We start from the raw sequence: 72,089 nt of genomic DNA, 5'->3' as shown, positions 1-72,089 counted from the left end.
TCTGAATGAAGGTGCTGAGAAAATTTTGAAGGAAGACTAGATTTTTGTGTAGCTAAGAAATGTAACATTTGTGTGATGTAATATTTGTACGAGTCAAACATTGTATACCTATGTGTATATTAGTGTAATATATTTCTTTGCGATGCATGAAATTTGTGTGCATAACGTTTTTGAGCCTTCGGCGAAAAAACACCTTCCCTTCTTTTCATGCTTCGTAAAGAAAAGAGCCCTTCTAGCACAACTGTTGCATGATATTGTTGCCGACAAAAATTTTCCTAGCGTATAATATTGTAATTGTCGAACGGTTGCTTCGTGCTCCGGCACATTGTTTCATTCATCATATATTTTGAAAGAAACAACTTTCCTTCTGCTCAATTTTGCCACTGATGTGACATGATGTATGATGTAATGCTATGCTAAATGATGCGATGATATGATGCAACATGATGTTTATGCCAAAGACACATGCCCACACGGAAACAATCTGACTGCATCCCCTTAGGGACGTCTTTTGGGACTTTTCACCTTCTATTTCAGTGGCATTTAAGCTCTGCATCCCCTTAGGGACCACTTTGGAGCTTCTTCACTTTCTATATCGGTGGTATTTAAGCTCTGCATCCCCTTAGGGATGACTTTGGAGCTTCTTAACCTTCTATTTATGTTGTATTTTGGCTCTGCATTCCCTTGGGAACGACTTTTGAGCTTCAAAACTTACTCTGCGCTCCCTTAGGAACGACTTTGTAGCTTCGGAACTTACTCTGCGCTCCCTTAGGAACGACTTTTGTAGCTTCAGAACTTACTCTGCGCTCCCTTAGGAACGACTTTTGTAGCTTCAGAATTTTGTTAAGAGGATGCATCCCACTCGATGATATAAGTATAATATTATTACATCAAATTGGAATTTAATCCTTCGTGAATTGTTTTTCATACAAGAAAACAAAATGGTAGAAAAAACAAAGATACACCAGGGGTAGGATATTCTTTTAGTAGATGTGCTTGGATTCGGGCACAGTGCTATTGACTGTGCGAGCTTCAGACGCGTCCCAAAAATCGCGCTGCTGCTGAGCGTGTTGGTGCCCTTCTGGCTGCTAGCTTTGGGCCAGAGTAGGTGCTAGCGGTGGTGGTGGGAGCTGGGCCCAGGAAGCTTGAGAGTGGCTTGCCGAAGCGAGAGAGGCCGTAGGCTGTTGATTACCTACGTACTCTGGACGTAGGGAGAATAGCATGAAGCAGTATGTAGGACTTGCTTCGGTTGATTCAGCCGTGCTTCAACTTCGGCAATATCTTTCTGCTTCTGAATCGTGACTTAGCACGTTCTTGTGGTGTGGCCTTTGTCTTCGCCGCAGAACAAACAAAATAGTCTCCTGGGCTGATCTCTGTATCTTCCTCCGAAGCTTCTGCCCCCTCTGCTTCTTGGAGCTGGTGGCCTGAAGGAACTTTGTTGCGGCCCTGATGATTGGGAGCTGTGTTGTTGCCTTTGGGGTTGGCTTCCCCTATCATCACTTGGGCTGGCATTATGGATTGACCTTACATGCCTGGGGTGGAATATTCCTCTGAAGCCCGTGGCCATCTCAGAGTATCTGTAAGCTTATTTCCTTCTTTGCCGGAAATCATTATGAGCTCTGATGTATTCATCCATTTTCTGGAGAAGCTTCTCCAAGGTTTGTGGTAGCTTCCTTGCAAAATATTGTGTCATTGGTCCTAGTCTGAGCCCCTTGATCATGGCCTCAATGACAATCTCATTGGGCACTATAGGCTCCTGGGCTCTCAGTCGCAGGAACCTTCGGACATACGCCTGGAGATACTCTTCCTGATCCTGTGTGCACTGGAACAAAGCTTGAGCTGTGACTGACTTTGTTTGAAAGCCATGGAAGCTAGTGACCAGCATGTCCTTTAGCTTCTGCCAAAAAGTAATTGTCCCTAGCCGAAGAGAAGAGTACCAAGTTTGCGCTACGCTTTTGACTGGCATGACGAAGGATTTCGCCATGACTGCTGTATTGCCCCCATATGAAGATATGGTTCCTTCGTAGCTCATCAGGAACTGGTTCGGGTCTGAGTGCCCATCATATATAGGAAGCTGAGGTGGCTTGTATGATGGGGGCCATGGGGTAGCCCACAATTCTGTTGCCAAGGGAGAAGCATCATCAAAAGAAAAATTGCCATGATGAAAGTCATCGTACCATTCATCATCATTGTATGAATTTTCTTGATGAAGCTCCCTGTGCTGGGGCCTTCGGTCTTGGTCATCCTGGGTGAGGTGACGCATTTCTTTAGCGGCTTCATCAATCTTCCTCTGGAGGTCGGCGAGCTGAAGCATTTTCTCTCTCTTCTTTTGGACCGGTTGATGGATAGCTTCCAGATCCCTGATTTCTTGGTCCAGTTCCTCCTTCTGAGGTGTTGGGCTGGTAGCCTTTCTCTTCTGGCTCCTAGCTTCGCGTAGCGTCTCCTCATTAACGTCCAGTAGCTGCAGTGCAGCCCCTGGCGCTGCTGTCTTCTTCGGCGGCATGACGAAGGTCGATGCTTGCCGAAGGTGGTCGAATGAGTTCACCGGTGGTGGGCGCCAATGTTGGTCCTTGTTCTCGAATGCTATACATCAAGAACAAAGCAACACAATTGTTAATGATTAGAGACCTTCGTCCTTTGGAGCATTATCTCCCCTGGGATATAATGATCTTCAGACGAAGGTCATGAAGGGCATACCTTCATCATTTCAGTGAACAAAATGTAAGTAGAGACATAAAACACAAAAGAATATAAACAATCATTACAAATCATTAGATTATTTATATTCTCATTTTATAAACATGAATAAACATCAATGATATTTATATTACATTTGTACCTTCGGCTTGATAGAGGATGGAAAAGAGAGAGTGACGCGAGAGTGATTACAATTTAGAGTGAATAGTACGATATTACTGTTCATCTATTTATAGGCACATGACGCAACCTGGACAAAATTACATTCATGTCCCTGACATTTACTGTTGACCATAAGGCTGTTGTCGAGGACTAAGTAGTTTTTTCTCATTTAGGCCGGTTTCATCTTTCACCATCGTCATCGTGCTAAGCCGAAGCTCCTTCAACCACATCTTCGGAGCTAGTTCGTCCTTCCTTCAGACTGCACCTTCATAGCATGCACACCTTCGTCTCAAAGCCGAAGCCTCCTGTAACAGTCTATGTTATACTGAAAAACATGTTAGTTAAGTTTTTGAGGACCTTCGGAAGAGGAAAACCCCTAACAAATTGTTTAGAGTATATTTTCCTATAGGAGGTATAATAACCAATTTATAATATAGTTTAATATTTAATCACATGGATCTTCGGAAAATCATAACTTTATAACCGTAACTCTGATCTTAATAATTCTCGAACCTACTATCTCGTAGCGACGCATAGACTATTATTATGCAGTTTATTCTTATGTTTGGTGTGATGTTAATTTTGCCTATACCATGTTTGTCTGTATTGCCTTACACTTTACATGAGCTCCCACATTTGGCGAGTTCATGCACATTATTCCCCACAACTTGTTGAGCGACGAACGTATGTGAGCTCACTCTTGCTTTCTCACACCCCCACAGGTCAAGAATAGGTACCGCAGGATGAGGCGTGTGGAGGATGATGTGACGAGTTCGTGAGAGGTCTAGGTCGTAGTCTCCCAGTCAACTTTTTGTTTCGGGATCGTTGTCTCCTTATGATGTAATTATTTATTTATTTTGTATAGAACTCCTATTATATAGTAAAGATGTGACATTCGTTTCTGTACCAATATTCATCATATGTGTGAGACTTGGTCCCAGCACACCTGGTGTTTATTTCGCGCCCGGGTTTTGGACCCCTAAAACCCGGGTGTGACAGGATCTCATGCTCATAACAGTTTTCAGTTTCCTTTAATTTTGAATGTGCTTATTCAAGTTGTTTATCTTGATCAGAAATGTGAATAGTTTGATCCTTAATCCGAAGATGAGTGTTGGTCACTCATTCTCAGAAGCTATAGATCAAGAACAAGGCAACACAATTGTTAACGGTTAACGACCTTCGTCCTTCGAAGCATTATCTGCTCTCGGATATAATGATCTTCAGACGATGGTCATGAAGAACATACCTTCATCATTTTGGCATATGAATATAAGTGACAAAGCAATGAGATACAACAAGATGAAGATAATAAACACACACATACATCGATACATTATTTGGCATTTATATTTAATGAATAAGAATGAACATCAATAGTATTCATGTTACATTAATACCTTCGGCTTGCCAGAAAGTGAGGATGCGAGAATGACGCGAGAGTGATTACAATTCAGCGTGAACAGTATGGTTGTTGGCACATGCTCTTCTGGTCAAGTCGAGGCTGCACCCTTAGGCGACTTTTGCGTGGAGTTTGTCGCACGTGAGGGTAGTCTACGCTACCTGTCGCGGTGACTTCGAATTGGTCGAATGCTAAAGACCGTCGAAGCAGTTTTTTCGATATGGTGATGCTTGAATATTTTTGCGGGGGCTATTCATTGGTATATTATATGACTCTGCCTCGTTAAAAACCTCACCCCCCGGGAGGAAAAGAGTGCGGGCCTGAACAACATTGTTTGCAGAATTACATAGGCGCGTAGGCCCTGAGACTTAAACAAAAAATTTTCGGAGATTATCAATGTTCCAGGAATGCTCTAAGTCTTCGCTAGATGATGTTGCCATCCTGTAAGCACTGGGGGATGCCTTCGTCTTGACTATGAATGGACCTTCCCATTTTGGCTCTAGCTTGCCCCGTGACTCTGTTCGGGTGGTTCTTACGAGTACGAGGTCCCCTTCATTGAATTCTCTTGGGATGACTGTGTTGTCGCGCCAGGCCTTGGTTTGAACCTGATATTTGTCGAGGGCCTGCAGGGCGAAGAGGCTGTCTCCGTCGGTGAGGTCTTTGAAAGTTGGTTCGTCGATGTCGGGGATGGCTGATTTGTTTGTTTGGGGGGCGGGCATGCTTTAATTCTTGCGGCGTCATGGCCTCATATCCATATAGTAGGCGGAAGGGTGTGAACCCGGTTGCCCGGCACTCTGTCATGTTTAGGGCCCATACCACTTCAGGTAGTTGGTCGGCCCATTTTCCCTTTTTGTCATCAAGAAGCCTTTTCTTGATGGCACTAAAAATTTTGCCATTGGCGCGCTCAACAACACCGTTGGACTGTGGGTGGTACACTGAGGCAAAGACAAGCTTGGTGCCGATGGAAAAGCAGAAATACCTGAAGTCTTGGTTGTCGAACTGTTTGCCGTTGTCAACTGTGAGTTCGGACGGGACTCTGAAGCGGCAAACAATGTTTTGCCAGAAGAATTTTTGAGCGGTCTTCGATGTTATTGTGGATACTGCCCTGGCCTCAATCCACTTTGTGAAATACTCGACGGCGATGAAGGTGAACTTGAGGTTCCCTTGAGCTATAGGCAGTGGTCCAACGATGTCCAGCCCCCAGCGTTGAAGTGGCCATGTATGGGCGATGAGCTTGGTGAATTGCGAAGGGCTGCCTAAGCGAGGGGAGAACTTTTGGCATGCTTCGCATGACCTTGTGACTCGGTTGGCAGTACAAATTATTGCGGGCCAGTAAAATCCCTAACAAATCACCTTGGCAGCGAGGGCCCTGGGTCCTGAGTGGGAGCCACAAGTTCCGCTATGGACCTCGCGGAGGATTTGTATGCCTTCGGTTTCAGTTATGCACTTCAGCATGGAATGGCTAATCCCCTTCTTGTATAGCTGACCCTCGACTAATGCGAAGTCCCGACTTCTGTGCTTTAGTCATTTGGCCTCATTGCGATCGCTTGGATGGTAGTGGCCTTGCAGGTACAGAGTTATTGTGGCCCGCCAGTCTTCGACCATGATGAGGTTGACGATGCGGTGACCTTCGGCGTCCTGAGTTATTTGTAGGCCTTCTGGGTTGCTGTTACACCCGGGCTTTAAAGAACAAAGCCGGGTGCATCTCATACATGCGCCAAAGAAGACAACATATATAATCACAGAGTGTATAGAGATAAATGTCACAATGATCAGAGTATTTATTACATAGCGGAAGTCTCACAAAATAACAAATAAATATAGCAGGATCTAAAATCTATCCTTGGCGCCAGAAAGCTGACTGGGAGACGCCACCTAGATCAAGTCGAAAGCCTCAGTGTTAGGTTGCTCCTCTTCTACTACCTATTCTTCTCCTGTGGGGGGGTGTGAGAGTTGCGGACAACTGGCGTGCCGATGACGTGGTAGAACACGTCGGAGGGCAAGGCCTCGCCCTTGGCCACTTCTTTGGCCAACACGTCGGCCTCTTCGTTCTTGGTGCGGTCGACATGCTGCAGGGTGAAACACTTGAATTGTCTCTTAAGGCTGCTGACGGCTGTGAGATACTGCATGAGCGCGGGGTGTTTTGCTGAGTATTTCTTCTCAAGCTGGCCAACGACTAGTTTGGAATCTGTCCTGATTATGCATGTGGTGACACCGAGTGCTTGCAATTTGCGGAGTCCCAGGATGATGACTTCATACTCTGCTATATTGTTAGTGCATATGTCAGACTCCAAGGCGAAGCTGAGGCGTGCTGCGTATCTATACTTGACGCCTGTGGGTGATGTGATGATCGACGCAGCGCCTGCCCCCGCATGGCACCACGCATCGTCGTAGTGGATGGTCCAAACTTTCTCTAGGGACTCTTCTTGTTTCCTTGTTGGTCCTGTCCAGTCAACGATGAAGTCTGCCAGGACTTGTGATTTAATCACTGTTATGGGCTCGAAGGTGATGTGGTACTCAGAGAGTTCGGCTGCCCATTTGGCGATTCGGACGGACGACTCCGGGTTCCTGAACAATTCTCCCAGACCCCTGTCTGAAGTGACCCGTACTTTGAATGCCTCGAAGTAATGCCGCAGCTTGCACGATGCCATGACGACTACGTATGAATTTTTTTCTAGCTTAGTCATGTTGCACTTAGAAGCCATGAGGACTTCGGAGACATAGTACACTGGGAACTGCCAAGTCGTGCCCTCTCTGTCCTACTCTTGGATTAAAGCTGCGCTGACTGCGCATGGTGAGGCCGCAATGTAAAGAAGAAGAGGCAGCGAAGGGTCGGGGCTAGCAAGTGTTGCTAAGTCGGATAGGTGTTGCTTGAGCGACTCGAAGGCCGCTGCCTGCTCAGGTCCCCAAGCGAAGTCTTTTGCACCATGCAATGTCTTGAGGAAGGGTAGACTGCGCTCTGTGGATTTGGAGATGAATCTGTTTAAGGCGAACAATCTGACTGTCAGTTGCTGGACATCCCTGGCTGACTGTGGGGCTGTCATGTTGATGATCGCTTGGATCTTGGTTGGGTTGGCCTCGATCCCTCGGTGCGACACAAGGTAACCAAGTATCTTCCCCTGACGGACTCCGAAGACACACTTCTCAAGGTTGAGCCAAAGTTGTGCGTCACGCATATTAGCGAATGTTTCTATGAGGTTGGCCAGGTGATCCTCTTTGTTTTTGCTCACGACGACGATGTCATCTACATAGGTGAAAATGTTGCGGTCTACTTGACTTTCGAGGACCCTCTTGGTGAGGTGAGAAAAGGTTGACCCAGCGTTTTTGAGTCCTTCTGGCATCCTGATGAAGCAGTATGTGCCGAAGGGTGTGATAAAGCTTGTGCTGGCCTTGTCTTCCTCTTTCATGTAAATCTGGTGGTAACCGGAGAAGCAATCAAGGAGGGACATGACTTCACATCTTGCTACGCTATCGACTATTTTGTCGATCCGCGGCACGGGGAAGTTGTCTTTGGGATAAGCCTTATTGAGGCTAGTGAAGTCTATGCACATGCGCCACTGGCCGCTTTTCTTTTGCACCATGACCATGTTGGCGAGCCATGTAGGATAAGCAATTGGCTCGATGAAGTTGGCTTCCAACAGGCGGTGCACCTCGGCCTTGGCGGCTTCAGTCTTCTCGTCGGAAATTTTGCACAGTCGTTGCTTTTTTGGGCGCACCGAAGGGTCGATGCCCAGGCTGTGTTCTATGATGGTGTGGCTGACCCCAACCAGATCGAGGGCGGACCAAGCGAAGACGTCCTTGTTTCGGGAGAGGCAAGAGATGAGTTTTCTTTCATCTTGCGAGGTTAGGTCTTTGCTTATTACGACCATTTGCTTAGGCGTAGCCGGGTCAAGGGTACCACCTTCGTTTCGTCGTTGCTTTGTAACTGTGCCTTTACCTTTTCATTGTCGACTGGGTGGGTCCCTTCAAAACCTTTGCGTTGTGCTATGAGACAGTGTATGTTCTGTTGCCCTGGGATGAAGTCCCTTTCAATATTGCGCGTAGTCTGCTGGTTGCCATAAACTGTGATCACGCCTTGCGGACCCAAGATTTTCATGCAAAGGTAGAGTCCGTGAATGGCCGCTTCAAACTTGTTGATGGAGCCCCGGCCCATTATGGTGTTGTATGGGTATACCATGTCGACAATGTCAAAGGTGACCTGCTCACTTCGTGCATTGGGTGCTACACCAAATGATAGGGGTAGCTCTATCTTCCCAACTGGGAAGGTGCCCTTGCCACCGAAGCCATATACCGGGTTGTCTGATGGCTTGAGTAAGCTATGGCTTATGCCCATGCGATCGAAGGCGTGGAGGAAGATGATGTCAGCTTGGCTGCCGTTGTCGACCAGGACTTTATGTAGGTCCTAGCCTGCTACACTGCAGTTGATCACCATGGCGTCGACGTGAGGGGCGCTGCGCAGATCAACGTCTTTAGCGTCGAAGGCGAGGGGTATGTGAGACCACCTCGTTTGTACTACTGGGCCGGTGAGGGCGACGTGGTTCACACTTCGGTAGTTGTCCCTTTTCTGCCGCTTTGTTTCGAAGTCCACGCTGGACCCTCCGGTGATCATGTGGATGACTCCGCAGTATGGTTGTTTGGTGAAGTCTTCCTGCTAAGGTGCTTGGGGGTTATGGTGTTGTGGATTTGGTTGATGCGGAGGCGGTGGTGGCAGAACCTACACTTCCTGACGGTGCTGGTACACGTGGTTGGGTGGATGCTAGATTTGTTCGTTGTTGTAGGGTTGTTGTTGTTGGTGGTGGTATGTGTGCGCGACGACCCTCTGGTTGTCGGCTGGCTGTGCTCTGGACATTCTATCCCTGGTGGCCTTTGTTTCTAGACAATCCCTTGTTGGGTGCGCGCAGTCCTTGCCATGAAACAGACAATAGAATCTGCGCGGCTGCTGCGTCCATCCTCGGCCTCTCCCTCTGGTGCCATTGTCGCGGCCTTGGGGATGGTATTCCTGACGACGAGTAGTTTCTCCGGCTGGGTGCTGATTGGCTATGTTGTGCACCTGTTGGTGACTGCGGCTGTCAAGTCTGGAGTCTGGCTGCAAAGGCCTGGTCCAGGTTTTGCTGGACTGCGGAGGGTCCTTAGGCTTCCTCTGAGATTCAACATTTTGTTGATGCAGCTCTTCGGACCTGGCATACTTCTAGAATAGTTGATATAGCTCTTGGAGATTTTTGGGTGGGTCCCTGATGCAGTGACTGTACAGGACACCAGCCCGAAGGCCACTAATGGTGTAATGGATTGCGATTTGGTTGTCGACCGATGGTAGTTGCGACTTGAGGGTCAGGAATTTTCTATAGTACTCGCGAAGGGTTTCCTTCTCTTGCTGCTTGCAGAGGGATAACTTGGCTAGGGCATCGGTATCAGGTCGGTACCCTTGAAAGTTGAGCAAGAACTTGTCGTGGAGTCCTTTCCAGGAGTCAATGGACAGTGGCGGTAACCTGGTGTACCAAGTCAAGGCCGGACCTTCGAGCGCGATGATGAAAGATTTGGCCATTGTGGCATCGTCCCCTCCTGACGATGCGAAGACAACCTGGTAACTCATGATGTATTGTGCTGAGTTGGTACTGCCATTGTATTTGGGGTAGGTGCCAACCCTGAAGTTGGTGGGCCAAGGTGATGCTTGGAGTTGCGGAGCCAAGGGGCTTCGCTCATCGAGGTAATTGATCCCTTGGAAAGTTGTGGCGTGCAGAATGAAAGGGCCGTGATGTGGTATGAATGGGTCCCCGGCTTGGACGCGCTGTTGGAGGGGTAGTCCATGCTGCAGATTGTACTAGCCCTCGCCCTGCATTAGCGCGATTTCTTGCTCTAGCTCCTGAGCTCTCTGCTCCTTGTCTTGTATCATCTGGCGCACCTTGGCCTGCGCGGTGACACTTTGGCATTTGGCCTCGAGGATTTATTTATTCTTTTGGAGGTTGTGGTTCTTGATGTGCAGGGCCCGCAGCTGTGCCGAAGACTTCATCGTCTTCTATTGCCTCTTTGCCCTTTGGTGGAGCGAAACCTGGTGGTGGTGCTTGCGGTACGCCTCCGGAGCTGCAGGTGTGTAGGGTGCCTTCGGGGGTGGGGTGGTCTTTGCGCTGTCTTTTGCTGACAGCTTCATCTTCAAAGGCCTCTTAGAGGGTGTTGTCCGTGAGGGCCTTGCCTTTTTTCTCCGCTAGTAGCGCTGCCTTCGCTGCTTCGTCGATGGATGGGGTTGCCTTCGAACTAGCTCGCTTGGGGGCCATCGTGGGTTGTTTTTCGTAGCACGAACGGTGGGTGCCAAATGTTGGCACTTGCTCTCCTAGGCAAGTAGATCCAACGGGAAAGTGGAAAGGGTATTGGCAAAGTTTGTCATGGGATGGCAACAGCTTTGTTAATCTGCCCCTGTGAGGGCACTTTACGGGGGTATTTATAGGCACTCGAGCGACCACCCGTCCCTTGTCAAAGACGTTTGTGCCCTCGAGTACCCAGTTTATCCCCAGAATATTCCCATGAGGGGAGGTTATAGACAGTCATTACAGTAAAGGCTATTACAAACGCGACCCATAATACGCTTGTCTGTGTGGGGCCCGTTACAATGGGCCGAATGTAACACCCCTGGTGTTACTGTCACTAAAATGTGAGCATAACATCATGAGCATTAGCATATCATGTGTTTGTTACACTTAGAGTGCATTCACTAGGCAAAAATTTCAAACAAGTTGTATTGATGTGACTTGTTATGTGTGAAACCCTAGGGTAGGGTACTTAACACTAAACTAGGCTTAGGAGTGACAATAAAGCCCAAGCATGAGAAAACTTCAAAACTCATTAGAAATGGTCATAAGATATCACACTTAAGGGACTTTGATAGCACCAAAACCCTAGATATGTCAAAACCCTAAAACGACACCTGGAAAACCCTGAGTTGAAACCCTAGGGGGCTATGTGTAAATTTGTGCACTTTTGGATTAAAGTGCAAAAACCAAGGTATTAGGGCATCTCAAATTATATGATTCACACCTTTGTGGATTTTCAAATCAAATTATGGAATTTGGACCTATTTGCAAAAAGTACCCTATGAATCATATATGGCTAAGTGTGAAGTTTAGTGGAGTGGGATCAAATTTAGAGCTTTGTAACTCTCAATCCATTAGGAATTTGCCTAGGGTCAACACATCAAACTTGTAGAGCTACTATAGGAGTACAAATTTGATTAAGTGACTAAGCACTGTTGCTGTACAAAAATTTGAGTTAAAAGGGCCAAAAGTCTGGCTGTCAGTCGAGTCTGAAGACCAAAACATGGCTGACAGTGAACTCTGAAAAGTTTTAAGGCTGATTTGTGCTTGATCAAGTGTGGGAATTACCAAAGTCTCTATGATCAAATTAAAGTCTGTACATAGGTTAACAACTTTATTGCAGAAGGCTTATCAAGTTGTCATGCAAAAATTGGAGAACCAAAGCCTTTAATCTACTCTATCAGGCGCTCTGATGAACGGTTCTAATGGTACAGTAACTGGATAGGATCAGAATCAGTTCATCTCGCCGCCGGCGACCACGTGCTCGGATTCACGCCAGACGCTACGATTCGTGCTCAACTGAGAACTACTAGTTGCTCAGGGTAGTAAATATCACCTTGTGGATGAACTTGAGCCGCTGTTTCACTCCGACCGCCGTGCCCGCTTGAGTCACGACCGATTCGAATGAACTCACCAGAGTTAGCCACCTATCGACCATGCGTCACGTGCCTTGGTGTCTTACCATGTCGTAGTAGCTCGTATTACACACGTCCGGTGATCGCCGGTGAGCTCGCCATGGTGAAAGCCACCAATCTCTTGCGACAGTGTTGTCCTCTTTCTCCGACCGCCACCGCGCCATCTCAAATTCACGGGCCACCGCTCAGGGATCCTACAATTTGAGTGTGTCGTTGGATTCGCTAGGTAGTCAAGCACCCAATCCATCAATCGTGCCTAAAATCATCCACTAGAGCTCACCAATTTGGAACTTCCCCCAAATCGGTCCAGAGCACCGCGCGGAGTGACCTTGCCGTGGCCAGTGTGCTACAGGTCCGTTCATGTTCTCTGGTTCCTCGTTTCAGTATCCTTATGTGCCCCTGATGCTTCTCGACCGATCCAATTAAGCTAGGACCCATCAGATCGCCGGGAACACTCCTTGTTACCTGTTGATCGCGCTGTCACCATGGGCAGGGAGAATGAGACCTTGAATCTTGAAATTAGTTGAGGGGAAATGGTGGTTAGGAGTTAAATTAAGTGTCCGCCAAGCTAGAGCCCTAGTCGTTGCCCTTTCCGGCTAGTACGATCTCGCCGGAGCTCGGTCCGTGGCCATTCACTGTCAAGGATCGCGGGATGTGAAGAATTAGAAAGTGGAGGGCCTCGGTGTAAATGTCAGTGACCCATTGAAATAGTGTGCGGGTCTATTAGCCAGTTTTTCAAATGACCGAGGACCCTTGCACAAAGTTGCCACCGCGGGCGCGCGCGGACGCGTGTTTCCCCCGTTCTCGGACCGACTTGGGCCGATTACAGCCCAATACTGTTGACCCTTTCTCTTTTTCTTTTTCTACCAGGATTAGAGAATTCCTAGAAAATTGTAGAAAAAAGCTAAAAATACAAGACCAATTTTGTTAGACTCCTAAATTTCTATAGTATTTAATAAAATTAGTTTTAAGATTTTTGGTCCAAACATGGAATTATCTAGTATTTAAAAAGGCTTAAACCTATACCCCTAGAATTTTAGAAATTTATTAGTAACTCCAAAAATCACTAAACTTTTTGGACAAGCTTAAAATGGTATTTAGAACCCATGTGTAAAATTTGACTTCATTTGGACAATGTTTGATACCTAAACCCCAAAACCCTAATCTTCTAAGTGGTGCGTGCCCTATGAAATAGAATACTGACTCCAAAACCCCCTAGTTTCCTGGAATACCATGAAGGAAAATTGTATTCAAGACTTAATATGATGTACTTTTATTATCATTGCATTTTCATAAGCATTACATGAGCATTCATGGTTATATATGGTTCTATATAGAAAACAAAGAAGTAGAGGTTGAAGAAGGAAGAGCTACACCACCACCTGAAGACCCACCTGCCGGGAACTGCTTTTATTTTGATATTTGTGGAGCAGAGCCTGACTCTCCTATAACACAAGGCAAGCCCCGGTGCATTTGCCACCTCCTTGCTATTTTAAAATCTTTCTCACTTGCTTGATGCATTAGGTGATAGGAGTTGTTTGCTAAACAATTGCTGCATTTCCTTCCTTGGAAGATTGATTACCATTCCTTGATCACCTGTTTTATGAAAAGGTTTTTCTTATGCTTAATATTGCTCTAGAAAAACAAATGTTTTGTTTTGACAAAATATGATGCTTCAAGTGGGACGGGAGGTTTTCGAAAATAAAACTTGATGGTGGATCCATCATGGCCATGATGGGTTCAACATCGGAAAAGATGTATCTCTGATAGGTACCAAACTTCGGGTTGAAATGATAAAGCTGAGACCGGGCGGGTGACTTGCACGAGAAGAGAGTCTCGGTGTAGTGTCTCCGTCTGTGTCGATTAAGGAGCTTGTCGATGTAGGCTTGCTGATCGAGGACCTTTTAACTGGTCACATGCCTCATCATGGGTAAGCTTTGCCTCGGGCAGACTAATATCAAAATAAGACAACACGCAATGGGAGTGGAGAGATGGCGAGAGTAGCGTGTACCCTCCGTGGCAAGAGGCTAGACAGTGGTGTGTCTGTGCTCTCGGTTGGCGTGAACCTAATCTGGTCTTAAGAACCCCGGGGGCGAGTTGACATATGCAAGGGTTAAGTGCTACATATGTCGTGTGATTGGAGATCCCCAGCTGGATATTAATCGATTCGGATCGCCGTTACTTCTTAGACATGAAGACTTGGTCACTGCCCTAGACGTAGCATTCCAGTGAACAAGAAGGGTTGATAACAAGATGGCTAGTATAGGCCAAGTGCTTGAACTACGGTAGAAAGAACTCTAGATTCAGGTAATGACTTAACTTGCTAATAAAATTGGATTTTTAAGGATCCACTATTAGTAAGCATTTCTGCAAACAGAGTTTTGATTCTTGTTCAAAGCCTTACCTTGACTCCCTCAAGCCAGCATATCCTTGAGAGTCTTTTATTTTGACGGGTAAGACTTGCGAAAGTACACTTCGTACTCAGGGTTTTCGAACCCATGTTGTTGTAGGTGAGGAAGCAGCAAACTTTTGTTGCTTTTGTTCTAAGGTGGCGCCAAAAGAGGAAACTCAGGAATGAAGCCTCGGGAGGATGTTGTCCTCCTTTTAAAAACACTTTACTGTTATGTGCGAGGGGTTTTTGCCTTCCAGGGTTTGTAATAATATTACTTCTGCACTCCTATATGACTGGTCTGTAAAAATAATACTCTTTCTATATTTTAATGTATATTAAGTTACTGTAATTGCTTCCGCTTATTCGTTCCTCTGATGTGTTGTAATATCTCCGTGACGGGTGAAACGCTCTTGGGAAAGGTAAATGATACAGATACCGAATTTGTTAAGTGATCAGGTGCCTCTACAGGGTTGTTGGAGGTCCACTGGACAAGGACAACTGTAGGTGGGCCTAATGACTTGGGAGGTTCCATCACAGCTGGTATCGGAGCAAAGCCCATCTCTTCAGATATTATGAGACATTTCAAAAAGAATTTTCAAAGACTTATCTAAGAAAATTTCTTTCATTCTTATCTTACTACTTTCTGAAGTATTTATCTTATAAGACCAGGTAGCAGAGTGCAATGTATAGAAGGTTGTGAATCAACGAAAGTTGATTCTGTAATTATACATGCATCATGTTTGAATACTATACTAATAAAGTTTCCCCCCTTATGGAGATATGCCACCATGCACGAGGAAAACTGCACGTAAGTCCACTGGACCTATTGGCGTACCTCGGCATCAGATGGCTCCAAGGCATGAAGAGAGCAGCAGCGGCAGTAACGACCCCATCGGAGACCTAGAAGCCCAAGTGGAGCAGCTTCGGACGGAGCTACGTCATAGAAACAGGGTGTGGGTAGAAGATGGTCAGCGTTAAAATGAGTTAAAGGCTGACGTCCGACATCTGCAAGACGAGCTTGCTGAACGGGATTAGGCAATCGATTGGGCTATCAACTCACGTTCAATTGCTTGGGACCGGGAAGCCAAAGCTCGAGCCCATGTGGAGGAGCTTAGCGCAGCTGTTGGCAATTTGCAGGTGTATTGCAATACATTACATGAGGAAGTTCATAAACTGTATTCACGACTGCACCCAGACGTGCCTGCCTACCCTGTTGGAATGGGAGCCGGACCTTCTGGAACAGCAGGTGAAGCACTTGGTGGGGAATTGGACCTTTTCAAGCCCCCTCCTTCTATGAACCTGGTTGACGAATGGTCCCCTACAACAGTCAGTGAAGCAACTAAAGACGATAAATACTAGAGTAGTATAGTTTAGATATAATACTAATGTAAAATAGGTAATAAAGTCATGTTGTACATTTGAGTCTGTATCATTATATCTTGGTAATGTAAAATGATGGTATATGTCAGCATGTTATATTTTTCCCAAATATTTCTTTGCTTCAGATGCCATCGAGGACTCGCGCACATGACTGTGCCGGTACTTCCCATGGTCGGGAAGACACGCCCAATCCACCGTCAATACCGCCAACGTTGGCCGAGGCTATCGCTGCCTTGGTCAATGCGACCGCCGACAACACCCACTTTTTGCGTGAAATGGCGGGAAATCAATTTCAGCAACAAGGCGGAAGGGCTTATCCATAGGGACCCCGTGAAACTTCATACCTGGATTTCTCAGAAACCCGTCCCCCACTTTTTGTTAAAGCCGAAGACCCTTTGGAAGCCGACGAATGGGTACGGGTTATAGAGCAGAAATTTGGACTCATCCACTGCACTGAAACCCAAAAGCCGTTGTTCGCGGCTCAACAGCTAAGAGGCCCTGCCAGTACTTGGTGGGGAAATTATGTGGCCATTCAACCTGGCAGGCATCAGGTCACATGAGACGAATTTAAATCAGCGTTTCGTGAGCACTATATTCCAGAAGGAGTGCTGCACATGAAACAGGAGGAATTCATGCGACTCAAGCAAGGAGGAGATACTGTCATGCAATATCTCAACAAATTCAATCATTTGTCCCAGTATGCAATTGATCAGGTGAATACTGACCTAAAAAGAAAAATTGTTTTATGCGAGGCCTCAATGACCGAATTCAAAGAAAGATGGCCACCTGCCTTGATCTCACATACAGCAGAGCTGTTAGCACAGCGCTGGCAGTAGAAGCTAAGCATACATGCCTATGAAAATCGAAGGAAATTGGAGGTGATAGGTCCAGTCAGGGGCCTGAAAAGCGACAAAGGTTGGTAATCCGACCTTTCAATCAAAACTGTTCTTCACCTCGTGCACCCTCCTATCCCTTCAAATAACCTGTCTTCATCCACCCTATCACTACCCCCACTTAAATAAGTCAGCCGAGTGCCCCTGGTGCTCGTTTCCCCGCCCTCCCTAGTTCCTCAACCGGCTGCTTCAGTTGTGGGAAGTCTGGACATTTTATCAAAGACTGCCCATATCCGAGGCAGAACAAATCCAACAACCAACAGAACTCAGGGATTTCAAATCAAGGCAAGGGAAACACGACAAATAATGTGGCGGGCAAGAATATAAAGAAGACTGGGCAAATATACTACACTCAAGTGGCCACTACACTGGAGAGAGAGCCAGTTATGATGGGTACGTTTCTTGTGGCCAATCACCCAGCAGTCATTCTCTTTGATTCTGGTGCTTCGCATACATTCATAAGCAAGAAATTTATGGAGAAATATTACATTCCTTGCATCGAATCAAGGGAAGGGTTTATTATTCATTCGCCTGGGGGACAAATATTCACTAAAGAAGTGGCTTTCCACATGCCCGTAACATTGGCTGAACGAGACTTTCCCACCAATATGATTGTTCTAAAAGGCCAAGATATAGATGTAATTCTAGGCATGAATTGGTTAGCCGAGCACAAAGCTATCCTCAACACTGATCTGAGAACCATCAGGTTGAGCTATGGCCATGAAGAGGTTCTTTTGTCCATCCCTATAGCTATTCCAGCTAAACCATTTGGCAGAGTCTATGAAGCTATCATCCCGAAAATCCAAGATATTCCGGTAGTATGTGAGTTTTCGGACGTCTTTCCTGAAGATCTGCCTGGATTACCTCCAGAGAGAGATGTAGAATTTGTGATTGAACTAAAGCCCGGTACGACTCCAATTTCTAGAAGGTCATACCGAATGCCTCCAAATGAGTTGGCAGAGCTCAAGACTCAATTACAAGATCTACTGGAGAAGGGATTCATCCGACCTAGTTCATCACCTTGGGGATGTCCCGCAATCTTTGTCAAAAAAAGGTCAAACACTTCGGATGTGCGTGGACTATATAGACCCCTTAATGCGGTCACAATCAAGAACAAGTACCCTCTTCCCCGGATTGTTATCATATTCGATCAGCTTACCGGAGCTCGGGTATTTTCCAAAATTGACCTTAGGTCGGGCTATCATCAGATCTGAATCCGACCCGAAGATATACCCAAGACCGCACTTACTACACGGTATGGATTATTCGAATATTTGGTTATGTCTTTCGGATTAACAAATGCTCCTGCCCAATTCACATATCTGATGAACTCGGTATTTATGCCCGAGTTGGACAAATTCGTGGTGGTCTTCATTGATGATATCTTGATATATTCCAAGAATGAAGAGGAGCATGCTCAGCATCTACGGATCATATTAACGCGCTTAAGGGAGCATCAACTATATGCTAAGTTCAGCAAGTGCGCATTTTGGCAGGAGGAAATCCAATTTCTGGGACATGTATTGTCTGCCAAGGGGATTGCGGTTGATCCCAGCAAGATCAAGGATATTCTAGAGTGGAAACCACCAACCATTGTACATCAAGTTCGAAGTTTCCTTGGACTAGCTGGCTATTACCGCCGATTTATCCTGGATTTCTCTAAGCTTGTGAAGCCAATCACAAGTTTATTAAAAAAAGATGCAAAATTTAACTGGTCCTCAAGATGCAATGAAGCCTTCGAGCAGCTGAAGGTATTATTGACCACTGCTCTGGTATTGGCTCAACCGGACATTGAAAAGCCTTTTGATGTGTATTGTGACGCATCAGGCAGTGGTCTTGGATGTGTCTTAATGCAAGGGGGCCGAGTTATACCATACGCTTCAAGATAGTTGCGCCGGCATGAGGAACATTATCCAACTCATGACTTAGAATTAGCTGATGTGGTTCATGCCCTTAAAATATGGCGTCATTATCTACTGGGAAATATCTGCCATATATATACAGATCATAAAAGTTTGAAGTATATTTTTACCCAGTCAGAACTAAATATTAGGCAGAGGAGATGGCTTGAGCTGATTAAGGATTATGAATTGGAAATTCACTATCACCTAGGCAAGGCCAACGTGGTGGCAGATGCACTAAGTCGCAAGGCTTCCTGCCATTGTCTTACAATGAAAACTTCTGACATCACATTATGCCAAGAAATGGAAAAATTGAACCTGGGAATGATTCAACATGGAAACTTAAACCAATTGAAGCTTGAGTCAATTCTTCTGCAAAAGATTGTTGATGCCCAAAGAGATGATAAGGGAATGAAACACATTCACGAGAAAATAAAGGCCGGTAAAGAAAACTGTTTTAGAAAGGATGATCAAGGCATTGTATGGTTTAATAACTGCATAGTTGTGCCCAAGAATGATGAAGTCTGCCAGCAAATTTTGGATGAACCTCATCTTAGTCGCTATTTCATTCATCCCGGAAGCACTAAGATGTATCATCATCTAAAGCAACATTATTAGTGGACAAAAATGAAGATTGAAATTGCACGCTTTGTGGCGAAATGTGACACCTGTAGACGTGTCAAGGCCATCCACATGAAGATTGCTGGTCCACTGCAATCTTTGCCTATCCCGACTTGGAAATGGGAGGACATTAGTATGGACTTCATCGTGGGATTACCCAGGACAACAAAAGGGTTTGATTCCATCTGGGTTATCATTGATCGACTTACAAAGATCACCCACTTTCTCCCAGTCAAGGTAAAGTATACAGTGGCCACATATGCGGAACTATATATTGCTCGTATTCTCAGTTTGCACGGTGTTCCGAAGACAATAGTGTCGGATCGTGGACCACAATTTGTATCCAAATTCTGGGAAGAACTCCACAAATCTCTGGGTACTAATTTGCTCCACAGTTCGGCCTATCATCCCCAAACAAGCGGGCAGACTGAGAGAGTAAACCAAATACTTGAAGACATGTTGCGAGCATGTGTTGTGGAATTCCCACAGAAATGGGATGAATGTTTACCGTTGACGGAATTTTCATACAACAATAGTTATCAAGAAAGTATCAAGATGGCACCTTTTGAAGCTTTATATGGATGATGGTGCTGTACTCCATTGAATTGGTCTGAACCAGGGGAAAGATGGTTTTTCAGGCCCGATATGGTTAAAGAAACGGAAGAAAAAGTTCAACGAATTATACATAATTTGAAAGAAGCACAAGCTCGACAAAAGAGTTATGCAGACAAACGACGCCAACCCTTATAATTTCAAGTTGAAGACTATGTGTATTTGAAAGTATCACCAATGAACGGTGTATCTCATTTCAAGGTAAAAGGAAAACTTGCACCTCGATACATTGGTCCATTCCTCATTCTTGAACAATGTAGACCAGTGGCATACTGACTCCAACTACCTGAAACCTTGTCTGCAATGCATAATGTGTTCCATGTGTCCCAATTGAAGAAGTGTCTTCGGGTTCCAGATCAAACCATTGAAGTGATGGATGTTACCTTGGAACCAGATTTAACATATTCAGAACATCCTATTCGAGTCCTAGATCAAAAGGACAGGGTTACCTGAAGGAGAACTCTCAAATTTTATAAGATACAATGGAACCAACATACGGAAGATGAAGCTACATGGGAAACCCAAGACTTTTTAGAAAAGAATTTCGCAGACTTTTTAGCTTCATGTAATTTGTGAGATGTTTACAATTGTTGTAATAGAGAAGTAGACCCCCATACCACCCCCTGCCTTGTACAAGAAATAAGGAAATAAAAATATGACGCATTTCATTTTCCATTACTTGCCCTAGGACTTTTAAATCTCGGGACGAGATTCTTTTATGGGGGGAAGGATGTAACACACCTGGTGTTACTGTCACTAAAACTTGAGCATAACATCATGAGCATTAGCATATCATGAGTTTGTTACACTTAGAGTGCATTCACTAGGCAAAAATTTCAACAAGTTGTATTGATGTGACTTGTTATGTGTGAAAGCCTAGGGTAGGGTACTTAACCCTAAACTAGGCTTAGGATTGACAATAAAGCCCAAGCATGAGAAAACTTCAAAACTCATTAGAAATGGTCATAAGATATCACACTTAAGGGACTTTGATATCACCAAAACACTAGATATGTCAAAACCCTAAAAAGACCCCTAGAAAACCCTGAGTTGAAACCCTAGGGGGCTATGTGTAAATTTGTGCACTTTTGGATTAAAGTGCAAAAACCAAGGTATTAGGGCACCTCAAATCATATGGTTCACACCTTTGTGGATTTGCAAATCAAATTATGGAATTTGGACCTATTTGCAAAAAGTACCATATGAATCATATGTGGCTAAGTCTGAAGTTTAGTGGAGTGGGATCAACTTTAGAGCTTTGTAACTCTCAATCCATTAGGAATTTGCCTAGGGTCAACACATCAAACTTGTAGAGCTACTATAGGAGTACAAATTTGATTAAGTGACTAAGCACTGGTGCTGTACAAAAATTTGAGTTAAAAGGGCCAAAAGTCTGGCTGTCAGTCGAGTCTGAAGACCGAAACATGGCTGACAGTGAACTCTGAAGAGTTTGAAGGCTGATTTGTGCTTGATCGAGTGTGGGAATGACCAAAGTCCCTATGATCGAATTAAAGCCTGTACATAGGTTAACAACTTTATTGCAGAAGGCCTATCAAGTTGTCATGCAAAAATTGGAGAACCAAAGCCTTTAATCTACTCTGTCAGGTGCTCTAATGAATGGTTCTAATGGTATAGTAACTGGATAGGATCAGAATCAGTTCATCTCGCCGCCGGCGACCACACACTCGGATTCGCGCCAGACGCTATGATTCGTGCTCAACGGAGAACTGCTAGTTGCTCAGGGTAGTAAATATCACCTTGTGGATGAACTTGAGCCGCTGTTTCACTCCAGCCGCCGTGCCCGCTTGAGTCACGGTCGATTCGGATGAACTCACCGGAGTTAGCCACCTATCGACCATGCGCCACATGCCTTGGTGTCTTACCACGTCGCAGTAGCTTGTATTACACACGTCCGGTGATCGCCGGTGAGCTTGCCACGGTGTAAGCCACGAATCTCTTGCGACAGTGCTCTCCTCTTTCTCCGACCGCCACCGCGCCATCTCAAATTCACGGGCCACCGCTTAGGGATCCTATAAATTGAGTGTGTCGTCGGCTTCGCTAGGTAGTCAAGCACCCAATCCATCAACTCATGCCTCAAATCATCCACTAGAGCTCGCCAATTTGGAACTTCCCCCAAATCGGTCCAGAGCACCGCGCGGAGTGACCTTGCCGTGGCCAGCGTGCTACAGGTCCGTTCATGTCCTCTGGTTCCTCGTTTCAGTATCCTTATGTGCCCCTGATGCTTCTCGACCGATGCAATTAAGCTAGGACCCATCAGATCGCCGGGAACACTCCTTGTTATCCGTTGATCGCGCTGTCACCGTGGGCAGGGAGAATGAGACCTTGAATCTTGAAATTAGTTGAGGGGAAATGGTGGTTAGGAGTTAAATTAAGTGTCCGCCAAGCTAGAGCCCTAGCCGTTGCCCTTTCCAGCCAGTACGAGCTCGCCGGAGCTCGGTCCGTGGCCGTTCACCATCGGGTATCGTAGGATGTGAAGAATTAGAAAGTGGAGGGCCTCGGTGTAAATGTCAGTGACCCATTGAAATAGTGCGCGAGACTATTAGCTAGTTTTTCAAACGACCGAGGAGCCTTGCACAAAGTTGCCACCGCGGGCACGCGCGGACGCGCGTTTCCCACGTTCTCGGACCGACTTGGGCCGATTACAGCCCAATACTGTTGACCCTTTCTCTTTTTCTTTTTCTGCCAGGATTAGAGAATTCCTAGAAAAATGTAGAAAAATGCTAAAAATACAAGACCAATTTTTTTAGACTCCTAAATTTCTATAGTATTAAATAAAAATAGTTTTAAGATTTTTGGTCCAAACATGGAATTATCTAGTATTTAAAAAGGCTTAAACCTATACCTCAGGAATTTTAGAAATTTATTAGTAACTCCAAAAATCACTAAACTTTTTGGACAAGCTTAAAATGGTATTTAGAACCCATGTGTAAAGTTTGACTTGATTTGGACAATGTTTGATATCTAAACCCCAAAACCCTAATCTTCTAAGTGGTGCATGCCCTATGAAATATAATCTGACTCCAAAAACCCCTAGTTTCCTAGAATACCATGAAGGAAAAATGTATTTAAGACTTAATATGATGTACTTTTATTATCATTGCATTTTCATGAGCATTACATGAGCATTCATGGTTATATGTGGTTCTATATAGAAAACGAAGAAGAAGTAGAGGTTGAAGAAGGAAGAGCTACACCACCACCTGAAGACCCACCTGCCGGGAACTGCTTTTATTTTGATATTTGTGGAGCAGAGCCCGACTCTCCTATAACACAAGGCAAGCCCTGGTGCATTTGCCACCTCCTTGCTATTTTAAAATCTTTCTCACTTGCTTGATGCATTAGGTGATAGGAGTTCTATGCTAAACAATTGTTGCATTTCCTTCCTTGGAAGATTGATTACCTTTCCTTGATCATCTGTTTTATGAAAAGGTTTTTCTTATGCTTAGTATTGCTCTAGAAAAACAAATGTTTTGTTTTGACAAAATATGACGCTTCAAGTGGGACGGGAGGTTTTCAAAAATAAAACTTGATGGTGGATCCATCATGGCCATGATGGGTTCAACATTGGAAAAGATGTACCTCTGATAGGTACCAAACTTTGGGTTGAAATGATAAAGCTGAGACTAGGTGGGTGACTTGCACGAGAAGAGAGTCTCGGTGTAGTGTCTCCATCTGTGTCGATTAAGGACCTTGTCAATGTAGGCTTGTTGATCAAGGACCTTTTAACTGGTCACATGCCTCATCATGGGTAAGCTTTGCCTCGGGCAAACTAATACCAGAATAATACAACACGCAATGGGAGTGGAGAGATGGCGAGAGTAGCGTGTACCCTCCGTGGCAAGAGGCTGGACGGTGGTGTATCTGTGCTCTCGGTTGGCGTGAACTTGATCTGGTCTTAAGAACCCCAGTGGCGAGTTGACATATGCAAGGGTTAAGTGCTACATATGTCGTGTGATTGGAGATCCTGAGCTGGGTATTAATCGATTCAGATCGCTGTTACTCCTCGGACATGAAGACTTGGTCACTGCCCTACACGTAGCATTTTAGTGAACAAGAAGGGGTTATAACAAGATGGCTAGTATAGGCCAAGTGCTTGAACTAGGGTAGAAAGAACTCTAGATTCAGGTAATGACTTAACTTGCTAATAAAACTGGATTTTTAAGGATCCATTATTAATAAGAATTTCTGCATACAGAGTTTTGATTCTTGTTCAAAGCCTTACCTTGACTCCTTCAAGCTAGCATATCCTTGAGAGTCTTTTATTTTGATGGGTAAGACTTGCGAAAGTACACTTCGTACTCAGGGTTTTCGAACTCATGTTGTTGTAGGTGAGGAAGCAGCGAACTTTTGTTGCTTTTATTCTATGGTGGTGCCAAAAGAGGAAACTCAGGAATGAAGCCTCAGGAGGATGTTGTCCTCCTTTTAGAAACACTTTACTGTTATGCGGGAGGGGTTTTTGCCTCCCAGGGTTTGTAATAATATTACTTCTGCGCTCCTATATGACTGGTCTGTAATAATAACACTCTTTCTATATTTTAATGTATATTAAATTACTGTAATTGCTTCCGCTTATTTGTTCCTCCGATGTGTTGTAATATCTGCGTGACGGGTGAAACGCTCTTGGGAAAGGTAAAGGATACAAATACCGAACTTGTCAAGTTATCAGGTGCCACTACAGGGTTGTTCGAGGTCCGCTGGACAAGGACAACTATAGGTGGGCCTAATGACTTGGGAGGTTTCGTCATACCGAATCCCACGTCGGCCTCTTGAAGTAGTGGCGACGTGAGACTCATAGACTTCGACAGAGCCTTTGTCTTGCAACGGAGACGACGAAGGGGGACCGCGACGGTCTTCATCCAGTCGACGCCTTTGGCTTGCTCGGGCATGTGCTGTGGATGTAGTCTTCGTTGGAGTAATGAGGAGACAAGGCATCGGGCGAAGGGTAGCGTGTTCGCCTTCGCCCCAACAACGGTGCTACTGTTCATCTATTTATAGGCACGGGACACAGCTCGGACAAAATTACATTCGTGCCCTTAATATTTACTCATGATTACAATACAAATTATCATGTGCTAACTAGTCTTTTCGCCCCTTTAAGTCGGTGTCGTCCTTGGTCTTCGTCAACACATCAAGCCAAAGCTCTCTGGCGATAGCTTCGGTGCTTACCCCTATCACCTTCGGGCTGCTTCTTTACTCCGTGTATACTTTCACCATTTAGAGAAGGTCTTTTATCCAGGAGCCGAAAACCTCCTGTGATAATCTATACTGTGCTGAAAACATATGGTTAGTCACGTTTTTGAGGACCTTCGGAGTAGGAAGGCCCCCAACAGTAGCCCCTCGCAGTATAGATTTGTTTCTTTGTAACAAATTTAGACTGCGACATGGACGAAGGCCTATAGCCGAAGGTCCGAAAAAACACCTTCCCTTCGCTAGAATAGCGAATGTCACTGACATGCTGGACCCACCAAGCGCGCTATGCATATATATATATGAGTTCGTATTGAAAGTGTTTCTTGTGCTGTTTCAGTTGCTCACACTGTGTTTGCTATTTTAAAATCTCTTGTTTTTCGCGAGTTTGAGCTTCGGCATTTCAACAAGTTTTGATTTGATGGCTGGTGATAAGAAGACTGTGGACCCGATGTTGTCCGAGTTTTATAAAGCTATGGAGAGGACTAACACTGAAAAGATTGCACATGAAACATTAGCTGGAATATCTGAGGATTCCAGCGATAGTGAAGACTTCGATGCTGAGAGTTAAACCGAGGATGCCGAAGATCGGCCCTAGAGGCCAAGCCATATTGTTTTCGGAAAGTCGACAATCAAACAAGGACAAATTGATGCCATGAGAGTAAGGTATTTTCGTGACATTTCTATTGTGTGGGCTAGAGGAGAGAGTAACGTCCCTCTGCCCGAAGCTGAAGAGGTAGTTGTCTACGGAAGTTTTATGAAAGCGGGGCTTCGACTCCCTTTGGATAATTTGCTGGTTGAAGTGTTGAAAACCTTCAAAGTCTACCTTCATCAGCTTACCCCTGAAGCCATCATCAGGATAGGGGTTTATATTTGGGCCATGAGGAGTCAAGGACAAGAGCCGAATGCGAAATGTTTCTGCAACTTGCATGAATTAACTTATGATACAAAGGCTGTTGGAAAAGAGCAATACCACAACACTTTCAGTTGTTATGGCTTCGTAACCCGTTCTGAAGTAAGCAATCCAGTGCCAATGTTTCATAAGAGATGGCCAGGAGCCTAGATGTAAGAATGGTTCTATGTAAAGAATGACCTGTGTGGCAGAACCGCTCAAATTATTCCAGCTTAAGTGCCTAAGTCACGCCTCAAGGGCCATAACACACTTAAATCGGAATAACCCGTCAGTCCCTTAGATCTAGTCTGATAAAGCCACTTAACCAGGATCAAATAACACATACTCACTCGAAGGTGAATCACGTGAGAAATACAATAAAACAGGAAAAACTCAAATTAAAGTACTGAATTATTACATAATTGGAGTTTTTCAAGTAGCTGGTAAGAGTTCATAAAATAAGATGCAGCGGATAATCGATGTCGTCGGTAGCGAGGAAATGGGCAAGGCCTAGCCCACTACTCCTCTTGCTCCTCTCCTGCCGGAGCATCATCCCACTCGACTGTCCAACCCAGTGGGAGGGTGGTAGGCGAAGTCACACCATCAACCATGTACTGAAGCATACCTGCAAAAATTATGCCACAAGCAAGGCTGAGTATACTAATACTCAGCTAGACTTACCTAGTGTGAGGAATCTACTCCTCTACCTCTAGATCATGTAGCTGTTTGGCTGAGGGGTTTGGTTTGCCAAAAGCACTAGCTGTATCTAAAATCAGGTTTTAGCTTTTCAATTTCTAGCATCATTAGCTTAACTAAGTTGGCTCCTTCTAAGCGTACATGGTAGCAAGCATTTAGTACAATCAACAAGTTATCTCAAGTAATCCTCATTTCACTTCTTACTCGATGTAGTACAAGTGGTCAAGCAGTCTCATTAGCTGCGAGAAGCAGATGATTCGAATCGAGTTTTAACCTTGCAAGGTAAACCTAAACACACAACATGTCAGGGCACTCCATCCCCACACATGTCAACCATCCCCATCGATTCCCCGTTTGCGTCCAGGCCTCACCACCTTGGCATACAATGCTCCACTGACCCCGGCTGCCGCCGTGCTGTGACCGCACTTGTACCCACCATAGCTAGCATGGGAGACCCAGTCTCAGGTCCCGTGAGGGATAAAGTCTGCGCCCGGCTTCACTTAGGTACTAGGTTTACCGGTTACCATATTTCCCGACATGTGTTTTGTACGTTCAAAAGCTTGGCTCAGGTATCCACACATTAATCCTTAATTCCTTTTAACCTTCTCATGGACAAGGCATCCTCCCTGGATCCAAGTCCATAGACCAACATATATCACGTTATCAAGATGAATACAATCAATTCCTGACCTCGCGCGAGTGCTAGAAAAATCACTCGACTTCTATCGAGATCCTAATTAGCAAGCAGCTACTCGACCCAGCAAAAGTGGTTTGGTTAAATTTGGTTGAATATAACTCAAGATATAAATTTTCTAAGTTCTGTGCTGAATTTAAAAAGGATAAATAGAAATGGATAGAGGAAATACAGTTTTGCACTGGGGTCCCTGGTGAAAGTCCTTAAGTGAATTACAGACAGATCCTCGGTGCACTATTCACATGAGTCTATGGCTCTACAGAAAACCCCCTAGGGTTCCTGGAAATCAAACTTGCGGTCCTTCCCTAATGGAACAGTGGCCGCGGAGAAAGAAAGGGGCGGAGGGGCTTACCGGTGGTGAGATTGCTCCGGTGAGGTGGCCGAGGGTGTAGGGGAGGTCCTGAGGGTCACGACGATGTGCGGGTCGCCGTCGGGGATGGTCGGAGTTGGTCGGTCCACGTGCGCAGGCGGGGAAGCTCATCGGCGACGAGTAGTCTGGCCTGCTCACGGCGTGATAGTTCAATCAAACGGGTCATAGAGCTTCACTGGGCTCTAGGGAAGACGTGGGTGCAATTAATTGGAAGATGGCTTACTGGTTAGCTCGGTTCACGCGCAGCGGCGGGTGACCGAAGTCCGGCGAAGATGTTCTCGGGTCTCCGGTGAAGTTCTGCTGGGTCCGAGACCTTGGGAAGCTTCACGGGCTATTGGCGAAGCTAACCGAGCGGCTGGCGTAGCCTGGAAGTGACCGGAGGGAGCTGGCCACGGTGGCCGAGGCTCGGATGGCTTGGCGGGCGGTGGCGCGGCGTGCTCGGGGCGAATTCCGGTGATCTTTGGCTCAGGCAGGACTTGAGAGCACACGGGGAGGTACGGCTGGAGCCGGGGGCTGCTTTATAGGCACGTCGCGGTGCACGGGTGGTCGTGGACCGGCGAGCGCGCGTGGGAGTGCACTGCGGAGCGCGGTTGCACGAACGGGCGTGAACCGGGGGTGTCAGCCACGATCGAACACGTGGAACCGTTGCTTCTGCCCACGTTCTAACGCCAATTGGGCGCAAATATTCGCGAATTTGGGCAAGATCGCTGTGAAGGATTTGTTCCCCTGACTGTGCTTTGTCGTTTGTGTGTGGACGTCGCGTGGTTTTAGGCTAGGGAGAGGGAGTTGTAACGTCACCAAGTCGCCAGTGTCAGATAGCCTGGTCCCGAGTACAAACGGTGCCAAAACCGTGCCAAACGAATTTGGTTTGAGTTCAAATTTTTCCAGAGCGTGTTCAAGGAAATTTGGCACTACTTTTATATTTGGACTTTTTAGTTTCGAGTTTTGGAAAACAGGGAACACATCTGATCTTGAAAAAGGGTTCTGAAATTCAGAATTCAGAATTCAGAATTTCTCATAGGACCTTGGTTCAAGGGCTGTTTTGAGGATTTTGGAAAAACCAAATGGCAAAACCTTCCTACTATGTTTTGTTGGTCATTTAATGTATTAAAACTTTGTCATTGAGTTCTTACCAAAATTTTGTATTTTCCCAAGCCTTTCCCAATTTCCCTTTTTTATGTGCTTAATGGCTCACTTAGGATCAATTAGGGTTTGAGAGTTTTTCCTATTTTAAGATTCATGACATGATTAGGGAGAGTTTCTTAAGATGAAATGACATACTTTAACCTTGATTATTAGTTTTTTCTTTTGATGTTCATGCCTCTATTTGGTTCACATGTGATAATAGTTTAAGTTAGCTTAAGGAAGAAACCCTAGGTGACACTGGGGTGTCACAGCCTTCCCCCCTTAAAGGAATCTCGTCCCGAGATTTGGGTCGGAGTCCTCTCAGGGTGAAGCGAAGGGTGAGACTTACATGATGTGGGTGCTTTATTTATTAGGGCAACTGCTCTTCGAATGTCATTCTCTTTGCAACTTCAGAAGGAAGTCCTTTTAACTTTAGTTTTATAACACTTTATTCTGAATTAAGATCATTTTTCTGAAATTTAGATTCGAACGGCAGGAGGAGGGGTTGGGCATGATTACGTACCAATTTCCTTAGGTAGGCAATTGGGGAAGTTGGAACACAGGAATTCCTTAGTCTCCCAAGTAGCCACTTCCTTTGAGTGATTACTCCATTGGATCTTATACATTTTGATCGATTTAGCCCGAGTTGATCTTTCTTTGCAATCAAGAACCTTGGAAGGGTACTCTTGGTACGATAGATCTGGCTCTATCTCCACTTCTGGTTCTGCTATGATCTCAGTCGGCAATCGAACACACTTCTTCAGCTGGGATACATGGAACACATTGTGGATGACAGACATTTTTGGAGGTAACTTCAATTTGTATGCCACGGGTCCACATGCTTCTATGATCTCATAAGGTCCAATGTAACGAGGAGCTAACTTGCCTTTGATCCCGAATCTTTGCACTCCCTTGGTGGGTGATACCTTCAGATACATGAAATCTCCCACCTCAAACTGGAGAGGTTTCCTCCTCTTATCATGGTAACTCTTCTGTCTCGCCTGAGCAGCTTCTAGATTCTTCCTGATTAGTTTGACCTTCCTTTTGGCTTCAGTCACTAAGTCAGGTCCGAAAACTACCCTTTCTCTAGGCTAAGACCAATTGAGGGGTGTTCTACACCTTCTCCCATAGAGAGCTTCGAAGGGTTCCATCCTTAGGCTGGATTGATAATTGTTGTTGTAAGCAAACTCTGCCAAGGAGAGGTGCTTATCCTAGTTCTTGCCACAATCGATTGCACAAGCCCTCAGCATATCTTCAAGAATTTGATTCACCCTCTCGGTCTGACCATCTGTCTGTGGGTGGTAAGCTGAACTCCTGATTAGCTTGGTTCCCAAAGACTCTTGCAGTTGTTCCCTAAATCTGGCAACAAATTGGGCTCCTCGGTCAGAAACAATGGTATGAGGCAATCCGTGCAAACACACGATCCGGTCAATGTACAACTCTGCATACTTTTGAGCCTTATCAGTGGTGTGCATTGGGAGAAAATGTGCCACTTTCGTCAGTCGATCCACAATAACCCAAATCGAATCATGATAACGAGAGGTGTTGGGCAGACCCACAATGTAATCCATGCTGATGTCATCCCATTTCCACGAAGGTATAGATAGGGGTTGCAAAGCTCCAGCTGATTTCAAGTGTCTTGCCTTTATCCTCTGACAGGTGTCACATTCCAATACATATTGGGCTATCTCCCTCTTCATTCTGGTCCACCAATACAGGGGCTTCAGATCATGGTACATTTTGGTACTCCCTGGATGCATAGAGAATTTGGAGAGATGAGCCTCATCCAAGATTTTCTTCTTGAGACCCTTGTTTTTAGGAACCACCAATCTGCTTTCAAACCACAATATTCCCTTTCCATCTTGGCAGAAACATTTATACTTCTCGATCTTCTGATGGAGATTCTCCTTAATAATTTGCACTCCCCTGTCACTGAGCTGGGCCATGATGATCTGGTCTTGCAAAGCTGGCTCAACCGAAATGTGAGACAAAGCACCAGAAGGAATCACTTCAATCTTCATCTTGCTCAACTCATCACACAAGGTGTCAATGCGAGAATCCATCATAACATAGTTGCATTGCAACTTCCGACTCAAGGCATCTGCTACCACATTGGCTTTTCCTGGGTGATTATGTACCTCCAGGTCATAATCCTTGATCGGCTCTAGCCATCTTCTCTACCTCATGTTGAGATCAGCCTGAGTAAAGATATACTTAAGGCTCTTATGATCAGTGAAGATGTTGCAGTGGGTTCCCATCAAATAGTGCCTCCACATTTTTAATGCATGAACCACGACTGCTAACTCCAAGTCATGAGTGGGATAATTCTGCTCATGAGACCTGAGTGCTCTTGAGGCGTAAGCAATGACTCGGTTGTCTTGCATCAAGACACAACCTAGGCCAGTGCCATAGGCATCACAATACACATCAAATGGCTTGCTGCTGTCGGGTTGCGCTAACACCGGTGCTGTGGTCAGATGCTGCCTTAATGCATGAAAGGCATCTTCGCACTTCTGACCCCAAACAAACTTGGCTTCTTTCTTCAACACCTCAGTTATGGGCTTCGCAATTCGAGAGAAATCTGGAATGAATCTTCGGTAATAACCAGCTAATCCCAGAAAACTCTGAATCTGAAGGACAGTCGTTGGCGGCTTCCAGTTCATTACCTCTTGCACCTTATCAGGATCAACAGCTATACCTGCCTGAGAGATAGTGTGACCCAAGAATTTGATCTCCTTTAGCCAAAAATCACATTTTGACAATTTGGCATAAAGGTGGTGCTCTCGCAGACGTTGAAGCACTACATGCAAATGCCTGACATGTTCTTCTTCGTTCTTTGAGTACACCAAGATATCATCGATGAAAACCACTACGAACTTGTCCAATTCAGGCATGAAAATAGAATTCATCAGATACATGAAATATGCTGGTGCATTCGTCAGCCCAAAAGACATCACCAAGAATTCATATAGCCCATATCTGGTTGAGAAAGCGGTCTTAGGAATATCGCTTGCTCGTATCTTGATCTGATGGTAGCCGGAGCGAAGGTCTATCTTGGAAAACACTTTGGCTCCGACCAACTGATAAAAAAGAACATCAATACGAGGCAAAGGATACTTGTTCTTGATAGTCACCACATTAAGTGGGCGGTAATCTATACACATCCTCAAGCTTTCATCCTTCTTTTTCAGAAACAAGGCTGGACATCCCCAAGGCGAAGTACTTGGGCGAATAAAACCTTTGTCTAGCAATTCTTGCAATTGCTTCTTCAATTCTGCCAACTCAGTGGGTGGCATCCGGTAAGGCCTCTTGGAAATAGGTGTCGTTCCCGGTTGCAACTCGATGGCGAATTCAATATCCTGGTCTGGTGGCATTCCTGGCAATTCATCAGGGAAGACATATGCAGACTCACAGACCACTGGAATCTTCTTTAGAGGTAACTCTGTCAAAGCAAAAGCACATGACTGAGTAGAGTCTTGACTGGGCAGAAACAAGGTGAAATTCCCACAGATTGGGGAATTGATTTCCACGATGCGTCTGGCTACATCAAGCACTACTTGGTGTAGGGTCATCCAATTAGCTCCCAGAATAATATCCACACTCTCCAAACCCAAAACAAGAAGGGTGGTTTTGATAATGTGGCTTCCCAGTTAAATAGGCAAACTTTGGTTTAATTGATTAGTTGCAATTTTACCCCCAGGTGTGGCTATCATAAATGACCATTTTGTGTGATAGAAAGGCAGTTGACATTTAGCACTGAAATTTTGGCTAATGAAACTATGAGATGCACCAGAATCAAACAGAATTAAAGCAGGTTGATTATAAACTGAAAAGATACCAGTCATGATGGGGGCTCCTTTAGGTAACTCCTCCAAAGTAGTGAAGTTGAGCTTCCCTTGCCTGACTTGTACCTTCTGCTTTCTTCCCTTGTCTTGATTTGGTGCTGGCATCTGCCTCTGCTGATTTCTTGGGCAATTCTTGGCATAGTGGCCCACATTGCCACAAGTGAAGCACTTGTTCCCATTGCCCTGGCGGAACTGCTGCTGTAGAGGCTGATTGTTCATGGGAGCGGGAGCTAGAAAACGAGTGGGTGCCGGCTGCTGCCGCTAAGGTGGCCTGATCACCCATCTGCTTGCCTACTGCTGAAATCCCCTGCTCTGATTGTGAGAAACAATCATGAACCTCTGAGCCTGAGCGGATGGTGCTGCCATCGGTGCCTTTCGCTTCTTCTCTGCTCGGTGAGCTACAATACAGTTCTCTTGGGAGATGGCCAGGTTGACCAACTCATTGAAGCTATTAGCACGGACTGTGTTGAGACGTTCCCGCAGCTTGGTGTTGAGACTGGTCTCTCTTCTTCTCGTCAGAATCAGCATGATAACCTGCATACTGGCACAGGTCGTTGAAGGCCTGAGGGTACTGCAATACCGTGCGGGTTCCTTGATTGAGTGCCAGAAATTCATTCAGCTTGCGATCAAGAATTCCTGCTGGAATATGGTGCCCTCTGAAAGCAGTCTTGAATTCCTCCCAAGACACCTCACGATCAGCGGGGAGCATAGCACGGAAGTGGTCCCACCAAGTACGAGCAGGGCCACGAAGCTGCTGCGTGGCGAAGCGAGCCTTGGTCTCATCGGGGCAGCCTCCCGTGAGGAGGGGAAACTTGGGACTCAATGACGTGGAGCCACACGTCGGCATCCAACGAATCCTCTGCCTTGGTGAACAAGGGCAGCTGCGTGCTCAAGAACTCCTGGTAGGTTGCCGCTGCCGAAGTCGCTGTTGTTGGCCTCCACCATGCTGCTGGGGGTGGGGCTGGCGCTGCAAGAGCTGTCGCAGAATCTCATTCTGCTGGGCCATAAGATCCTGCACTGTGGGAGCTAGAGGAGGTGGCAGGGGAACTTGCTCGTTATGCCCGCGACGCTGCCTATCTGCCATCTGAAAACAGATATTGTCGCCATTGTTATCCCGATTCACAATTTCGAACGACATGCTATTATCTCATATGGAAAGAAAAATTGCCATAATCATAACATTAGGTTCAAATAAAGATAACATGGTTACAAACATCCCACAGATCTCAAAAGTTCTCAAGGGTTACATCGATTAGGGGAAAGGTACCCATAAGCCTAGTCCAAAATCTGTCATTAACTAAGCTCGCATAGGTTTCTATCCTCTAAGAAGTCAAAATGACTGATCAACCTTGAGCAATGGAAGCGACACTGGATGCGGGTGAAGGGGGCATCACGGAGGTAGTCCCATTGGCACCAGGGGCTGGTCCTAACTCCTCGGGAGCCTCTTCTCCCTCGCTTCCGGCCTCATTGGCCTCCATCTCCAAGTGGTGCATGTCCAGGTGGTCATTAGCTTCTTCGAGTTCCTGCTGCGCATCGTGGAGCTGGTTCTCCAAGACATCAATAGTGTTGTCTCGGATCTCCACCTGCTGCTCCAAGGTGGTGATGCGCTGGCTCAGCCTTTCTACCTATAGGTCCTTCTCCACCAACTCGGAGGATAAGTTGACCACAAAGTCTTCTCAGTTGTCGAGGGTGAGCTTGGTGGTTTGAGCGATGTTAGCATGATGTGCCATAGCATCGCTTTGCAGGGCCTGAAGGCGGTACAACACACTCATGCACTGAACAATGACCCTCCCAACCAAGTCAGGATACATTGCCCACACATCTTTCACATGGCTCACACGGTTACACCACACGGGGTCATCCTTTTTCTTAGCAGGGAAGAGTCCCAAGGGGTGCATCACCATCTCCAGGGGATGGTAGCCACAGAAAGTTGTCAGAGTCTTCATCGCTGCCGCTTTAGTGGTGTTGTCCGTCCTAAATCCAATCGCCTCAGAGTCAAGAGAACGCCAACTCGGCTGAAGGGATGAGCCTCTAAAGTTAGCCAGACTTGGCAACGAGGCACCCAATGCTCCTCGTACAACTGCATCGTGTACAAAGGGGGCGTAGGGTAGCCAGCGGAGTTAAGCACTTCCCACAAGATGGAAGGAAAGCCATCATGGGAAAGGAAGTTAGAGCTAAAACTAGTGTCTCCTCCACTGGCGGGGGTGGGTGAAGTCATCTGCGGAAGGGTATCAGAGGTAAAGATTATGGTGGAAGGAAGAAAATAAAAGAGCCTGAGGGGTTTAAAAGGAAGCGGGTTAGCTCAAATTTTACTCCTTTAGTGTCTAATCCCTTTTAGTTTTTATAATGCATGCATGCTGAAAATAACGTCTCCTCTCCGAATAGAAGGGTGCTCCTAGGGCATCCTTTAAAAATCTAAGTATCGGCCCACATGGCCTACTTACTTAGCCACCTATTTCTCCCACTATCCCTAAGGCCTTTCGTCCTAGGTCTAGTGGTCTAGTCCTGACGATTCTTATCAGTTTCTAAGCAAGTTTTAGATTTTTAAAATTGGTATTCATGGTGTTGGGGACTTGTTCTCAAATGCTATGAGTTAAGAACAAGGCAACACAGAATGTTAAGCGTTAATGCCCTTCGTCCTCTGAAGCATTATTTCCCTTAGGGTATAATGATCTTCGGACTAAGGTTATGAAGGACGTACCTTCGTCATCACAGTATATATTAATGAAAAGACAAAGCATATGAAACATGAAAGATGACATGAATAATCATATAACATTATCAATATGACTTTATAATATTATCATGAATTAATAGAAACAATATTGAATTACAAAGGTACCTTCGGCTTGACAGAAGGTAAAAGTACAAGCGTAATGCACGAGCAAGTACAAGATTGCGTGAACAGTACAGGGGTACTGTTCATCTATTTATAGGCACAGGGCACAACCTGTGAGATATTACATTCATGCCCTTTACAAAAGATTACAATTATGACACAGGCTCTCATGGATCAATCGGTCATTTCATTTTTAAGTCGGTTCGGTCCTTCGTCTTGAGACATGCCACTATGTCGAAGCTTTATGGATGATAGCTTCGGCACTGCTTCTGAGAGGATCTGCCTAAGGTGTTTCTTCTTACAGGATCTTCGGCAACGAAGCATACCCCCAACAGTAGCCCCTTCGCGGTGCTAGATCGTTTTTCATAACGAGCTTGAACTGTGAAAAAGTCTTCTAGGCTTCGGAATGCCGAAGATCCGAAAAACACCTTCCCTGAGCTCGTTGCTGATAAACGATTAAAATATTCCGAGCGCGAGGTGGCCCCATCATGCTGCGGGTACGTGCGTCCTGGCTATTCACCTTCTTGGGTTCTGTGGCCCACCATTCAGTGGGTGCGGGCGACTGTTCGTCCGATGCGAGAGACTTGACGATTTACCTTCCCACCTGTGGCACTATATAAACAGACGGGTAGGTGTGAAGTTACCATAGCATTCATTGCTATTGCACTGTTTTGCTGCCAAAAATTTGACCATAGCCGAAGCTCGTTCATCGCATTCAACCGAAGCACCGCTGTTGGTTTTGCTTCGTCATAAGAAGAAGAGCTTCGGAAAAATTTTAAAAAAGTCAACAATTTCATCAAAAATTGTGAGAAATCCATCATCAAATGGCAAGGGTACGCTCCACTGCCAGGGTTACACGTGATGGAGAAGAAGCCGAAACTGCTGAAACCGCTCCGATTTCCGAAGTGATGAAACGGTCGGGGCTGGTAGCACCGGAGGATGTTTCTGACGAAGGTGTACCTGCCGCTGAAGCTGAGAAGGTTGGGGTTGGTGCTGAGGAAGGTGAATCTGAAGATGATTATAGCGCCGTGCCATCTAAACCCAGCCACCTAGAGTTTGGGAGGCCCACTGTTACCGAAGATGATATGCCTAAGTTGATGAAGTTAGGATATTTCAGTGAAGCCAAAAAGGAACTAATTCGCTTTGGCAGAGAGGAAATTACTCTGAAGCCAGAAAAGGATGAGGTGGTAGTCTTTAAAAGCTTCTTCAAAGCAGGATTAAGATTTCCTTTGAATGAGATGATTGCAGATGTTTTGGGGAAGTTTGGGATTTATCTTCATCAGCTAACTCCTAATGCCATCGTTAGGCTTAGCGTCTACATTTGGGCTCTGCAAAGCCAGGGGGCAGAATCGCTTGCCGAAGGCTTCTGCCGGGCACATGAGCTTCATTATCAGACAAAAGCTAGAGAAGACGGGCTGCACGATAACTTTGGCTGCTACAACTTTGCTTATCGCAAAGATGTGGAGTTTCCAGTTATTAGCTATTGTACCAAATGGCCAGCTGGCTAGAAGACTGAATGGTTTTATGTCAAAGTTGATGAGAAAAAGGAGAAGCTGGTTCAAAGCCCGTTAGAATTAATCTTCGGAGAGACTAGGCCCCAATGCAACATGGCACCGGAGAGTCCATGCCAGATTGCACTAGGCGAATTTTGAGTTGTTTGCGGAGCACATTGGTACTAGGGATCTGGTGCAAAAAATTTTAGCTTTTAGAGTATTCCCGACTTTGAAAGAATGGTACATGCCGAAGCTCAAAGGGAAAAAGAAAAAGAAGGAATTTGTTAGGTTGCCCTATTACTATAAATTCAAGAAACACTTCAAAGAACCTACCAGGAATGGTTAGACATGATTGAAGTTATGTGCAACGAGATCCTCGGCAACTATTCTAAAAAAGAAGATCAATTAATGACTGCAGCCTTCGGCACTCGACCGAAGCGCAGGTTGAACCGGGTGATGGATGCCTTGAATTTTGAGTATCCGGACTATGAGCGATTGGACAGAGGTGCCAAAGGACAAAAGAGAAAAAGAGTTGCTAGCGTCCTGGATAAAGAAGCTGCTAAATTGGTGAAAAAGGATGAAGAAACTTTGAAGAAAAGGAAACTAAGCCCTGAGCTGAAGATAGCTGCTTCGAAGAAGAAGAAAGCTGCGGCTTTGAAGCGAAAAACGACTGATACTGAGGACGAAGCTCCTTCAACACCTGTTGCTGCCGATGTGGAAGAAATTTTAAAGGTAATGACTGAATCTTTGCCTGTCAAGCTAAGTCCACTAGGGCCACATCTGACGAAGCTTTTTCAGAAGGAAAAGGAGTCTTCGGTGGCGAAGAAGCCAGATGAGCCGAAAAAACGAAGAATTATTCATGTGGTTGAAGTTATCGAGCAGACACCGCCACTGGCATCGGCGTCAAGGACTCCAGCTATTGAGAGCACTGCTGCTGCCGAAGCTACACCCTCCGAAGCCGAAAATGCCGAAGCTGAAACCGCTGAAGATGTGAATCTAGATGTCACACTCTCTGAAATTGATACCATGCTTCTAGATGCAGCCGCGGAAGAAGTTGCTGCAGCCGCTGAAGAGATCCCGGGTACATTGGCTGGAAAAGGAAAAGAGAAAGCCGAGAATACTTCGAAAGAAGAGGACTTCAATTTCCAAGATATACTTGGGCAAGAATTGTCAAATACTAAGAAAGAAGAACTGAAAGAATATGCTATATCTTGCGGGTACAGACCAGGTGTGTTACTCTTCGGGGGAGTCAACGAAGAAAGCTTAGGATGCCTTCGGGACCATACTGGGGCGAAGGTTGTTGGCACTCTATCGAAAAGTGTTGGCTTCCTGAAGGTTGAGGCAGACCTTAGCAGGTACCGGTGACAGCATATCGCCGGTAGCCAATTTTATGCTAATTTTAAGGTAAAATTCTTAACTTTCTATTGCTTTGATATGAAGATTGTTTGCTGATAAAGCTTGTTTTATCAGAGCTTACTGCTAAGCGAAGTCCTGAGGATGCAACAAGACCTCGAGGACAAAAAGAACGAAATTATAATTCAGGGCCTGGAGAAGAAGATTAAAGACCATGAGGCTACCATGGAGAAAAAAGACTTCGCACTTCAAACCATGGAAGATTCACTGGCTGAGGCCCAGGCCAAAATTGCTAGATTGAATAATGAACTCTCCATGCAAAAGAAAAATTTTGAAGCAAAACTCGAAGCTGAAACTGAGAAAAATTTAAATTTGCGGAAATCACTGAAAGAACTTCAAGAAAAATGCATAAAATTTGGCAACCAGTGCCTGCAGTGGCTGAAGCAGGTTTTCAACTTGGTTGGAGCCAGCACCGAGAAATTCAGTCCTTCAGTTGAGAACCTGCCGGAAACCTTCGAACATATTGAAGGCGAAGTTGATGCACTCGACAAAGTTATAGCTGGACACGCCGATTTCTGCGCTCTGCTAGCTTCTCGAGGCACAGCTGTTGCCTTCATAAAATCTGGCTGTGAACATGGAAAGATTGTCAACAGACCAAATTTTAACTTATCACCGACTGATTTAATTGATATCCCCAGCCTAGCTCGGAGTATAGGAAATAGATTTATAACTCAAGTTTGGGTAAAAGGTGGGCGAAAAATGGCTGGCGACGAAGCTCAAAGCCACCTTAAGCCAGTAAAAAATTTGTGCCTGTTACTTTACCTTCTTTTTGAACTCTACGCTTCTCTCATACCGTTTGAATATGTACAGGATGACGATGCTGAGGAATAATGAGCCGAAGCTTTGACAGGTGATCCGAAGCTCAGATGATCCGAATCTCAATGATGTCAAAGTTGAAGACCTTGCTGTAGAAGTTCTAGAGAAGAATCTTATAATATCATTGTAAAAATATTTGTAATTTAAGAATCAAATACTAACTCTGTAAATTTGTACATACCTTGTAATATATTTTTACCTTTTCGTCTATGCATGAACTACTTTGATGTGGACGAAACTAATATTTTTTGAGCAGAAGGCAAAAAACACCTTCCCTTCTTTTCGTACACAACGAAACGTGAAACTGCTTCTCTTTTGCCGAAGCCTTATCCTTATAACCGAAGCATCTGCTTGTGTCTGTATGTTATGATGTTGATGATCCTATGTATGTCTAAATGCATGTTTATGTATGCAATGTATGATGTAATGTATCGTGCAGATGAATGCCCAAAACACACACATCCGAAGCTTCATCCACAACCTTCATTCCCTAAGGAATGACTAAAATCTCTTTGCCGTTTATTTTTTGGCTGCACCGTTTATTTTTCGGTGTAAGTTCTGCATTCCCTAAGGAATGTCTTTTGAACTTCTTCGCCTTCTATTTCGGCGGTATTCGCGTTGACTTTTTGCGCTTCGCCTTATATTTCGGAGGTATCATCGTTGACTTTTCACTGTAAGCTCTGCATTCCCTTGGGAACGACTTTTGAGCAAAAAACTTACGCTGCGCTCCCTTAGGAGCGGCTTTTTGTAGCTTCGTCGTGCTCTACATCCTCTTAGGGATGACTTTCGAGCTTCTCCCTGTTTTTTCCTTTTTCCCTGCACTCGATGGTGCATGCTCAGTTTTTACATTTACATATTTGGGGGATTTTGCTCTCGTAGAGCTGAATAAGAAAAAGAAAAATTACATGGTATGGCCCCATTAAAAACCTTTCTCCCCTTTGAAAAGGAAAAGGGTGCCATAAAAAAAATAAAAACGATTACATCATGCTAGACATAATATCGCCGAAGCTCATTCGCATTCCAAGATCTAGGAATGTCGTTGCCGTCCATATCCTTCAATCTATAAGAACTGGGTCTTGACGAAGATACTACCAGAAAAGGTCCTTCCCACTTCAGCTGCAGCTTGCCTACTGTATGTGGGTTGGCCACTATCCGAAGCACCAAATGCCCTGGCTTAATGTTCTTTAGCTGAACTTTTCTGTCACGCCATTTTATTGTTTCGGCTTGGTATTTATTGATATTCTCCACGGCCTGAAGCTTGATCCCTTCTATAGCATCTTTTGTCATAGAATAATCAGCTTCGTCCTCTGCCGAAGCCACTGTTCTTATTGATCCTGCCTTAGCTTCTTCTGGGTTATCGCTTCGTCACCAAACAATAGTTTGAATAGTGTAAAACCTGTTGACCTTGATATTGTTGTGTTGTGGCTCCACACCACTTTGATCAATTCATCCGGTCACTTTCCTCTGGGCTGATTGAAGATTAATTTCATTATTCTCATCATTATAATGCCATTAGCTCTTTCAACAAGTCCATTTGATTCTAGATGTCTGACTGATGCAAAATGGATCTTCGTGCCAATTTGTTCACAGAATTCCTTCAAGGCTTCGGCATCGAACCGTGTTCAGTTGTCTACAGTAATAGCCTTCGGCACTCTGAAGCGACAAACAATGTTTTGCCAGAAGAATTTCTGGACGGTAACCGAAGTTATTGTGGCTAAAGGCTTCGCCTCAATCCACTTGGACAAATACTCTACCGCGACCACAACATATTTTAGATTTCCTTGTGCTGGTGGAAGTGGGCCTAGCAAATCGAGGCCCCACCTTTGCAACGGCCAAGTGGGCTATATTAACTGAGTGAGAGATGAAGGTTGCTTCTGGTCTCTTGCACATTTTTGACAGCCTTCGCATTTTTGTACTAATTCTGCTGCATCTGAAGCTGCCTTCGGCCAGTAAAATCCTTGCCAAAAAACTTTTCCCAACAAGGGCCTAGATCCGATGTGAGATCCACACAGACATGCTTGTATTTCTCTCATTAATTCCATACCTTCAATTCTTGATAAACACTTGAGGAGTGGTGAACAAACTCCATGTTTATACAATTCCCCTTCTATTATCACATATGCTCTTGTTATAAGCTTCGTCACATGAAAGACAATTGCCTTGGAGGAAAGATATTATTTCAGTTCTCCAGTCTTCACTGTGTACTGGAGAAATAGTAAGCACTGCTCTCTCCATGAGCTCAACCGAAGGTGCTTTTATTGTTTCAAAAAATACTTCCGAAGGTAGGGGGAGCCCCTGAGCCGCTGATTTGGCTAACAAATCTACATGCTCATTTTCACCTCTTGGAATATTTTTGACAGAAAAACCTTCGAAGGAAGCTTCCAGCCTTCGAACTGTATCCAGATATCTTTCAAGCTTTGGATCTCGGGCCTTGCTACTTTTGTCCACGTGGCCAGCAATAACTTGAGAATCAGTCTTTAGGATGGCCCTTCTTATTCCCATTGCCCTTAGTTTCCGAAGCCCCAATAGAAGTTCTTCGTACTCAGCAATATTATTTGTGCAACTGAAATCCAGTTTTACTGCATAGAAAGTTTTGACTTTTGAAGGTGCCACTAGGATCGCAGCTGCTCCTGCACCGAAGGCTCCCCAAGAACCATCGCAAAACACTATCCAAGCTTCGGCATCTTTGCTTGTCCCCTCTTCGTGAGCCCCTGTCGTCCAATCAGCGATGAAGTCTGCTAGCGCTTGGGATTGAATTGAAGATCTGTGTACGTAGTCAATAGTGAATTCATTAAGCTTCGCGGCCAATTTTCCAATCCTTCCAGTAGCTTCTCTATTCCTCATGATGTCCTTCAGGGGCTGTGATGAAGGAATAATTATGTGATATGCTTGAAAATAATGTCGAAGCTTCCTGGACGCCATTAACACAGCATATAACACCTTCTCCAATTCTGTATAATTTTTCTTTGATAAACTCAAAACTTCGGAGACAAAGTATACTGGGACTTGCTTTTTAGCTTGTCCTTCAAGCTTCTCTTGTACAAGCGCCACACTTACTGCAGAGTGCGAAGCTGCCACATATAACAGCAATGGAGCCCCTAGCACGGGTGGAGTTAATGTTGTTAAATTAATCAGGTATTGATTCAGCTCTTCGAAAGCTTTCTGTTGAGTTGGTCCCCATTGAAAAACTTCATTTGACTTTAGTACTTCAAAGAATGGTAAATTTCTTTCTGCTGATCTAGATATAAATCGATTTAAAGATGCCAGTCTTCCTGTCAGCCGTTGGGCCCCCTTCTTTGTGCTTGGCGGCTCCATTCGAAGGATAGCTTCGATTTTGCTTGGGTTGGCTTCAATCCCCTTCGTTGAAACTAGACAGCCAAGGAATTTGCCCTTCTTCACTCCGAAGACGCATTTTTCTGGATTTAATTTCAGGCCAGCTTGCCTAAAACTGGCAAATGTTTCCTGCAAATCAGTAATGTGGTTTTCTTGCTTCGTGCTCTTCACTATGATATCATCAACATATGTTAGTACATTTCTGCCTATCTGAGAATGAAGAACCTTGGCTGTCATCCTGCTGAAGCTTCCTCCAGCATTCTTGAGCCCCTCAGGCATCCGAAGATAACAATATGTACCACTCGGAGTTATGAAGCTGGTCTTTGGCTCATCTTCCTTCTTCATCCAGAATTGGTGGTAGCCTGAATAACAATCTAGTAGACTCATGAGCTCTGACGAAGCTGCTTCATCTACTAGAGAATCTATTCTTGGTAATGGGAACTCATCCTTTGGACAAGCCTTGTTCAGATCAGTAAAATCAATGCACATTCTCCATTTACCATTAGCCTTCTTCACCATAATAGTGTTGGCTAACCATTCTAGGTATTTTACTTCTCTGATGACACTAGCACTAAGAAGTCTTTTTACTTCGTTGCGAGCACCCTCGGCTTTATCGTCAGACATTTTCCGAAGCTTTTGCTTCCTGGGTCTGAAGGATGGATCGACATTGAGTGAATGTTCAATGACGTCCCTGTTGACACCACAGAGATCGTTGGTTGACCATGCGAAAACATCTTTGTTGTTGAATAAAAACCTTATTAAGGTTTTCTCCTGTTCTTCAGATAATTGGGACCCCAGCAATATCTTCTGCTCTGCTATGTCTTCACATAGGAGCATGGGCTTCGGCTGATAAGCCAAAGCAGCCTTCTCTATTCCGTACTTATACTGTTCACAAGCTTCGGCTCCATCTATGTTATGGATTGCTTTTGAATCTTTCCAGTTTCCTTCAGCCTTTCTAGCAGCTTCTTGACTACCATGAATAGCAATGGGTCCTTGCTCCGAAGGTATCTTCATGCATAGATATGCTGGATGAAGTATTGCTTCGAAAGCGTTGAGCTTCCCGTGACCAATGATGGCATTGTAGGGGTATTCCATGTCAACAATATCAAACACAACCTGTTCAGTCCTTGTGTTGTGGACAAATCTGAAGGTAACTGGCATTGTGATCTTGCCAAATGCTACGATCTGCCTTCCTCCGAAGCCACAAAGAGGGTGTGTAACATCATGAATTTTGTCCTCTGGCTCCTGCATCTGTCTAAAGGCCTTAGCAAATATGATATCTGTTGCACTGCCTGTATCAACTAGAACATTGTGGACTAGAAATCCCTTTATGACACAAGATATGACCATAGCATCATTGTGAGGATAATCCTTGAGCTGAAGGTCCTCTTGGGAGAAGGTGATTGGGATGTGGGACCATTTTGACTTGATGAATGGTCCCTGCACCCCAACATGTTGCACCCTTCTCTGAGCCTCCTTCTTCTGCTTCTTGTTGGCTGGTTCTGAGCATGAATCGCCTGTTATTGGGAGCACCAGCTTTGTAGCCGAAGCAGCTTCAGCTTGGTTGTCGGACGAAGCCATCAACTCGAAAGTGGAAGTGAGTTCACCGGAGGTGGGCGCCAATGTTGGGGACTTGTTCTCAAATGCTATGAGTTAAGAACAAGGCAACACAGAATGTTAAGTGTTAATGCCCTTCGTCCTCTGAAGCATTATTTCCCTTAGGGTATAATGATCTTCGAACGAAGGTTATGAAGGACGTACCTTCGTCATCACAATATATATTAATGAAAAGACGAAGCATATGAAACATGAAAGACGACATGAATAATCATATAACATTATCAATATGACTTTATAATATTATCATGAATTAATAGAAGCAATATTAAATTACAAAGGTACCTTCGGCTTGATAGAAGGTAAAAGTACAAGCGTAATGCACGAGCAAGTACAAGATTGTGTGAACAGTACGGGGGTACTGTTCATATATTTATAGGCACAGGGCACAGCCTGTGAGATATTACATTCATGCCCTTTTCAAAAGATTACAATTATGACACAGGCTCTCATGGATCAATCGATCATTTCATCTTTAAGTCGGTTCGTTCCTTCGTCTTGAGACATGCCACTATGCCGAAGCTTTATGGATGATAGCTTCGACACTGCTTCTGAGAGGATCTGTTGTGTTTCTTCTTACAGGATCTTCGGCAACGAAGCATACCCCCAACACATGGTTTATTGTCCTTCTCTATGGTGGTATTTGCTCTGATACCAGCTATGGCAGAACCACCCGAATTATTCCAGCTTAAGTGCCTAAGTCACGCCTCAAGGGCCGTAACACACTTAAATCGGAATAACCAGTCAGTCCCTCAGATCTAGTCTGATAAAGCCACTTAACCAGGATCAAATACCACATACTCACTCGAAGGTGAGTCATAGGAGAAATACAATAAAATAGGAAAACCTCAAATTAAAGTACTGAATTATTACATAATCAGAGTTTTTCAAGTAGCTGGTAAGAGTTCATAAAATAAGATGCAGCGGATAATCGATGTCGTCGGTAGCGAGGAAATGGGCAAAGCCTAGCCCACTACTCCTCTTGCTCCTCTCCTGCCGGAGCAGCATCCCACTTGACCGTCCAACCTGGTGGCAGGGTGGTAGGCCAAGTCACACCATCAACCATGTCCTGAAGCGTACCTGCAAAAATTATGCCACTAGCAAGGCTGAGTATACTAATACTCAGCTAGACTTACCCAGTGTGAGGAATCTACTCCTCTACCTCTAGACCATGCAGCTGTTTGGCTGAGGGGTTTGGTTTGCCAAAAGAACTAGCTGTATCTAAAATCAAGTTTTAGCTTTTCAATTTCTAGCATCATTAGCTTAACTAAGTTGGCTCCTTCTAAGCATACATGGTAGCAATCATTTAGTACAATCAACAAGTTATCTCAAGTAATCCTCATTTCACTTCTTACTCGATGTAGTACAAGGGGTCAAGTGTGGCAGAACCTCCCAAGTTATTAGGCCCACATGCACCTGTCCTTGTCTCAAAGACCTCAGACGGCTATGCATGTGCACCAAATAGCTTAACAGGATCCGTCCGAGTGTCCCAAGGACCCCGAATCAAACACTTACAACCAAAACCGCAAGATTAAGTAAACACAAATCACACACCAACATTTTGCAGCAGAATTTCTTTATTACAAAAGATTACAAGTTACATCAACTTTACATTATGTTTATCAGAGTGATTACAAAGTGATTCAAAGAAATAAACTTTGAAATGTTATAAACTACTTGTAAGTTTTAAATATATGCTAGCTTAAGTGACCATCCTCAATAAGAAGTATAGAAGAGGTACTTAGACTTATAAGATGGCCGAGCCCACCGGCACTTAGCACCATCCACAGCAACACATTCTATTTTCGGTTCTTCCTCCTGCTTGGCAACCACCTTTGCACAAAAGTAGCAAAGCTCCGCAGGCTCTTCACCTAAAACAACATGGGACAAAGCCCTGAGTACGAAGTGTACTTTCGCAAGTCTTACCCGACTAAGGAAAAAGACTCTCAAGGATATGCTGGATTTAGGAATCAAGGAGAGGCTCTTAGCAAGAATCAACTTAGATACTTTTGCAGAACTAGCTTACTAAAGTGAGTCCTTACTTTCAATATTTTAACGCCAGATTAAATATTAATAGACTCTGGTTGCACCTAGTCTGATTTCACCATCTCATCAATACAACATCATTTTTTACTCATAATATTTACATTTTGACTTAGGTTGTAGGTCGGAGATCAAGTCTCCACTCTCCGGGGATATAACGGCGATCCGAATCGATTTACTCAGCTGAGGATCTCTAACACACGACATATGTTTCTCGTAACTCTTGCATATGTCTACCATTCCCACGGATCCTCCACTGCATGAATAGGTCCACACCACCCGACAGCACACCACCCCTTTTAGGCGATCCTTTGCCAGGAGGGTACGTGTCACTCTCGCCATCTCTCCACTCCGAGTGCGCGATTGTCTTTTCATGTATTGAATAGCCGGGTTCAAGCTTACCCTGTCCCATATCCAGGGCATGTGGCTAGTTAAGATAGTCCTTGATCAACAGGCCTACATACACATTCAATCCTTAATTAACCTGGATAGAACATCACATGGTCCTAGCCCAAGTCCTGATTTAAGTACTTCCATCCTTAGGATTGTTTGTGTTCCTTAGGATGAAAAGAGCATTATAGGGAACTTTGCAGTAAGATCCCACCATGCTTCCAATGAAAATATTCTTGCAGGTAGAAGCCGTCCTTCCTTAGGATAACCCCTGAGCTAGGCATTAACGCAAAAGACAACCTCTATCCACAAGATCTAAGCAGGGCTAAGCATTTTTGTAAATCATATTTTGATACTTCATCAGAAGTATCTATAAAGGTATGGATATCAAGGTAGGCAATGCATCCAATAGTTTCCAAGCAACCCTATAAACTTGATGAACATTTCACTAGACTTAAAGTGTATAAAAATCTTTAAAAACACAAGAAAGGGGTTGCATGCACCGGGGCTTGTCTGGGTAACACTAGGTTAGTGTTTGTTAGATGTCGATCACTTGACGACCATCTTTTGTTCTGATACTTGTTTCGTCTGTCCACCTTCAGTTCCGTTCATCAGCACCATCTTGTGGTCGACTCAGTCTGGTTCTCCGCATCACGTGGTTAATTCACGTACCTGAATGAAATGCATTATGCACATGAATGCATATAGACAGGAATAGCACAGATCTAAATAGTACTACACCGACAAGAATTAAAAACTTAGTGATGAAGTGTCGTACTATTTCATACGAAAACACTAGTTATCGACATACGTCTATGCCCAATTATCACCTTTTTTTAGCGTAATCGCATCTATTTCAAACATCAAACAATAATAATTTAAGCACAAGTCTTTTGTCAAAACACCCAATATCAAATTACTCGTCACATTTTTATTCACTATTTTAGAATACCGACAATTGAGAGTAAGGGGGCATATTAACTAACTTTCTAAATTGTGTTTCTCAATTATCTTAAATTCTACGCTAATTAGATAGGTCGATGCCATTCACTGTTAATTATATGAGGTAATTTGCACATCTCTCATGACATCGAACTAAATACCAAACCTAGAATAAACTAACTAATTAAGCAGGGCATCGACTACATCAATTACCCAAATTGATATAATAACTCTAGAAAATCTATCAACTAGCTGATAGAAATACTTAGCCTATTTTTTTACGTCATCAGCTCGCCCGAATATCATATAATTTAATCTACCTTTCACATTACTGGTATTTCTAACTTAATCATATACACATACGAAGCGTCTTATTTTACAATCTTAAAACCAATAGTAAAAATAACGAATTGGCTCACCACATCTCAATTCGATTTGGTAGTTGCCTGAACGACGATGGCCTTCAGCTGAAGTCCTCGATCGAACATCTGGCGAGCGTGACCGACGAGCTAAGGCTGAGGCGAAGCTCGACGACGAGGTCGAACAGGGGATGATGAGCGTGAGCGCACGCCGGGGCTTGCCAAAAATACGAAGACGGTGGCGTGGTGTGCACACGACGCGAAGAAAAATGACAACTCCACGACAGCTTCACGAACACGGCGAGGACGCAGAGTGCGGCGACTATTCTTCAATGGCAAGAATACTGGAATTGGAGGCTGGTGGTCCGGACAGAGGAGCGCACGGCTCGGGAAGTTTCGACGGCACAGACAGCGAGTGTGGCAGAACCACCCGAATTATTCCAGCTTAAGTGCCTAAGTCACGCCTCAGGGGTCGTAACACACTTAAATCGGAATAACCCGTCAGTCCCTCAGATCTAGTCTGATAGAGCCACTTAACCAGGATCAAATTCCACAATCTCACTCGAAGGTGAGTCACAGAAGAAATACAATAAAACAGGAAACCTCAAATTAAGTGCGGAGTTATTACATAAATCGGAGTTTTTGCGTAGCAATAAAGTTCACGAAATAAAGTGCAGCGGATAATCGATGTCGTCGGTATCGAGGAATCGGGCAAGGCCTAGCCCACTACTCCTCGTGCTCCTCTCCTGCCGGAGCAACATCCCACTCGACCGTCCAACCCGGTGGCAGGGTGGTAGGCCAAGTCACACCATCAACCATTTCCTGAATGGTACCTGCAAAAATTGTGCCACAAGCAAGGCTGAGTATACTAATACTCAGCTAGACTTAACCGGTGTGAGGAGTCTACTCCTCTACCTCTAGACTATGCAGCTGTTTGGCTGAGGGGTTTGGTTTGCCAAAAGCACTAGCTGTTTCTAAAAGCAAATTTTAGCTTTTCAAATTCTATCATCATTAACTTAGCTAGATTTGCTCCTTCTAAGCATACATGGTAACAATCAATTAGTTCAATCAACAAATTATCTCAGGTAACCACATTTCACTTCTTACTCGATGCAGTACAAGGAATCAAGCAGTCTCATTAGCTGCAAGAAGCAGACGATTCGAATCGAGTTTTAACCTTGCAAGGTAAACCTAAACACACGGCATGTCAGGGTACTCCGACCCCACACATGACAACCGTCCCCATCGATTCCCCGTTCGCGTCCAGGCCTCACCGCCTTGGCATACAATGCTCCACTGACCCCGGCTGCCGCTGTGCAGTGACCGCACTTGTACCCACCATAGCTAGCATGGGAGACCCAGTCTCAGGTCGCATGAGGGATAAAGTCCGCGCCCGGCTTCACTCAGGTACTAGGTTTACCGATTACCATTTTTCCCGGCATGTGCTTAGTACGTTCAAAAGCTTGACTCAGGTATCCACACATTAATCCTTAATTCATTTTTCCCGTCTCATGGACAAGGCATCCTCCCTGGATCCAAGTCCATAGACCAACATAGATCCCGTTATCAAGATGAATACAATCAATTCCTGACCTCGCGCGAGTGCTAGAAAAATCACTCGACTTCTACCGAGATCCTGATTAGCAAGCAGCTACTCGACCTAGCATACTAGTATTCATCTCAAAAAGGAATCCTAAGTTCATGCAACTAGAGGTTTCAAGCAACTCCTACACTTAAGTGCACATTTCAATCCTACAAGCATTAAGTATAGTAAAGTAGCATATAATAATACGGTTATGCATAAAACCGGGGCTTGCCTTCAATTGCTGGGGCTGCGGGGAGATCCTCAATAGCAGCCTCTAAAGCCTGCTCCTGGTCCTCCTCTTGGACAGGTCCTTGCTCGGGGATGAGCACATACTCTCCGTCGGCAAGATTACAATCTAATGAATGCAATGCGTAAGATATATGCATGATATGACATGTGCTTTTAGAAATCACAACTTTAAAGGTGCATGATTTTTCTTGAGTTAAACAAGGTTAACTTTACTCACGCAAGACTCTTGGGTGGTATACTTGGTAAATTGGTTTAAACTTAGCTAAGGTAAGTAGATTACAATTTTGGGGTTCCACTGAATTCCTTTTAAGTCTTAGTGAGAATTGGTAAGTACTCAAGTTAGACTTATTGGGGTGAGGTTTACTTCTCCTTTCCTTTTCTTTTATTCTCTTTAATGTTTTGGAGTAGGTTTGAACTACAAGTTGCTTTTATAAAATTCTAAAAATTCTGTAAAAATTTCAGTGGCTGGGTACTGGTATATGTTTCTCTGTCTCAAAATTTGGGGATCCGAAAGTGAATAGTTTTCTCTGGACAAAATTATTAAATTCTAGGGCAGAAGGGGTGCTTTGAACTAAAACTATTATTTAACAGTGGGCAATTCTCCAAAACTTATTTTTGGTGGCTTTTAGGTGTTATAACATGACTTGATACAAATTTCTAATCATTAATACCTTTTAATTATTTTTCTATGGTTTTCTCAAGTTTCTAGCCAAATGGGTGCTTTCTACTACCACTATATTTGAAAACATCAAACAACAGAGTGCTTATTTTCCTTGGTTATTATTTTGTGCAAGAGCAATCATTCTGAAGTTTGGCCTCTTTTTTGCTTAAGGGAAGGGGTGGTATGCATTATTTGAATTAATTGGCCTTTCTCTTAAATCATTAGCAATTGGTATGAGTTTGCTTCCTTTTCATGGGTTTGCATTTTTCTCTGGTAGTTTATCTCATCATGGACATAGCTAATTTTTGGTTGCCCATTATCACATTAATAGGGGTTGTTCATGATTTATTTGGAAAATGCCTTATCAACACTTTGTATTTATTTTCCTTAATTAAAAAGTTGGGCTAGGGTGCTCTGTATTTTTGTAGTGGGGCTCTGGTGGTTGTAAGTCCACTGGATTTTTATTAATCATTTTGGTTGTAGTTTTGCTACTCTAATAATTGATTCTCAGTCCAAATAAGGCTAAATAAATCATTTTAATTTAAAACTGGTCCAAAATAATGGTCTCTGTATTTTTCCTAGGTTCCTTGTTACATAAGTAAACTAGGAAAAATAATCTTAATCACTGTTCATTAATTTCTAATGCCTTTCTGATTTTCTCTAAGTTTTGGACAAAATAGCTTTAAATGAATAACTACACCATAATTTCTAATGTTGGGGTTCCTACTATTTTTAAACAGTGTCTAAATGAGGTTTGAACATCTATAAATTTTCTTAAGTTCAGCACAGAAGAAAAACTAATTTTTCTTAATTAAACAAGGTTTGGTGAGTTTCTGTTTTTAATTTTAAACTCTAAAATTTAGAACAGAAAGCATAGGGTTTATCATTTTTAGATGATAGTTCATAATATTTAAGATCTTGTAAAATTAGTTTGACAAGTTTTGATTAAGAATTCATCAAGTTATGGATTTTATAAGTTCTCTGGTTATTTAAAAAGATTAACATAATTGATTAAATGGAAAACTACTTTGCACTGGGGTCCCTGGCGGGTGTTTTAAGTTTTCTTCGCGAATCAGTCCTTAAGCTACTATTCACATGAGTCACTGACGTTACAGAAAACCCCTCGGGTTCTACAAATCCTAACCCGAGGTCCTTCTTCTACCTTAAACAGTAACCGCGGCGGAAGAAAGGGCGGAGGGGCTTACCGGCGGCGAGATGGCTCCGGTGAAGTGGTCGAGGACGTAGGGGAGGTCTCGGGGATCACAACGGTGTGCGGGTCGCCGTCGGAGATGGCCGGAGTTGGTCGGTCCACGCGCGCACGCGGGGATGCTCGTCGGCGGCGAGGAGTCCGGCCTGGTCACGGCGAGATAGAGTAATTGGATGGGTCAGAGAGGTTCACGGGGTGCCAGAGAAGACATGAGCGCAAGGAATTGGGCGGAGACTCACTGGATAGCTCGGTCCACGCGCGGCGGCGGAAGACCGAAGTCCGGTGAGGTCGATCTCGGGCCTCCAGTGAAGTCCGGCCAGGTCCGAGGGCTTGGCAAGCTTCACGGGCTACTGGCGGAGCTAGTCGAAGCACTGGCTTGCCCAGAGGATGGCTGGAGTGGGCTGGCCACGGTGGCCGAAGCTCTGGCGGCAATGGCGGGTGGAATTGAGCTCGCCGGAGCTAAGGGAAAGTGGCTGGCCGGTGAGGGTGAGTGCGGGGCGAAGTGAGGTGCGCCCGGGGAGGCTTTATAGGCGCGGGCGGGCACGGCCGAGGGCGTGGGCGCGCGGCGGACTTGACCGGACGCCGGGGCGAGCGCGCGCGGGGGTTGGGCGAGCTCTTGCGTGCTGACCAGGGTCGAACACGTGTGCCCGTGCGTTCTGCCCAAGTTCTGGCGCGTGTAGTCGCTCATCCGAGCCTGCTCTCGCCTTGGTCAGTGCACAAAACCTCTTCTCCTCCCTACAAGCTACTATTCTTGTGTGGGGGTCATAGGATTTTGCCTAATGGTTGCAGAGATATGGAGCCAGGAAATCCGGTCTGTCTCCCTGCCCAAACCCGTGGCAAATCCAAGGTTTTGTCGTGTCTAGGGCTCACGTCCCAATGCCATCTTCTGGCACACGACAGAGGGGTTAGTTAGACACAATTTTGTCAATGGGGCCATTAGGATTCGAGTTAGGGATCAAGGTGAACATCCCTGATCTTTGGCTCAAGGTCTGAATTTCAGAATTCTGAAATTCAGAATTCCCATTAAGTCCCCACATGAGAAGCTTGATTTGGGGTTTTATTTGAGTTATTTTGGCTAAGCTTTCTCAACCTTTCTTGTTGCTCATTAAATATACTTCAATTTTTATAATTGGCTCAAGTCATAATTTTAAACTTTTCATCCCCTTTTTCTTATTTTCTTGAATTTTGCTCATGGGGCTCACTTAGGGTTTTCATTAGGGTTGTACATTCTTATCTTTTTAAAAGACTCAATTGTTTTGATCATGATACTTTTAAGTATATACTTGGTGAATTCTTTATTTCTTAAGTTAATTTGATGCTCATGCTTACTTTGGTTCACATAAAATAATGGTTCTTGGGTTGGTATTTGAGAGAAACCCTAGGTGACACTAGGGTGTCACAGCCTTCCCCCCTTAAAGGAATCTCGTCCCGAGATTCGGGCCAGAGTCCTCCCAGGGTGAAGCGAAGGGTGAGACTTATAGGAAATGGGTGAGTGTTGCTATTATTATGGTAAAACTGCTCTTCGAATGTCATTCTCTTTGCAACTTCAGAAGGAAGTCCTTTTAAGTTTTACTTCATAGTTACTTCATTCTGAATTAAGATCATATTTTTGAAAATTAGATTCGAAGGGCAGGAGGAGGGGTTGGGGGTGATTACGTACCAGCTTCCTTAGGTAGGCAATCGGGGAAGTTGGATCTCAAGAATTCCTCGGTTTCCCAAGTAGCTTCCTCCTCTGAGTGATTACTCCACTGGACCTTGTACATCTTGATCGATTTAGCCCGAGTTGATCTTTCTTTGCAATCCAGAATCTTGGAGGGGTACTCTTGGTACGATAGATCTGGCTCTATCTCCAATTCTGGCTCTGCTATGATCTCGATCGGCAATCGGACACACTTCTTCAGCTGAGATACATGGAAAACACTGTGAATGGCAGACATCTTTGAAGGTAACTTCAGCTTGTATGCCACGGGTCCACATGCTTCTATGATCTCATAAGGTCCAATGTAACGAGGGGCTAGCTTGCCTTTGATCCCAAACCTCTGCACTCCCTTGGTGGGTGATACCTTGAGGTATACAAAACTTCCCACCTCGAACTGGAGAGGTTTCCTTCTTTTATCATGATAGCTCTTCTGCCTGGCCTGAGCAGCTTCTAGATTCTTCCTGATTAGCCTGACTTTCCTTTCGGCTTCAGTCACTAAATCAGGTCCAAAAACTTCTCTTTCACCAGGTTGAGACCAATTGAGTGGTGTCCTGCACCTTCTTCCATAGAGAGCTTCAAAAGGTGCCATCTTTAGGCTGGATTGATAACTATTGTTATAAGCAAACTCTGCCAAGGAGAGGTGCTTATCCCAGTTCTTGCCACAATCGATCGCACAAGCTCTCAGCATATCCTCCAGGATTTGGTTTACCCTTTCCGTCTGACCATCAGTCTGTGGGTGGTAAGCTGAACTCCTGATTAGCTTGGTTCCCAAGACTCTTGCAATTGTTCCCAAAATCTGGCAACAAATTGGGCTCCTCGGTCAGAAACAATGGTCCAGGGTAATCCGTGCAAACACACGATCCGGTCAATATACAATTCTGCATATTTCTGAGCCTTATCAGTGGTGTGCACAGGAAGAAAATGTGCCACTTTCGTCAATCGGTCCACAATAACCCAAATTGAATCGTGATGACGAGAGGTGCTGGGCAGACCCACAATGAAATCCATGCTGATGTCATCCCACTTCCACGAAGGTACGGACAGTGGTTGCAAAGCTCCAGCTGACTTCAAGTGGCTTGCCTTTATCCTCTGACAGGTGTCACATTCTGATACATACTGGGCTATCTCCCTCTTCATTCTGGTCCACCAGTATAAAAGCTTCAAATCATGGTACATCTTGGTGCTTCCCGGATGCATAGAGAATTTGGAGAGATGAGCCTCATCCAAAATTTTCCTCTTGATGTCCTGGTCTTTAGGAATCACCAATCTGCTTTTGAACCATAACACACCCTTTTCATCCTGGCGGAAACAATTATACTTCTCAACCTTCTAATGGAGATTCTTCTTGATAATCTGCACTCCCTTGTCACTGAGCTGGGCCATGATAATCTGGTCTTGCAAAGCTGGCTCAACAGAAATGTGAGACAAAGAACCAGAAGGAATCACTTCAATTTGCATCTTGCTCAACTCATCACACAAGGTGTTAATGCGAGAATCCATCAGGATACAATTGCATTGCAACTTCCGATTCAAGGCATCTGCTACCACATTAGCTTTTCCTGGGTGATAATGTACCTCCAGGTCATAATCCTTGATCAGCTCTAACCATCTTCTCTGCCTCATGTTGAGATCAGCCTGAGTAAAGATGTACTTAAGGCTCTTATGATCAGTGAAGATGTTGCAGTGGGTTCCCATTAGATAGTGCCTCCACATCTTCAATGCATGAACCACTGTTGCTAACTCGAGGTCATGAGTGGGATAATTTTGCTCATGAGGCCTGAGTGCTCTTGAGGCATAAGCAATGACTCGGTTGTCTTGCATCAAGACACAACCTAGCCCGGTGCCAGAGGCATCGCAATATACGTCAAAAGGCTTGCTGCTGTCGGGTTGCGCCAATACTGGTGCTGTGGTCAGATGCTGCCTTAATGCATGGAAGGCATCTTCGCACTTCTGACTCCACACAAACTTGACTTCTTTCTTCAGCAACTCAGTAATAGGCTTCGCAATTCGAGAGAAGTCCGGAATAAATCTTCGGTAATAACTAGCTAATCCCAGAAAACTCCGAATCTGGCGAACAGTTGTTGGTGGCCTCCAGTTTATCACCTCTTGCACTTTATCAGGATCAACAGCTATTCCAGCCTGAGAGATAGTGTGACCCAAAAATTTGATTTCCTTTAGCCAAAAATCACACTTGGATAACTTGGCATAAAGGTGGTGCTCTCGCAGACGTTGAAGCACTACATGCAAATGCCCGGCATGTTCTTCTTCGTTCTTTGAGTACACCAGAATATCATCGATGAAAACCACCACGAACTTGTCCAATTCTGGCATAAAAACAGAATTCATCAGATACATGAAGTATGCTGGTGCATTTGTCAGCCCGAATGACATTACCAAGAATTCATATAGCCCATATCTGGTTGAGAATGTCGTCTTCGGAATATCACTTGCTCGTATCTTGATTTGATGGTAGCCAGAGCGAAGGTCTATCTTGGAAAATACCTTGGCCCCGACCAACTGGTCAAAAAGAACATCAATACGAGGCAAAGGATACTTGTTCTTGATAGTTACCGCATTAAGAGGGCGGTAATCTATACACAGCCTCAAGCTTTCATCTTTCTTCTTCACAAATAGTGCTGGACATCCCCAAGGCGAAGTGCTTGGGCGAATAAAACCCTTATCCAGCAATTCTTGCAACTGCTTCTTCAACTCTGCCAACTCAGCGGGTGGCATTCGGTAGGGCCTCTTGGAAATTGGGGTCGTTCCCGGTTGCAACTCGATGGCGAATTCAATATCCCAGTCCGGTGGCATTCCTGGCAATTCATCAGGAAAGACATCTGCATACTTGCAGACCACTGGGATCTTCTTCAGAGGTAGCTCCGTCATAGAGAAAGCACATGACTAAGAAGAACCCTAACTAGGCAGAATTAAAGTGAAATTCCCGCAGAATGGAGAATTAACTTCCACGGTACGGCTGGCTACATCAAGCACAACTTGGTGCAAGGTCATCCAATTTGCTCCTAGAATAATGTCCACATTTTCCAATCCCAACACAAGAAGAGTGGTTTTGACAATGTGGCTTCCCAGTTGAATAGGCACACTTTGGTTTAATTGATTAGTTGAAATTTTACCCCCAGGTGTGACTATCATAAATGACCCTTTTGAGTGAGAGAATGGCAGTTTGCATTTAGCACTGAACTTTTGGCTAATGAAACTATGAGATGCACCAGAATCAAACAGAATTAAAGCAGGTTGATTATAAACTGAAAAGGTACCGGTCATGATAGGAGCTCCTTCAGGTACTTCCTCCAGAGTAGTGAAGTTGAGCTTCCCTTGCCTGACTTGCACCTTCTGCTTTCTTCCCTTGTCTTGATTTGGTGCTGGCATCTGCCTCTGCTGGTTCCTGGGACAATTCTTGGCATAGTGGCCCACATTGCCACAAGTGAAACACTTGTTCCCATTGCCCTGGCGGAACTGCTGCTGCTGCGGAGGCTGATTGTTCCTTGGGGCAGGAGCTGGGTAGCGGTTGGGTGCCGGCTGCTGCTGCTGCTGAGGTGGCCTGATCACCCATCTGTCTGCCTGCTGCTGAAAACCCCTGCTATGATTGTGAGAAACAATCCGAAACCTCTGAGCCTGAGCGGATGGTGCTGCCATTGGTGCCTTCCTCTTCTTCTCTGCCCGGTGAGCAACAATGCAATCCTCCTGGGAGATGGCCATGTTGACCAACTCATTGAAGCTATCAGCCCGGACAGTGTTGAGTCGTTCCCGCAGCTTGGTATTGAGACCTCTGCGGAAGCGATCCCTCTTCTTTTCATCAGAATCAGCATGATACCCTGCATACTGGCATAAGTCGTTGAAGGCTTGCGCATACTGCAGTACCGTGCGGGTTCCTTGATTAAGGGCCATAAATTCATTCAACTTCCGATCCAGAATGCCAGCTGGGATGTGGTGTCCTCTGAAGGCAGTCTTGAATTCCTCCCAAGATACCTCACGATCAGCGGGGAGCATAGCACGGAAGTGATCCCACCAAGTCCGAGCAGGGCCGCGAAGCTGCTGTGCGGCGAAGCGAGCCTTGGCTTCATCAGGGCAGTCTCCCGTGAGGAGGGGAAACTTGGACTCGACGACGCGAAGCCACACGTCGGCGTCCAACGGATCCTCTGCCTTGGTGAACAAGGGCGGCTGCGTGCTCAGAAACTCCTGGTAAGTTGCCATAGCCGGAGGTCGCTGATGCTGGCCTCCACCATGCTGCTGAGGGTGGGGCTGGCGCTGCAAGAGCTGTCGCAGAATCTCATTCTGCTGGGCCATCAGCTCCTGCACTGTGGGAGCTGGAGGAGGTGGCGGGGGAACCTGCTCGTTCTGCCCGCGACGCTGCCTAGCTGCCATCTGAAAACAGAGATTGCCGCCATTGTTATCCCAACTCACAGTTTCGAACGACGAGATATCATTTCATATGGAAGGAAAAATGCCATAATCATAATATTAGGTTCGAAAGGAAGATAACATGGTGACAAAGATCCCACAGATTTCAAAAGTTTATAGGGTTACATCAATCAGGGGAAGGTACCCATAAGCCTAGTCCAAAATCTGACATTAACTAAGCTCGCATAGGTTTCTATCCGCCTAAAAGTGTCGAAGCGACTGCTTAACCCTGAGCGGTGGAAGCGACACTGGATACGGGTGAAGGAGGCATCGTGGAGGTAGTCCCATTGGCACCAGGGGCTGGTCCTAGCTCCTCGGGAGCCTCTTCTCCCTCGCTTCCTGCTTCATTGGCCTCCATCTACAGGTGGTGCATGTCCAAGTGGTCATTTGCTTCTTCGAGTTCCCTCTGCACATCGTGAAGCTGGTTCTCCAAGACATCAATAGTGTTGTCTCGGATCTCCACCTGCTGCTCCAGGGTGGCAATGCGCTGGCTCAGCCTCTCCACCTGCAGATCCTTCTCCACCAACTCCGTGGATAGGTAGACCACAAAATCTTCCCGACTGTCGAGAGTGAGCTTGGCAGTCTGAGCGGTGTTAGCAAGAAGTGTCATAGCATCGCTCTGAAGGGCCTGAAGGCGGTACAGCGCACTCATGCACTGAACGGTGACCCTCCCAACCAAGTCAGGATACATCGCCCACACATGCTTTACATGGCTCACGCGGTTACACCACATGGGATCATCCTTCTTTTCAGCAGGGAAGAGTCCCAAGGGGTGCATCACCATCTCCAGGGGATGGTAGCCACAGAAAGTCGTCAGAGTCTTCATGGCTGCTGCCTCAACGGTGTCGTCCGTCCTGAGACCAATCGTCTCAGAGTCAAGAGAACGCCAACCCGGCTGAAGGGGATGAGCCTCCAAAGTCAACCAGACCCGACAACGAGGTACCCGATGCTCCTCATACAACTGCACCGTGTACAAAGGGGGCGTAGGGTAACCGGCGGAGTTAAGCACTTCCCACAAGATGGAAGGAAAGCCATCGCGAGAAAGGAAGTCAGAACTGAAACGAGAGTCTCCTCCACTGGCGGGGGTGGGTGAATTCATCTGCGGAAGGGAATCAAAGGTAAAGATTATGGTGGAAGGAAAAAGAAAAAGAGAGCCCGGATGGTTTTAAAGAAAGGGGGTTAGCTCAAAATTTTAATTCCTTCTTGTGTTTTATAATGCATGCATGCTAGAAGAAACGCTGCCTCTAAAAAGAAAATAGGGTGCTTTTTAGGGCATCCTTAAAATATAAGTATTGGCCCACGGGGCCTAATTAGTTAGCCACCTATTTCTCCCTCTATGCCTAAGGCCTTTCGTCCTAGGTCTAGCGGTCTAGTCCTGACGATCCATAACAGTTTCTAGGCAAGTTTTAGATTTTGAAAATTGGTATTCATGGTTTATTGTTTTTCTCTGTGGTGGAATTTGCTCTGATACCAGCTATGGCAGAACCACCCGAATTATTCCAGCTTAAGTGCCTAAGTCACGCCTCAGGGGCCGTAACACACTTAAATCGGAATAACCCGTCAGTCCCTCAGATCTAGTCTGATAGAGCCACTTAACCAGGATCAAATTCCACAATCTCACTCGAAGGTGAGTCACAGAAGAAATACAATAAAACAGGAAACCTCAAATTAAGTGCGGAGTTATTACATAAATCAGAGTTTTTGCGTAGCAATAAAGTTCACGAAATAAAAGTGCAGCGGATAATCGATGTCGTCGGTATCGAGGAATCGGGCAAGGCCTAGCCCACTACTCCTCGTGCTCCTCTCCTGCCGGAGCAACATCCCACTCGACCGTCCAACCCGGTGGCAGGGTGGTAGGCCAAGTCACACCATCAACCATTTCCTGAATGGTACCTGCAAAAATTGTGCCACAAGCAAGGCTGAGTATACTAATACTCAGCTAGACTTAACCGGTGTGAGGAGTCTACTCCTCTACCTCTAGACTATGCAGCTGTTTGGCTGAGGGGTTTGGTTTGCCAAAAGCACTAGCTGTTTCTAAAAGCAAATTTTAGCTTTTCAAATTCTATCATCATTAACTTAGCTAGATTTGCTCCTTCTAAGCATACATGGTAACAATCAATTAGTTCAATCAACAAATTATCTCAGGTAACCACATTTCACTTCTTACTCGATGCAGTACAAGGAATCAAGCAGTCTCATTAGCTGCAAGAAGCAGACGATTCGAATCGAGTTTTAACCTTGCAAGGTAAACCTAAACACACGGCATGTCAGGGTACTCCGACCCCACACATGACAACCGTCCCCATCGATTCCCCGTTCGCGTCCAGGCCTCACCGCCTTGGCATACAATGCTCCACTGACCCCGGCTGCCGCCGTGCAGTGACCGCACTTGTACCCACCATAGCTAGCATGGGAGACCCAGTCTCAGGTCGCATGAGGGATAAAGTCCGCGCCCGGCTTCACTCAGGTACTAGGTTTACCGGTTACCATTTTTCCCGGCATGTGCTTAGTACGTTCAAAAGCTTGACTCAGGTATCCACACATTAATCCTTAATTCATTTTTCCCGTCTCATGGACAAGGCATCCTCCCTGGATCCAAGTCCATAGACCAACATAGATCCCGTTATCAAGATGAATACAATCAATTCCTGACCTCGCGCGAGTGCTAGAAAAATCACTCGACTTCTACTGAGATCCTGATTAGCAAGCAGCTACTCGACCTAGCATACTAGTATTCATCTCAAAAAGGAATCCTAAGTTCATGCAACTAGAGGTTTCAAGCAACTCCTACACTTAAGTGCACATTTCAATCCTACAAGCATTAAGTGTAGTAAAGTAGCATATAATAATACGGTTATGCATAAAACCGGGGCTTGCCTTCAATTGCTGGGGCTGCGGGGAGATCCTCAATAGCAGCCTCTGAAGCCTGCTCCTGGTCCTCCTCTTGGACAGGTCCTTGCTCGGGGATGAGCACGTACTCTCCGTCGGCAAGATTACAATCTAATGAATGCAATGCGTAAGATATATGCATGATATGACATGTGCTTTTAGAAATCACAACTTTAAAGGTGCATGATTTTTCTTGAGTTAAACAAGGTTAACTTTACTCACGCAAGACTCTTGGGTGGTATACTTGGTAAATTGGGTTAAACTTAGCTAAGGTAAGTAGATTACAATTTTGGGGTTCCACTGAATTCCTTTTAAGTCTTAGTGAGAATTGGTAAGTACTCAAGTTAGGCTTATTGGGGTGAGGTTTACTTCTCCTTTCCTTTTCTTTTATTCTCTTTAATGTTTTGGAGTAGGTTTGAACTACAAGTTGCTTTTATAAAATTCTAAAAATTCTGCAAAAATTTCAGTGGCTGGGTACTGGTATATGTTTCTCTGTCTCAAAATTTGGGGATCAGAAAGTGAATAGTTTTCTCTGGACAAAATTATTAAATTCTAGGGCAGAAGGGGTGCTTTGAACTACAACTATTATTTAACAGTGGGCAATTCTCCAAAACTTATTTTTGCTGGCTTTTAGGTGTTATAACATGACTTGATACAAATTTCTAATCATTAATACCTTTTAATTATTTTTCTATGGTTTTCTCAAGTTTCTAGCCAAATGGGTGCTTTCTACTACCACTATATTTGAAAAACATCAAACAACAGGGTGCTTATTTTTCTTGGTTATTATTTTGTGCAAGAGCAATCATTCTGAAGTTTGGCCTCTTTTTTGCTTAAGGGAAGGGGTGGTATGCATTATTTGAATTAATTGGCCTTTCTCTTAAATCATTAGCAATTGGTATGAGTTTGCTTCCTTTTCATGGGTTTGCATTTTTCTCTGGTAGTTTATCTCATCATGGACTTAGCTAATTTTTGGTTGCCCATTATCACATTAATAGGGGTTGTTCATGATTTATTTGGAAAATGCCTTATCAACACTTTGTATTTATTTTCCTTACTTAAAAAGTTGGGCTAGGGTGCTCTATATTTTTGTAGTGGGGCTCTGGTGGTTGTAAGTCCACTGGATTTTTATTAATCATTTTGGTTATAGTTTTGCTACTCTAATAATTGATTCTCAGTCCAAATAAGGCTAATTAAATCATTTTAATTTAAAACTGGTCCAAATTAATGGTCTCTGTATTTTTCCTAGGTTCCTTGTTACATAAGTAAACTAGAAAAAATAATCTTAATCAATGTTCATTAATTTCTAATGCCATTCTGATTTTCTCTAAGTTTTGGACAAAATAGCTTTAAATGAATAACTACACCATAATTACTAATGCTGGGGTTCCTACTATTTTTAAACAGTGTCTAAATGAGGTTTGAACATCTATAAATTTTCTTAAGTTCAGCACAGAAGAAAAACTAATTTTCCTTAATTAAACAAGGTATGGTGGGTTTCTGTTTTTAATTTTAAACTCTAAAATTTAGAACAGAAAGCATAGGGTTTATCATTTTTAGATGATAGTTCATAATATTTAAGATCTAGCAAAATTAGTTTGACAACTTTTGATTAAGAATTCATCAAGTTATGGATTTTATAAGTTCTCTGGTTATTTAAAAATATTAACATAATTGATTAAATGGAAAACTACTTTGCACTGGGGTCCCTGGCGGGTGTTTTAAGTTTTCTTCGCGAATCAGTCCTTAAGCTACTATTCACATGAGTCACTGACGTTACAGAAAACCCGTCGGGTTCTACAAATCCTAACCCGAGGTCCTTCTTCTACCTTAAACAGTAACCGCGGCGGAAGAAAGGGCGGAGGGGCTTACCGGCGGCGAGATGGCTCCGGTGAAGTGGTTGAGGACGTAGGGGAGGTCTCGGGGATCACAACGGTGTGCGGGTCGCCGTCGGAGATGGCCGGAGTTGGTCGGTCCACACGCGCAGGCGGGGATGCTCGTCGGCGGCGAGGAGTCCGACCTGGTCACGGCGAGATAGAGCAATTGGATGGGTCAGAGAGGTTCACGGGGTGCCAGAGAAGACATGAGCGCAAGGAATTGGGCGGAGACTCACTGGATAGCTCGATCCACGCGCGGCGGCGGAAGACCGAAGTCCGGTGAGGTCGATCTCGGGCCTCCGGTGAAGTCCGGCCGGGTCCGAGGGCTTGGCAAGCTTCACGGGCTACTGGCGGAGCTAGCCGAAGCACTGGCTTACCCAGAGGATGGCTGGAGTGGGCTGTCCACGGTGGCCGAAGCTCTGGCGGCAATGGCGGGCGAAATTGAGCTCGCCGGAGCTAAGGGAAAGTGGCTGGCCGGTGAGGGTGAGTGCGGGGCGAAGTGAGGTGCGCCCGGGGAGGCTTTATAGGCGCGGGCGGGCACGACCGAGGGCGTGGGCGCGCGGCGGACTTGACCGGACGCCAGGGCGAGCGCGCGCGCGGGTTGGGCGAGCTCTGGCGTGCCGACCAGGGTCGAACACGTGTGCCCGTGCGTTCTGCCCAAGTTCTGGCGCGTGTAGTCACTCATCCGAGCCTGCTCTCGCCTTGGTCAGTGCACAAAACCTCTTCTCTTCCCTACAAGCTACCATTCTTGTGTGGGGGTCATAGGATTTTGCCTACTGGTTGCAGAGATATGGAGCCAGGAAATCCGGTCTGTCTCCCTGCCTAAACCCGAGGCAAATCCAAGGTTTTGTCGTGTCTAGGGCTCGCGTCCCAATGCCATCTTCTGGCACACGACAGAGGGGTTAGTTAGACACAATTTTGTCAATGGGGCCATTATGATTCGAGTTAGGGATCAAGGTGAACATCCCTGATCTTTGGCTCAAGGTCTGAATTTCAGAATTCTGAAATTCAGAATTCCCATTAAGTCCCCACATGAGAAGCTTGATTTGGGGTTTTATTTGAGTTATTTTGGCTAAGCTTTCTCAACCTTTCTTGTTGCTCATTAAATATACTTCAATTTTTATAATTGGCTCAAGTCATAATTTTAAACTTTCCATCCCCTTTTTCTTATTTTCTTAAATTTTGCTCATGGGCTTACTTAGGGTTTTCATTAGGGTTGTACATTCTTATCTTTTTAAAAGACTCAATTGTTTTGATCATGATACTTTTAAGTATATACTTGGTGAATTCTTTATTTTTTAAGTTAATTTGATGCTCATGCTTACTTTGGTTCACATAAAATAATGGTTTTTGGGTTCGTATTTGAGAGAAACCCTAGGTGACACTGGGGTGTCACAGCGAGCAGGCGATTCAACGGCGAACTGCAGCAGGGAACGATGTCCTGTCTGGCCGAGCTGAAGAAAGCGTGGACCAGAGGGAGTTAGGGAGGGAGGACCGCAGCGCGCAGGGAGCTACGCACACGCAGAGAACAGCAACATGGGCGGCCAAGCAGGAAAAGGACTCGGCGTGGGAGTTCGACGCGCCGCGGCGAGCAGAGGGGCACTACCACGCACAGGGAGGTGAAGTAGAGAGAGAAAGCCGCGGCCGACAACGCGACATTCGTGGCCGAGTAGAGGAATGCGGCCCGCACAAGGAGCTCGGTGAGCAGGGAGCAGGAGACGGCCGCGCGGCCAACAGAGGACCAGGGGCGCGGCGCAGGAAGAAGCGCCAGGGAACAGTGCGGGCCTTGGCGAAATCCGAGCGGAGGTGTGCGCGTAGGGACTCCATGGCTGGAGCGTTGGCGCAGCACAGATGAGGGCGAGCGACCAGGGCTAAACACCGGGGGGTCATGGCTGGGAGGGCGTTCGGCCATGGGGGCTGAGCTTGACGAGCTGGAAGCCGAGCACGGTGCCGACCGAGGGAGCAAGAGGCCGGAGCGAGCTCATGGACGGACAACAAGGAGGAGGCGCGTAACAGCAGGAACAACGCGGAGGAGACATGGCTTGTTGGTCAGAGAGAGCAAAGAGTGCACGTAGAGAACGGCTGAGGATGAGACCGAGTACGTGAGGCCGTGAGAGTCAGATGAAGAACGGTGCATAGCTGTACGTAAGATAAGAATGAGCTTGGCAGGATATATGCACGATTTTGTAGAATTTTAGATGCCAAGTGATAAGGCTAAGGAGATGGCCATCTGTTGAACGGCGTATGAATGGGAGAAGGACGCGTGGAAGTAAAAATGACGCTAATCCTGTGATTTGGCCACGCAGTGCTAGCGGTGGATTGGATAAAGCCAACAGAAGAGAAAAATGATTTTCTGCCTTTCATTTTTAACAAAAGTAACGTAGATATTTAGACTCAGAATTAGAGTTTCGGTACGATGCTGAAAGACCAGACTGAAGTATTATCGGGTTAACGCTATTAATTTGATTGAGCCTGAATAAAAATTTATCTGTTTTCGGAACCCATTTAATTTCTCTACCTAAAATAGCACACTAAAGAATAATCCTAATTATTAATCTTGCGCACGATTTCTTGGTAACGCAAGCGATCCTAAATATAATTTTGAACCTAATCTCTTTGTCTCGGATAATATCGGGTTCGGATAAGATGCAAACAGAATGAAACCAAACGGGATCGAGCCTGATATTTTAAACTATATTTGATACGACTTAAAATCAGCTAACTTCATCTGCCACTTGAACACCTGATCGCTCTGTCATAGATGATTTATTGGAGAATTAAATCTTAATTATAATTCCTTAGACACGAATTCTCAGTTGACGAGTGGAGACTGAATTACTTTGCACCGAAAACTTTAGTCGTCGAGTTCTATTTAATTTGTTTGGGATGAACTCAGAGGGCTGAACTAAATTTTCAAATTCGTCTTTGCGCGAGCGATGAATTTTAAATAATCACCAGACTCGCCGATTTTTTGGAAGAACTATGTTCCGAACATCACGAAAATTCAGGAAGAGCCCGGATAGATAAAAATAAAAAAAATGATGTTTTACTCGCGACAGAAACAAATGCGATATTAAAATCGTGATAGGCGAAGATGACAAATAATTTAGCATCTGTTTTATCCACTGATATTACGTGCTTAAATCCATACTCGTTGTCGAGCGGAATATAACCACCAGGGGTGTTACAGCCCTCCCCCCTTAAAAGAATCTCGTCCCGAGATTCGGAGCGAAAAACTTTTAAGAGTAGAGCAGCGTGTAACCCATGTCCATATCAGCGGTAATCATAAGACAATTCCAAGCAAAGGCAGGTGTCTGAGAGGGTTGTTTCTCTAGTGGACATATCATGTATCGCCTTAGGCTAATTTTAGAGATGTCCAACAATAGAGACGCTGTCTGCCAGAAGAACACATAAGGTTCCATGTGTGCAGTTTGCTTTTTCTGATGATAATGTACTATCTGAGTCTGTTGAGCGAGCTGTGGATATGCGACTTTACCCAAACAGAATCAGATGCAACCTCTTGGGTAAAACACATAGAAAGAGGTTTACCAACAAGTGGTCACAGTAAGTTCGTAGCACACGAGATGGGTGTGAATGTCGAATAACATCACAGTTAACTCGTTTTAGCCAGAAAATCCAAGTCCAATGGTGCTAATGGAGACTCGAGGAAACATCAGTGAAGATTATCAACAAATGTTGGCTTCACAATCAATCCGCTTTTTTAAGCACTAAGCATGACTCGACCTGATCACACATGTTGGAAAAGGCACACGTGAGGCAATCGAGGCATGACTAGAGCGATGACTAGGTGGTTACTGTCTGACTTTATCCCGATTCTTGTAAGTACTTTCTTTAGGGTGGGTGGAACCAAAGTGAGTTCAGACAACTCGATAAAACAATCTCTAAACTCAATCTTTGTTCACAATGCAGTTACAAGTTAGTAAAACCAACTTGTTGAACTACTTTTGACATTGAGCAAGTCCTCTCAGTACCATCGGTAAGACAAGGGTTGAGAGTTCATTCTCATTAATAGGAGATCATGCACTTGGGTAGAAATCCATTTGATTAGGTTGTTCATCCGTTTCTGCATGCGAGATGAACTGACTTGCTTAGGGAATACATGAATTAAACAAGAGAGCGAATGAACAAACTCCTGCATCTCAGCAGCAGGGGAAACATATGTCTATTTTTGAGAGCTAATCAGTTGTTTTCCAACACTAAAAAGCTCGATGGCTTCACCTTTACAAGAAAGGATGTAAAGGGAACTTGTATGAGTAGTCACTACCGAGATCAAAAGAAAAGAGACCACACATAAAAGTGGTATGCCCTTTTGATCCAACAAAGATGATAAATGTTGCTTGGTCACTTTGACAAACAACACCGAAATCGTTTCAAGGGAAATGTTTACGGAAGATAACACATCAGTGTAATTCCATAACTGATCATGACTAGAGACCTTGATACCAGCATCCGACGAGTAGCACAGTCCTGTGTGCGCATTCACAGGAGGCTCTCAGTTTCGCTGCGGCACCATAAGTCATTAACCATGACACCATTACTGAACTGGCACCAATAACAATCTCACGTAGCAAAAACAGATTGTGCCAAGATAACGCATTGACATAGTCTCATAATGGATTACAACTACTAACCGTGATACCAGCCCGTGCCGAGTAGCACAACCATGTGTGCGCACCCACAGAAGGCCCTCGGTTTCATCACGGCACCATCAGTTTTAGTCATAGCACCATTACCAGACATAACCAATAAAAAATCTCGCGCAACACCAATGGATTGAGCAAGGGTGACAATATACAAAGAGATACTCCACCTGTAAGAATGGTTACAAGTAGAGAGCCAAATAGATCATGGCCCGATGAAATGAACAAGGTATGGCCATAACCTAAATTGATGAAAGGAGTACGGTGGGAGACTGTTACTTTAGCCCCAAGCATATTTCTATGCCATCGCAAAGATTGCAAGGTCAAGGATTAGCATCTGATTAGATACAAAGGGAAAACAATCATCAGATTAAATTGGTATGCCTTCGAGAGATATGAAGAAACCAAAGGCATCAAACTTAAGAAAATGATCAGACATGTCTTTCCTGGGTTAAGTTGATAAAGTATCGACATGATCCCCAAGAAGATACAAAAGTAGAATATAGACATCAGTTTGCACAAATCGAACAAGGGAATGGTTTTGGAAGGAAACATGACTCGATATCCTTGTTTTAAGTCTGGGTACACTTTAGGTCCAACAAAAAATTATTCTGGCATTTATTTTTATGTGTTTGGTCATGGAGTGATAATGGAAAAATCAACTTTGGGTCATGGTTCACTAAATAAGAACCTAGCCTAGTTTTGGGTTTTGGCAAACAAATCACCAACATTCTATCGGCACATCAAGTACAAGAGCTAACTCGTATAACATCTAAATAGATTACCTAAAGAACAGAGGACAACTATTTCATTGAAGTTCATAATACAACATTACACCACATTATCTACAATCACTGGTTACTGGAATAAAGGCGAGAGAAGCATTTTGGATGTATAGGTGACAAACATGATGCAACAATCAGGATGCATGCTCGTCTTATTCGTCCTCACTGATTTTGCCCACATAATGTGGCGATAGCGTTCTATATCGGTGGCATACTTACGACTCTCACGGTATTTTGCTAGTCGTCAACTACACATACGTTTTCGAGGTTAGTGTACCTGCCGAAAATTCCATCACAGCCCAATTTCCCAATGATGCTATTCACACATGACAGTTTATCACAATTTATACTCCATATATTGCTATATGGAGGCCAGCTCATCATTAAGCGCCGAGCCACGCATAGGCGTCGTTGCTAAACTTTAACCATAGGGCAACTCATTATGGTAACTCACCTTCTTACCTGAGCGTAGGTGCGTCGTTACAAATACATTACATTTCTCAGTATTCCCATGTATGTATACCCATACACATCCATGGGGTACTAAATTCCCAGAAAATTAAATACTCCACTTCGCAGCCTTCATATATACATATGTGGAACATGTATATAATCAAGCGCATTTTATACTCTTCCCTAGACCGATGGTTGTCCAGTCATGCTCTCACATCTCACCTTACCCGAGTGTCAATCCATTCAAAACTGAATGGCCTCAAAAATAACAATACACATGTATGCAATATCCACCCGGTTATGGGTTATTGTTTTCAACTAAGCCACTTGATAGTCCTTAATTTAGGGCTTAATAGAGGATGTCGCTAGCATTATAGTTTTTTCAAAACTATTTTTCAAAGCCAAACATTGTGTTTAGTTGAAAATAGGTTTTATAAAACCAAAACTTTTGTTTTGAAAATACGTATGTGACCGTATATACTTAATCCTGCTCTGATACCAGCTGTGGCAGAACCTCCTAAGTTATTGGGCCCACATGCACCTATCCTTGTCTCAAAGACCTCAGACGGCTATGCATGTGCACCAAATAACTTAACAGGATCCGTCCGAGTGTCCCAAGGACCCCGGATCAAACACTTACAACCAGAACCGCAAGATTAAGTAAACACAAATCACACACCAACATTTTGCAGCGGAATTTCTTTATTACAAAAGGTTACAAGTTACATCAACTTTACATTATGTTTATCGGAGTGATTACAAAGTGATTCAAAGAAATAAACTTTGAAATGTTATAAACTACTTGTAAGTTTTAAATATATGCTAGCTTAAGTGACCATCCTTAATAAGAAGTATAGAAGAGGTACTTAGACTTATAAGAAGACCGAGCCCACCGGCACTTAGCACCATCCACAGCAACACACTTCTATTTTCGGTTCTTCCTTCTACTTGGGAACCACCTTTGCACAAAAGTAGCAAAGCTCCGCAGGCTCTTCACCTAAAACAACATGGGACAAAGCCCTGAGTACGAAGTGTACTTTCGCAAGTCTTATCCAACTAAGGAAAAAGACTCTCAAGGATATGCTGGATTTAGGAATCAAGAAGAGGCTCTTAGCAAGAATCAACTTAGATACTTTTGCAGAACTAGCTTACTAAAGTGAGTCCTTACTTTCAATATTTTAACGCCAGATTAAATATTAATAGACTCTGGTTGCACCTAGTCTAATTTCACCATCTCATCAATACAACATCATTTTTTACTCATAATGTTTACATCCTGACTTAGGTTGTAGGTCGGAGATCAAGTCTCCACTCTTCGGGGATATAACGGCGATCCGAATCGATTTACTCAGCTGAGGATCTCTAACCACACGACATATGTTTCTCGTAACTCTTGCATATGTCTACCATTACCACGGATCCTCCACTGCATGAATAGGTCCGCGCCACCCGAGAGCACACCACCCCTTTTAGGCGATCCTTTGCCAGGAGGGTACGTGCCACTCTCGCCATCTCTCTACTCCCAGTGCGCGATTGTCTTTTCATGTATGGAATAGCTGGGTTCAAGCTTACCCTGTGCCATATCCAGGGCATGTGGCTAGTTAAGATAGTCCTTGATCAACAGGCCTACATACACATCCAATCCTTAATTAACCTGGGTAGAACATCACCTGTTCCTAGCCCAAGTCCCGATTTATGTACTTCCATCCTTAGGATTGTTTGTGTTCCTTAGGATGAAAAGAGCATTATAGGGAACTTTGCAGTAAGATCCCACCATGCTCCCAATGAAAATATTCTTGCAGGTAGAAGCCGTCCTTCCTTAGGATAACCCCTGAGCTAGGCATTAATGCAAAAGACAACCTCTATCCACAAGATTTAAGCAGGGCTAGGCATTTTTGTAAATCATATTTTGATACTTCATCAGAAGTATTTATAAAGGTATGGATATTAAGGTAGGCAATGCATCCAATAGTTTCCAAGCAACTCCTATAAACTTAATGCACATTTCACTAGACTTAAAGTGTATAAAAATCTTTTAAAAACATAAGAAAGGGGTTGCATGCACCGGGTCTTGCCTGGGTAACACTAGGTTAGTGTTTGTTAGACGTCGATCACTTGACGACCATCTTTTGTTCTGATACTTGTTTCGTCTGTCCATCTTCAGTTCCGTTCATCAGCACCATCTTGTGGTCGACTCAGTTCTGGTTCTCCGCATCATGTGGTTAATTCACGTACCTAAATGAAATGCATTATGCACATGAATGCATATAGACAGAAATAGCACAGATCTAAATAGTACTACACCGACAAGAATTAAAAACTTAGTGATGAAGTGTCGTACTATTTCATACGAAAACACTATTTATCGACATACGACTATGCCCAATTATCACCTTTTTTAGCATAATCACATCTATTTCAAACATCAAACAATAATAAGTTAAGCACAAGTCTTTTGTCAAAACACCCAATATCAAATTACTCATCACATTTTTATTCACTATTTTTGAATACCGACAATTGAGAGTAAGGGGCATATTAACTAACTTTCTAAATTGGGTTTCTCAATTATCTTAAATTCTACGCTAATTAGATAGGTCGATGCCATTCACCGTTAATTATACAAGGTAATTTGCACATCTCTCATGACATCGAACTAAATACCAAATCTAGAATAAACTAACTAATTAAGCAGGGTATCGACTACATCAATTACCCAAATTGACATAATAACTCTAGAAAATCTATCAACTAGCTGATAGAAATACTTAGTCTATTTTTTTACGTCATCAGCTCGCCCGAATATCACATAATTTAATCTACCTTTCGCATTACTGGTATTTCTAACTTAATCTTATACACATACGATGCGTCTTATTTTACAATCATAAAACCAATAGTAAAAATAGCGAATCGGCTCACCACATCTCAATTTGATTTGGTAGTTGCCTGAACGACGACGGCCTTCAGCTGAAGTCCTCGATCGAACATCTGGCGAGCGTGACCGACAAGCTAAGGCTGAGACGAAGCTCGACGACAAGGTCGAACAGGGGATGATGAGCGTGAGCGCACGTTGGGGCTTGCCAAAAATACGAAGGCGGCGGCGTGGTGTGCACACGACGCGAAGAAAAATGACAACAACTCCACGACAGCTTCACGAACACGGCGAGGACGCAGAGTGCGGCGACTATTCTTCAATGGCGAGAATACTGGAATTGTAGGCTGGTGGTCCGGACAGAGGAGCGCACAGCTCGGAAAGTTTCGATGGCACAGACAACGAGCAGGCGATTCAACAACGAACTGCAGCAGGGAACGATGTCCTGTCTGGCCGAACTGAAGAAAGCGCGGACCAGAGGGAGTTGGGGAGGGAGGACAGCGACGCACAGGGAGCTGCGCACATGCAAAGAACAGCAACACGGGCGGCCGAGCAGGAAAAGGACTCGGCGCGAGAGTTCGACGCGCCGTGGCGAGCAGAGGGGCACTACCACGCACAGGGAGGTGAAGTAGAGAGAGAAAGCCGCGGCCGACAATGTGACATCCGTGGCCGAGTAGAGGAATGCGGCCTGCACAAGGAGCTCGGCGAGCAGGGAGCAGGAGACGGCCGCGCGGCCAACAGAGGAGCCAGGGGCGCGGCGCAGGAAGAAGCGCCAGGGAACAGCACGAGCCTTGGCGAAATCCGAGTGGAGGTGTGCGCGTAGGGACTCCATGGCTGGAGCGTTGGCGCAGCACAGTTGAGGGCGAGCGACTAGGGCCAA

At 44.8% G+C, this 72,089-nt stretch overlaps 1 protein-coding gene and 1 pseudogene across 1 annotated transcript in view; both read right to left on the bottom strand.

Annotated features, from left to right (window-relative positions):
* Window positions 1–47,999: 47,999 nt before the first annotated feature.
* On the bottom strand, window positions 48,000–64,484 carry LOC109939161 (uncharacterized; annotated as a pseudogene).
* A 5,739-nt stretch (window positions 64,485–70,223) lies between these two features.
* The window catches only part of LOC100273785 (uncharacterized), a 2,157-nt gene continuing 291 nt past the window's right edge, over window positions 70,224–72,089 (bottom strand). Inside the window, exons 1-2 of the mRNA XM_020549307.2 lie at window positions 71,257–72,089; window positions 70,224–70,569 (exon numbers count right to left, since the gene is read on the bottom strand). The exon at window positions 71,257–72,089 is cut by the window's right edge and continues 291 nt beyond it. Coding sequence (XP_020404896.1) covers window positions 71,347–72,089 — 743 coding nt within the window. The 3' untranslated portion in view covers window positions 70,224–70,569; window positions 71,257–71,346. The remainder of the gene's footprint in view (window positions 70,570–71,256) is intronic.

The sequence above is a fragment of the Zea mays genome, chromosome 2 (genome assembly GCF_902167145.1).
Source record: "Zea mays cultivar B73 chromosome 2, Zm-B73-REFERENCE-NAM-5.0, whole genome shotgun sequence".
Lineage (NCBI taxonomy): Eukaryota > Viridiplantae > Streptophyta > Magnoliopsida > Poales > Poaceae > Zea > Zea mays.
Note: the sequence above shows the minus strand (reverse complement) of the source record. Positions and strands in the feature narration are given on the sequence as shown.